This window comes from Triticum aestivum, chromosome 3A, assembly GCF_018294505.1.
Source record: "Triticum aestivum cultivar Chinese Spring chromosome 3A, IWGSC CS RefSeq v2.1, whole genome shotgun sequence".
Lineage (NCBI taxonomy): Eukaryota > Viridiplantae > Streptophyta > Magnoliopsida > Poales > Poaceae > Triticum > Triticum aestivum.
The window spans coordinates 624439570-624511658 of record NC_057800.1 but is presented as its reverse complement, the minus strand read 5'-3'; the positions used below and the strand labels follow the sequence as shown (position 1 = coordinate 624511658).

Here is a 72089-nt window from a genome sequence, read left to right as displayed (position 1 = left end):
AAAAGCCGAATAGAGGATCAAATAATATCCGCAGGAGTCTAAAATAAGTATGTCTGTATGTGTATGCAGGCTTCACTGCTGACCTCTGCCGCACTGACTACGAAGGTCGCCGCACTGAAGCAGGACCTCGAGGGGTCCGAGAAAGAGCTCGGCCTTGCCAAGAGGCAGCTCGAGGAGAACAAAGGTAAGTAATACCTTGTCTATATATAAAAGAAAATGTGGTTGCGAAATGGCAGGATCATCATGAATGTGCCAGGGGCCACGACCGAAGTGGCAACTGAGGGAATCCTGGATTAGGGGGTGTTCGGATAGCCGGACTATACCTTCAGCCGGACTCCTGGACTATGAAGATACAAGATTGAAGACTTCGTCCCATGTCCGGGAGGGACTTTCCTTGGCGTGGAAGCCAAGCTTGGCGATACGGATATGTGGATCTCCTACCATTGTAACCGACTTTGTGTAACCCTAACCCTCTCCGGTGTCTATATAAACCGGAGGGTTTTAGTCCGTAGGACAACATATAGAACAACAATCATGCCATAGGCTAGCTTCTAGTGTTTAGCCTCTCCGATATCGTGGTAGATCTACTCTTGTACTACCCATATCATCAATATTAATCAAGCAGGACATAGGGTTTTTCCTCCATCAAGAGGGCCCGAACCTGGGTAAAACTTCGTGTCCCTTGCCTCCTGTTACCATCCGGCCTAGACGCACAGTTCGGGACCCCCTACCCGAGATTCGCCGGTTTTGACACCGACATTGGTGCTTTCATTGAGAGTTCCTCTGTGTCGTCGCCATCAGGAAGGATGCCTCGCCCCGTCTTTAAAGACGGCACCGTTGCTAAGGGAGCTTTGGCTGTCGGCCAAACCCTCCGGCTAGGTGGTTTTCTTATGACCGCATGTTCGGCTTCTGCGTCGACGATGACCTCTCGAGCCATCGAAAACAATCTTCATGTCAGCTCGGAACTCGCCGAGCAGTTAGATCCAATGGAGCTCTCCTCCATAAACGATCTCTTGGATCGCATCGCCGCCCTTGGAGTTGCTACGGATTACGACCGGATTGGGCCTAAACCCGATCTGAGAGAGATTAACTCTCCCCAAGTCACCCATCATGTTGTCGTGGTAAAGGGACAGCGCGGCGACCCTTCATCTATCTTAAGGACTAGCTACGTCTGGATTCCCGATCCCTCCAAGCCGGATACCCGCGGAGGGGAGGATATCACTCAAGACCTGAACTTAGAGTCAGGCGACGGGCTGGATTCATTGGACAACATCCAGGAATCCAAATTTTCGAGTTCGGAAATTCCTCGGCCTCTGAGCCTCAGATTGGGTGAGGCTTCAGATTTAATTCCACCCACCCACCCGAACATAAGCGATCTATCCCAAATCAGGCAAGAGCCTGAAGAAATAGTACATCATTACTGGGCCAGATTCCTCCTGGTTAGGAACAGGATAAGGGACTGCCGCGAGGAAGATGCAATCTCAATCTTCTGCAATAATTGCACAGACAAGGGAATCCTCAATGCCATAAGTCGCCGTGATATTACACGCTTCGCTGACTTGGCGTCCATTGTACGAAAGTACTGTGCGATGGAAAGCGCCTGGAAAACCGAAATAAAATTTTGGGACGATCTGGCCCTGAATACAAACCCAGTCCGAAATAAAAGGGTGCATCATTGCCAAACACCCGGGTCAAACACCAAAAAGCAAAAACCCTCTACAGGGCATGGAACCGTACTGGAAGGATGGCTTAATGGACCCTGTAAAATTCACAGTACAGAGGACGCCACACCAACTCACAGCCTTAGAGCATGTTGGATACTCCGGTAGGTGGCCAAAATTGGCGAAGATCTCCTAATCCCGGAGGCCACAGAAAGCCACCCCAGAGACACCAATACGGTATTAACAGTCTTCAAGACTTTCGCATCAAATAATATGCGAAAAAGGACACTCTGCAGCCTTGCCGAAGTCTACCAAGTAGCAACAATAAACCCATGGAGTGACACAGCTATTACCTTTAACACCAGTGATGAACCTAAATTCCGAACAGCCCGAGCACCAGCCGCATTGGTCCTCAGTCCAATAGTGGACGGCTTTCGTCTTACCAAGGTACTCATGGACGGCGGCAGCGGATTGAACCTCATTTATGAGGAAACCCTTCAAAAAATGGAAATAGACTGGAACCACATTGAGCGAAGCAGCACAAACTTTAGAGGAATAATCCCCAGTCGGGAAGCGTGCTGTACAGGAAAAATCACACTAGATGTGGTGTTCGGCACGCCGGATAATTACAGGTCCGAAGAGGTCACGTTCCATGTGGCTCCGTTCAGCAGCGGTTATCACGCTCTGCTAGGGCAGGAAGCGTTTACAATCTTCCAAGGAATACCCCATTACGGGTACATGAAGCTCAAGATGCCCGGGCCTAACAAGATCATCACTCTCTCTAGTGATCCGGACATAGCACTCCGCGCCGAAAACAAGACAGCCGCACTGGCCCTCGAGGCACTATCCGAAGCCCTAGCGGCTGAGGAACTGACTGCGCTGCGCTCCATGGTGAATAGGGACGATGTGGTACTCGACAAAAGATCCAAGTCCACCTCCTTTAAACCGGCGGACGAAATAGTCAAATTCTAGGTCCATCCAACGGACCCCAATAAAACAGCTTCCATCGGGGCACAGTTAAACCCTGATGTAGACGCCACACTGCGAGAGTTCCTACGAGAGAACTGGGACATTTTTGCCTGGCACCCTTCAGACATGCCAGGAATCCCACGCAGGCTAGCCGAGCACAGCTTAAATATCCTAAAAGGATTCAAACCTGTCAAACAAGCTCTTCGGAGTTTTTCCGAACCTAAGAGACAGGCCATGGGAGAGGAGCTAGCAAAGCTATTGGAGGCCGGATTCATCAGAGATATAAAACATCCGGACTGGCTAGCAAACCTGGTGATGGTACCAAAGAAGGACAAATCCTGGTGCATGTGCGTTGATTTTAAAGACCTTAACAAGGCTTGCCCAAAGGATCCCTTCCCCCTCCCCCGCATCGATCAAATTATCGACGCTACCGCAGGACATGATTCGTTGTGTTTCCTCGACGCATATTCCGGCTACCATCAAATCAAGATGGCAGAATCAGACCAAGCCGCAACGGCATTTATCACACCATATGGCCCATTCTGCTTCAACACAATGCCCTTCGGGCTCAAAAACACCGACGCAACATATCAGCGCATGATTCAGACATGTCTGACAAACCAGATTGGCAAAACAGTGGAGGCATATGTAGATGATGTGGTCGTCAAAACGAGACATGTCGAATCTCTAGTAGACGACTTGAGGCTCACATTTGATAACCTCCGAACATACGACATCAAGCTCAACCCGGAAAAATGCGTTTTCGGCGTTCCAGCCGGAAAGCTCTTGGGCTTCATTGTATCTGGTAGAGGAATTGAAGCTAATCCAGCCAAGATCCGAGCTATGTCACAATTGGATATCCCAAAGGACCTCAAACAAATACAAAAGTTAACCGGATGTGTGGCGGCTCTAAGCCGCTTTATCTCCCGCTTGGGAGAAAAGGCCCTACCCCTTTACCGCCTCCTTCAACACACCGAACACTTCGAATGGACGGATGCAGCCACGGCCGGACTCGACGAAATAAAAGCCATATTGGCAACAAACCTAGTCCTGGCCGCGCCAAACATTGGCGAACCAATGCTATTGTACATTGCAGCAACACATCAGGTTGTAGGCGCAGTGCTCGTCGTCGAACGAGAAACGGACGGACACAAATTCCCCCTTCAAAAGTCGGTCTATTATGTGTCCACTGTCCTCACTCCGTGCAAATCATGGTACCCGCATTATCAAAAGATTGCGTACGCGGTATTCATGGCATCCCGGAAGCTACGACACTACTTTCAAGAGTGTTCAATAATAGTAGCCTCGGAAGTACCACTTAACAATATTATAAACAACCGTGACGCAACGGGCCGGATTGCAAAATGGGCCATTGAGCTCCTCCCGTTCGACATAACTTATAAGCCACGGCGAGCCATCAAGTCGCAAGTTTTGGCCGACTTCGTCACAGAATGGACGGAGGCCGAAGTCCCTAAAGAGTATGGCACATATTCAAATTGGATCATGCATTTCGACGGCTCCAAGATGTTGGCCGGACTAGGGGCTGGCATCGTTTTGACGTCCCCCACAGGAGACACAGTTCAATACGTACTCCAGATTTTGTACACAGACTCCAACAATGCAGCCAAATATGAGGCCCTTTTACATGGTCTCTGGATGGCAGTATCCATGGGCATTCAACGCCTAGAGGTGTGCGGGGACTCGAACCTCACAATATCCCAAATAAATGGAGACTTCCATGCCAAGGATCCAAAAATGGCAGCTTACCGCAACGCCGTCCTAAAAATGTCAGCTCGGTTCGAAGGGCTTGAATTTCACCATATAGCCCGAGAAAATAATCAGGCGGCAGATGTCCTGGCATGCATCGGCGCAAAACGCGATGTAGTCCCCCCAACATCTTCTTGGAAAGGCTGTTCAAGCCATCCGTAGTATGGGAAGGGGAGCCGAACAATAACAGCCCGGACCCAACCGCACTGCCCGACACAGAACATTGTGACACAATCGGAGGCTCTGCCAATGAAATAACACCTTCAGCCCACGTAATAATGGCCGTCATCGCCCCGTGGACAGAACCATTCCTCGCCTACCTTACTAGGCAGGAACTCCCTGAGGACCAAAATGAGGCATGCTGCATAGTGCGGCGATCCAAAGCCTACAAAGTCCACGAGGGAGAGCTTTATAAGAAATGCACTACCGGAGTCCTTCAAAGGCGCATCTCCGAAGAGGAAGGGCGGAACCTCCTGGCTGAAATTCATGCCGGACTCGGCGGTCATCACGCTGCAGCTCGGTCCCTTGTAAGCAAGGCCTTCCGTACAGGCTTTTATTGGCTGACGGCCCGGGAAGACGCCCAGGACTTAGTCCAACAATGCGTCGGTTGCCAGCTCTTTGCAAACCAAAGCCATATGCCACCCACCGCCCTCCAAACTATCCCCATCACTTGGCCCTTCGCGGTCTGGGGGCTTGACATGGTCAGACCCCTTAAAGGCGGAACCTACAAGCAAAAATACTTACTGGTCATGGTGGATAAGTTCACCAAATGGATAGAAGCCAAGCCTGTTAAGACGGACGAATCCGGACCGGTGATAGACTTTATATCCGGGGTTGTACACCGTTACGGCGTCCCCCATAGCATCATCACTGATAACGGCACGAACTTTACGGCCGACGAGGTAAAACTCTGGTGCAAAAACATGGGCATCAAGCTCAATTATGCTTCCGTCTATCACCCACAAATTAACGGCCAGGTCGAACGTGCAAATGGTCTTATCATGAGCGGCATCAAACCCAGATTAGTGCGTACCCTCAAGGAATCTAACATGCACTGGGTATAGGAGCTCGACTCCGTACTCTGGGGGCTGCGGACCACGCCGAATCGCACCACCGAATACATAGCATTCTTTATGGTGTACGGCGCAGAGGCAGTTTTGCCTTGCGACATAATTCATGACTCACCTCGAGTGCGCATGTACGAAGAAAGAGAAGCCGAGCTCGATCGGCAGGATAGTTTGGACGCATTGCAGGAGGAGCGTTACATGGCAAAAGCCCGTTCCGCATTCTATCAACAGCAGGCTCGAAGATACCAAAGCAGAGAAGTACGGGCCAAAAATTACAACGTTGGCGAATTAGTTCTACGCGTGTCGGACAAGAAAAAGGACAAACTCAAGCCCAAGTGGGAAGGTCCCTTCATAATTGACCAAGTCCTGACTGGTGGAGCGTACCGCCTGCGAGATGCATCGGATAACTGACTCAAGCCAAACCCATGGAACGCAGCCCGTCTCCGAAGATTCTATGCCTAGCGCTGGACTCTGTGTTCGTCTCATTCCTCTGTCCATTTTTTATATACTGTCTATCTTACATTTCTCTCCTTCTCCCCTTCCTTTCTCTTATATCCTTTAAAGGCTCATCAAATGACATGCTATTTGCACTCATTAAACCTCGGGTCTTCTTTTAACAGAAGCTTATTTATACAGGCTTCATGCCCAACACATGTGTTACACTTCTGCATGTACCTTTTATTTCACCATTATATGCATCGATATGACTTAAGTTTTGGCCAAGCTGGGTTGCCTGGCTCCTGTGCTTACCCCTATGTTCCCGATTATTCGGCTAGGTGGTAAAGGGAGCACCTCTGCAATTGTTACTGCCAGATCAGCTGGATGTGTACCTCTGACTAGGTGAAGCCGGAAGCTAGCGTTCTTAAGGGAATATTCGGTTGGTGACCTAAAAGATGATCCTTTCACTTATTTATTTATGCGCCCCCAGATGCTTTTTCCCGCGTCTTTTTCGCAGAATGGGCATGCACTTTAGGGCATGCCTCCCAGGGAAAGGAACCCCTAACGGAACTATTCTCCCTGGAAGATGTTTCTTACTAACCATGTAATATAACATAACTAGTCGGGCACTTGTCTGTTCACGCACTAATGACCCCTACGCCTGGTCTTCATGCATTCCCTGGTTCTTATATAACCGCATGGGAATTCGGACACACTCCGGACTGTCAGGTCCCGAGGCTGAAGCGAAAAGGTCGGCCATGACAAACGATCTACAATCCGGCTAAAAGGCATTATAAATGTCAATTAAATTACATAGTCATTCTGACTAATTGTATTCCTCTTCAATACCATCTAACAGGCTGTCTAATTTACAGTCCTGCTGGGAATACTTTGCGGCCAATTCTACTTGGCCGTATACTAAGCTTACAGGGATCTCCTTCCCATCGGGCCCCACAGGACCGATCTCGACCATGTGGTTGGGGTCAGCCTTTGTGTACCACGTCTTCACCATGGCCCAGGCCTCCCTAGCGCCTTGATGGCAGGCCGATATCTTCCACAATCGGAAGCGCTGTCGTGCTCCCTTTAGCTTCTCTGCAAGCTCTCCAAGACCTTCGGGCCTGGGTGACGCCTTGCATCACCTGCCGAACTCGCTCGAGAAGTTGCGAGAGCTCGGGAAGAAGATCACCCGTAGAACCGGGCATCTCCTCTGCAGGACGACCTGTTAGCACACCTACAGACATTACTCTGTTAGTCGACTTCCCCACCGAACTTTTTTTCAAAGGTTCGTTCAAGCACTTACTAAATATGTCGCGCCGAAGCCGCTGATTCTCCTTAACGGAGTCTGATAGCTGGGCACGAACATCTTTCAGGTTGACGCCCAGCTTGGTGTTGGCATCTTGGAGATCGTTCTTCTCCCACCTCACCTTTGGCAGCACCTTCTCACCATCCTTCAGCTGGCGTAGGAGTTGTTGCCTTTCCGAATTCAATTCGGCGCCATCTGCAATTTCATTTTTCAGATTCGCACCCATGTCATGCTTCGCAAAATACTTATCTTTCAAAGTGTATATTACCAGAGGGGGTCTCCTTGGGCTCCCCTGTCGTGGCTAGAGCGGCCTCAAGTTGGGCTTTGCACTCTTCCAGCTCCTGGGACAGTAGGGAATTCTTTTCTATAAGAACCTGCATAACAAATGATCCTTAAATCGGTTATTCTAACTGTTTCAAGTCTCGGGGGCTACTGGTATATATATATATAATTACCAAAATTTTCTTACCCGTATGTCTTTTACATATTGCTCCGTGGCTCTGGCTAGACCATTTTGAGCGGCACGGAGGTACGCATCTCCCGAATTGAAGGCATCTAATGCCTCTTGGGAGAAACAAGCGTCGCGAAGAATTGTCCGGCGACGCCTGTGGTTCATGGCAGTCTCCACCTCGGATTTGGTGGCAGACAACCTGTCCACATCCTCCGTCGGAGGAGCGTCCGGTGCGCGCCTTGTGTTCGCCTCCACCTCCGGACCAGGCTTTGGAGCCAGGATGGTGGAGGCGCGATTGGCAGCCTCTCCGGATATAGTCCGACGAGGTCTCTTTGTCCTAAAGAGAGCATGAGTGTTAATATGCCTTGAAGGTAAAACACCTGGGATAAGGGGGCGTGCCATACCTTTGCGCTGACGCCTCGGTCCGGACTGCACCTCTTTTCTGCCCACGGGGCCCTGCAGCCCCTCGTTGGCTTGTCGCCGCAGGTTCGGCCTCCCATCTCAAAAACCTCCTCTGCAAAGCTCGGTTATAATCAGGTAACTGAAAACACGAGAGGGCGGATCCCTATTCGGGGTACTGGGACTTCGATCTCAGTTACCTGGGAGGCCGGGATTAGCCCTAGGTAATCGGCCATAATGGCCACCAAGGCATTGTCCTTTCTCAATTGATGGAACACTCCATCAATCAGCTCCACAAATAAGTCTGGATCCTCTTGAGAGGCCGGGTCGAGGGACCGTCCTGGGTCCTTGGGTTGTGGAGGAGGGCTGTTTATTTCTTTAACAGCCTGGCGCGGTTCCTACGTTGAAGTCGTTAGACTGAATATTTAACAATGGGAATATAAAACGGATGGGCAAGTAAATGTGACCACTAACCCAGCTTGGGGGATTGTACATAGAAAATCCACCCTGTGGGTCGACGCGGAGAAATTCCTCCTCTTCTCCCTTGTACAAAGCGGACAAGGTCTTTGTTAGAGCCGCAGCCGAATCCGGCCCCTTACGGCCGTAGAGGGTGGCATCGTCCTCCCCGTTGAAGTCCCACATGGGGTGGCCTCTATACTGTAGCGGCTGCACCCCTCGCATGATGCATGCGGCCATGACCCCGATCATGGTCAGTCTGGAATGAGCTAACAATCTTATCCGGCCCATCAGGTAAAGAACGTCCTTGTCACTTTCCCTCTGAGGGCACGTGGACGCCAACTTAGGCGCTTCTTTAGTGGAGCACTGTCGAACTCAGGGAGGCCAATCCGGACAGGATCCGGCAGCAGGACGTCCTCTTTGTAAAACCATTCCGAAGGCCAGTCCTCGGACGCCTTCTTTGGGGTTCCGGATAGATATCCGGTCCCTGCGATGCGCCACACTTCGGCTCCGCCCACTTGATATATTGACCCCTTCTGAGAACGGGGCACAAGGCAGAATAGCTCTTTCCACAGCCCGAAATGAGCCTCAACACCCAAAAACAGCTCGCAGAGGGCTACGAAGCCCGCGATATGCAATACGGAGGCAGGCCTAAGTTTGTGTAGCTGGAGGCCATAGAACTCCAGGAGCCCCCGGAGAAACGGATGTATTGGAAATCCGAGCCCTCTTATTAAATAAGGGACAAGGCATACCCGCTCTCCTTTGGAGGGATTAGGGGCACTCTCCGCTTGCTCTCCGCCGTTATAGATGGCAAGACCGGCTCGAACCGGGACCATATAGGCCGGGGGGAGAAATCCCTTGGTCTGGAGCATCACTAGCTCGCTATGCGGGATGGAGCATCTCCCCCAATATCCAGGCTGAGGGCTGGAAGGGCGAAAGGAGGAGTTGCGACAGCTGGCCATGGTGGAATGGACCTTTGTCGGATGCGCTCTGATGAACACTCGCGAAGGGGAGAAGGTGTGGTTTGGATCTAAATCCTCGTCCCCTTAAATGGGCGGCTTATTTACGCGGCTAGGGGTGTGGATGTAAAAACACTCAGACTTTTCATATTCGTTTGACACATGGGAGACGACCATTATTGGGCGTAGAAGCCAAGGAGCGCAGCATTTACAAGAAACCGGACTTTATTCAACAGGTACACGGAATTTGTAGGAGAACCCGCCTTGCAATGCCGAAGACAATCTGCGCGCCGGACTCATCGTCATTGAAGCCTGGTTCAGGGGCTACAGAGGGAGTCCTGGATTAGGGGGTGTTCGGATAGCCGGACTATACCTTCAGCCGGACTCCTGGACTATGAAGATACAAAATTGAAGACCTCGTCCCGTGTCCGGGAGGGACTTTCCTTGGCGTGGAATGCAAGCTTGGCGATACAGATATGTGGATCTTCTACCATTGTAACCGACTTTGTGTAACCCTAACCCTCTCGGGTGTCTACATAAACCGGAGGGTTTTAGTCCGTAGGACAACATATAGAACAACAATCATGCCATAGGCTAGCTTCTAGGGTTTAGCCTCACCGATCTCATAGTAGATCTACTCTTGTACTACCCATATCATCAATATTAATCAAGCAGGACGTAGGGTTTTACCTCCATCAAGAGGGCCCGAACCTGGGTAAAACTTCGTGCCCCTTGCCTCCTGTTACCATCCGGCCTAGACGCACAGTTCGGGACCCCCTACCCGAGATCCGCCGATTTTGACACCGACAGCGACCCTGAAGCAAGCATTGTTCGAGGCCGAAAACAAAGCGGCCAAGGAGCGCACCGAGCGGGACAGGCAAGAGGCACGGGTGGGAGAGGTGCAGTAAGAGCTCCAGGCTCTCGTGAAGAAGCACGAGGCTTTAGAGCTTGACTTGAAGACACGAGAGTCCGAGCTTGCCGCGGCCCTCGAGAGCGCAAAGAATGCCAAGGCTGGAGCCCAAAAGTCCCTCCAGGATATTGATGCGATGAGAAAGATAGCGGCGGGTAAGGCATTCAATATGCAAAGCAAGCATGTGAAAGTAAATTACTTGTTACTTACCTGAATCCGGAGCTCTCCAGGAGCATTCGCAGATTTGCCCCGCAGCGTGTCGGATGCCGCGAGATATTACCAGGCCAAGGAGGGAAGCTCGACAGAGAAGTTGTTCTGGTCTCAGTATACTGGGTCCGAACACCCGATGCCCATGAGCGACCAGCTGAAGCAACTGGTCGAGCTGCATAAGGCGGCCGAACAGGCCATGAAGGGCTTTATAGTCCGGATATGGCCTGGCGACTCCCTTCCCAACAGCTATTTCGGCCTGGTGAGGCGGCTTGTGGATGCCTGCCCACGGCTGGAAGTCATCAAGCGGTCCGTCTGTATCGAAGGTGCCCGCCGGGCTTTTGCTCATGCAAAGGTGCACTGGGCCAAGATGGACGCTGAGAAGCTGGTGAAGGAGGGGCCGCCGCAGGGTAAGGAGCATTGCCACCCCGAGATGTATTATGAGGGTGTCCTGAAGGGTGCCCGTCTTGTAGCGGACGAGTGTGCGAAAGATGTAATATTTGAATGAACTTGCTCGTGTGATCCTGTATTATGAAAACTCATTCATATGCGCTATGCAACGCTTGTTTGAATTTAAAATATTACCTTCTGTTCGGCTGTTTATCAAATCTGAGAGATGGCTAGTCGTCGGCTTCTGCCCCCATGCCACGAGTGCTGGGGTGTTCGGGATAAATCTGAGCACTCTTTTTCCTATTTTTGGGTCCTTCGAGGGAGGTGCTCAGCACAACGAACAAGGCAATCGGACTATAATGCTTTATCACTCTCACTTAGCCATAGAATTCTATAATTTTAAATTTTGGCGAAGCCCCTAGTATTCGGAAAGGCCGAATTCGGGGCGCTATACACGCCTTTAAGCTGGACAAAGCCGACTCCTCGCTCTAAGCGGCATAAGTCTTTAGGGACTCGAAACCTCTCGAACAGCGACCAGCTCTCACCTTATCATGACAGTCAGTTTTAGCTTTCTCTACTGAGGTGCTTAGCCCAGCTGAACCGGGGCACAATCGCAGTAGTTCTCCTAGTGCTACCTTAGCCGATATAGCGGAACGTAAGGTACCAAAACATGGGAGCCGGGCAAACCCAACTATTGACCCAAGACATGATTCGGAGCTGATGCATATAATGCTATAAGTTCGGGGTGCCGCACTGTCAAAAGTGTTCAGACTTCTCACGCCGTATTATGGGGTATGCTTAAGCACCTAGCGTACTGGCCGTACCAGAGTGTACGGGTGCTAGATGTCATGAATGAACATATATATATATATAAGAAGAATAGAGAATGCGATAATAGTCTAGTGCTATGCATTGTTTATTCAAAAAGGTGCGTTAAAGCAGAATGATACAAGTAGTGCGATAAGCAGAAAGTAGGACTATTTGACATGTCCCCTCCAAGGGCAAGCTGAGGAATGGTATTTAAAGCAAGTATTTCACTCGTTATCGGAATCCACCTGGGAGTTTAGTGGTGCGACGTAGCTTTCTGCCTCCTTGGTTGCTGCATCATGTGTCCGGCAATCATACTGCCGGACAGGGTTTCCAGAGATTAAAGTCCTGAAAGAGAGAAAAATAACAAAGCGTGAAGCCCCTAGTACGGTTGAGCCGCGTCTTGGGGCGTGCCATAGTCGTGCCCCCCTCCCCACCTGTGCCCATGGTATTTTTAATGCATAGTTGTGTACGCTTGGCACAGATTTCGCTGTTTGGCTGGGGCTGGGGCGGGGGCCGCATTGCTATGCGAGCTCGGAACGTGCTAGGCGGTCTTGTTGCCGATTACTCCGGGCGCACTTGAAGGTGTCCGGGCCTTTAATCGCCGAACTGGTGGATTGCCTTAAGAGGCTGCTTTGCGCTTCTGCTGCGAGGGTCACAGTGTGCTCCTCCGTATGGAGAGAGCGCTATGTGTTTCCATTAACTGTGATGACCCCCCGAGGTCCTGGCATCTTGAGCTTGAGATATGCATAATGCGGTACCGCATTGAATCTCGCAAATGCGGTTCACCCGAGCAGTGCATGATAGCCACTGCGGAACGGGACTATATCGAAGATTAAGTCCTCGCTTCGGAAGTTATCCAGGGACCCGAAGACCACTTCCAGTGTGACTGAGCCCGTGCAATGGGCCTCTACACCTGGTATGACGCCTTTGAAGGTCGTTTTTGTGGGTTTGATCCTTGAGGGGTCTATACCCATTTTGCGCACTGTGTCCTAATAAAGCAGGTTCAGGCTGCTGCCGCCATCCATAAGGACTCGAGTGAGGTGAAATCCGTCAATGATTGGGTCTAGGACCAGTGCGGCGAATCCGCCATGACAGATACTAGTGGGGTGGTCCCTGTGATCGAAGGTGATCGGACAAGAGGACCATGGGTTGAACTTTGGGGCGACTGGCTCCAACGCATATACGTCTGAGGAAGTCCTGGATTAGGGGGTGTTCGGGTAGCCGGACTATACCTTCGGCCGGACTCCTGGACTATGAAGATACAAGATTGAAGACTTCGTCCCGTGTCCGGATGGGACTTTCCTTGGCGTGGAAGGCAAGCTTGGCGATGCGGATATTCAAGATCTCCTACCATTGTAACCGACTCTGTGTAACCCTAACCCTATCCGGTGTCTATATAAACCGGAGGGTTGTAGTCCATAGGCGACCAACTCCATACACAACAATCATACCATAGGCTAGCTTCTAGGGTTTAGCCTCCTTGATCTCGTGGTAGATCTACTCTTGTACTACCCATATCATCAATATTAATCAAGCAAGAGTAGGGTATTACCTCCATCGAGAGGGCCCGAACCTGGGTAAAACAAAGTGTTCCCTGCCTCCTGTTACCATCCGGCCTAGACGCACAGTTCGGGACCCCCTACCCGAGATCCGCCGGTTTTGACACCGACATTGGTGCTTTCATTGAGAGTTCCTCTGTGTCGTCGCCTTTAGGCCCGATGGCTCCTTTGATCATCAACAACGATGCGGTCCAGGGTGAGATTTTTCTCCCCGGACAGATCTTCGTCGTCGGCGGCTTCGCACTGCGGGCCAATTCACTTGGCCACCTGGAGCAGATCGAAAGCTACGCCCCTGGCCATCAAGTCAGGTTTGGAAGCCTAAACTACATGGAAGACATCCGCGGAGATTTGATCTTCGACGGATTCGAGCCACAGCCAAGCGCACTGCACTGTCTCGTGGGGCATGATCTAGCTCTGTCGCTGAACAGTACCTTGGAGGCCGCAAACGCACCGGCTCTGACCCTTAATTCGGAGCCAGCTGCGCCAATCGAGGGTGAGTGGTTGGACATCACCTCGGGGGCTATAATCTCAAAGGCGATCAAGCCAAACGCCAGCCCCGCACTCTGCACGGCCCATGACTCCAAGGAGCCGGATTCCTCTCCGAACTCTGAACCCCTCGCGTCCCTACCGATCGAACCCGATTGGGCGCCAATAATGGAGTTCACCGCCGTGGACATCTTTCAGCACTCGCCCTTCGGCGACATCCTGAATTCTCTAAAGTCTCTCTCTTTATCAGGAGAGCCCTGGCCGGATTACGGTCAGCGAGGATGGGATACGGACGATGAAGAAATTCAAAGCCCACCCACCACCCACTTGGTAGCCACTGTCGACAATTTAAACGACGTGCTCAACTGCGACTCCGGAGACATCGACAGCATGAATGATGATGCAGGAGATACCGACGAACCAACGCCCATAGGGCATTAGACAGCCACCTCATCCCACGATGTGTACATGGTGGATACCCCTAAAGGAAGCGACAACGAGGAAAAAGAGGATGGGACGGGAGATCGACCCCCCGAAAAGCCATCAAAGCATCGGCGTAAATGCAGACCCAAGCCCCGCCTCTACAAAAACCCAGCCATAGAGCAGGACGAGCCAGTAGACGACGAGCAGGCCTTAGAGCAACCGTCCGAACAGGGAAACACGGATAGAGAAACTGAACATCCCTCCTCCGGCGAAAACGGCATTCCAGACAACCTCACGCCGAATAAACCTATGGAGCAGAAGAATCTCCACGAGAGACTCGTTGCAACTGCACGCAGCCTAAAAAAGCAGAAGCGGAAGCTAAAAACAGCGAAAGATGCACTATGGATCAGATGGAGCAAAGTAATCAATACCACAGATAAGTACGGCGGCAGTCGCCGCACTAAAAGCTATCCGAAAAGAAAGCTACTGCCTGAATTCGACGAAGAGGCCCTAGAGCCCTCGCATTCAAAAAATGAAAAAGCCACACGGTCGGATAGACGACCCCATAAAGCGGCAAGCGACGCCGCACCTAAATCGGCATGCGACCCACTTAAGGATTCGCATAATGGCCCAGTCAGGTCCATTTATGGGCCAAGAAAGCAAGCTCTCGTAAGCAATGCTACGAAGCCATCATCAGAATCCGGCACACCCAAATACAGGGGCGCCACACACCCCCTATGTTTCACCGATGAGTTCATGGACTATGAATTCCCAGAGGGATTCAAACCCGTAAACATAGAGGCATATGATGGAACAATAGACCCTGGAGTCTGGATCGAGGATTATATCCTCCACATACACATGGCTAGAGGAGATGATCTCCACGCCGTAAAATATCTACCCCTTAAGCTTAAAGGGCCAGCCCGGCATTGGCTTAAAAGCCTTCCAGAAAACACAATTGGAAGCTGGGAAGAGCTCGAGGATGCTTTCTGAGCAAACTTTCAAGGGACCTATGTCCGTCCCTCGGATGCAGACGATCTTAGTCACATAACTCAACAACCCGGAGAATCAGCTCGGCAGTTCTGGAATAGATTCCTCACTAAAAAGAATCAGATAGTCGACTGTCCGGACACCGAAGCCTTAGCAGCCTTCAGACATAATGTCCGAGACGAATGGCTCGCCAGAGACCTCGGCCAAGAAAAGCCAAGAACAATGGCCGCACTAACAAGCCTCATGACCCGCTTTTGTGCAGGGGAGGACAGCTGGTTGGCAAGGTGCAACCCCAACAACCCAAGTACATCCGAAACTAGGGATGGAAATGGAAAAACCGCGACGCAACAAGGACTGTGGCTGGACTAAGGACAAAAATCCGAAGAGCACGGCAGTCGATGCCGGATTCAAAGGCTCACGATAAAATCAGGAAAAATTGCCCCCCCCCCAGGATAATAGGGACGATCCATCCAACCTAAATAAAATCCTGGACAGGATATGTCAGATACACATTACTCCCCGGAAGCCTGCTAACCATACCCACAGAGACTGTTGGGTTTTCAAACAATCCGGCAGACTCAATGCCGAACACAAGGGGCTCGACACACCAAGCGAAGACGAGGACGAACCCCAAAAGCAGAGCACCAGGAAACAAAAGAACTTCCCACAAGAAGTAAAAACAGTGAACTCACTTCACATAACAAAATGTGCGGCGCCCGTAAAGGTACGCACCACACGGCCCATCCCCAAAGGGTCCCGCCACTGGTTGTCAAAACCGATCATCTTTGATTAGCTAGATTATTCTAGGAGTATCAAGAATGTAGGTTGGACTGCCTTGATACTCGATCCAATAATTGGCGGACTCCAGTTTTCAAATGTCCTTATGGACGGCGGCAGTGGACTAAACCTGATATATCAGGATACAATCCAGCACATGGGGATAAACCCAGCAAGAATCCACCGCAGCAGAACCTCCTTTCAAGGGGTAATACTTGGTCTGGACACCCATTGTACGGGTTTTCTCCGGCTCACAGTCACATTCGGCTCTGCCGATAACCTCCGCCGCGAAAAGCTGACCTTCCATATCGTCCCGTTCTCAAGTCGCTATCAAGCACTACTAGGACGCGAAGCTTTCGCTCGCTTTAACGCAATACCGCATTATGCATCTCTTACGCTCAAGATGCCTGGTCCACGAGGCATCATCTCTTTGAAGGGTAAGCACTAAAGTGCGCCTCCCCAAGCGGAGGACTGTGCGGCCGCTTTAACAGCCCCACAGCAAAATGGCCTGACCGGCCAATAAACTTCAAAATAGGTCATTCAAGACCACGAACGCGGATAGACGAGTTCGGTGCAAAATCATCATTGATGCAGGCCTAGAAGCCATATACCCCCACACTAGGGGCTCCACGCATATACAATAAGAGACAATAAAGCTCAATCTCATATATCTTACTTTATACTTGCTTATTCTAAACTTTGTCGGCACGACCCGTTTTCAACTCAGTTCCTCTATTTTACAGATGAACGTCGTGCGGCGCCCGTCCAGGATACGGCACAATGGAGACACAGGCGCAGACGTGCAGTAGGGACCCGTCCTAAAGGATTCTTTTTAGATTAAGACCCTGCGTAAACCTCTTTTACTATCTCTTGTTGCTACACATCCCCTGGTTTTTTCTTTCTAATATAACCAAGGAGGAGGCTGGCGTCTTGGCATGTGGCCACGTCAGAATTTTTGCGCGTACCTGGACACTAGGGGCTTTTTTAATAAAGAGTGTTGTTTCGCCCGCACTCATAAAGACCGAACACCTTAGGGAGTGTTCGGCGTCGTGAGTTTTGGCATTATATGCATTAGCTCCAAATCATGTCTTTGGTCAAATGTTGGGTTGCCCGGCTCCTGAGTTCGGCTACCTTACGTTCCGCTCTATCGGCTAAGGTAGCACCAGGAGAACTACTGCGATTGTGCCCCCGGTTCGGCCAGGGCAAGCACCTCAGTAGAGAAAGCCGAAAATTGACTGTCATGATGTAGCGTGAGACTGGTCAGCCACTCGATGACCTATCGGAATCTATCGGATTCCTCCGCTTTAACGAAGGGCCGCTTCCCGGTCAGGCACATACGCGCCCCGAATTCGGACGAGCGCAGTTTCCACCAAGGAGCTACCTAAAGAGTCTCATTGTCAAACACCTATGGCTAAGTGAAAGTGTTAAAGCATTATAGTCCGGTTGCCTGGCCCGCTGCGCTATCACCTCCTTTGTAGGACCAAGACGTTGGGTTAAGTGTGAAAATGCGTCTTCTGCGAGCACCCCCGCACTATGTGCGTTGGGGCTGAAGCCAACGACTGCCATCTTTCAGATTCTGTACATATATATATATATATATATATATATATATATATATATATATATATATATATATATCTTAAAATGGCCGCATAGAAGGTGTTCACAATACTTGAAGGCACAAGTATAAAAAAGGCCACTACAGGTTATCAAAATACTACTTTTCAATTACATATGCTATCATAACATAGCATCTTTCGAGCACTGTGTCTCTATTATATGAGCGCCTTCAAGGACTTCCTGAAAATAGTGCTCGGAAGGTACTCGGCTTTTGTCCGAATCTCGGGACGCAACAACGGTGGTCTCCATCTCTACCCAGTATGTCTTAACACGGGCAAGAGCCATCCTTGCGCCCTCTATGCATGCTGACCTCTTCATTGCATTAATACACGACACCGCGTCAAGGAATTGCTGCACCAAGCTGAAATAACTCTTTGGCTCCGATCTCCCAGGCCACAGATGACCCATGACGTACTTCATGGCTAGTCCGGACAATCTATTCAGCTCGGACCATTGAGCCAGGCGATCGTCCACTGCCTGTGGATGCTCTGGATTGTGGAACTGTGACCAGAAAAGCTTTTCCACTTCGCGATCTTTTAGATCTCGAAAGTGTTCGGTCGCATCAGCAGCACTTGCTGCCAAATCCAGATAGGTGTCCTCCACACTCCACATCCGGTCCAACGGAGCAAACTTCGGATCACAAAACTTCCTTCGCAGCATAAAGGGCTTTCCAGCCGCAATCTGTTCGGCCTGACGCAGCTCCTCCTTCGCAGCTCTCATCGCAGAGCGAGCATCCTTGGCATCGGCAACGGCCTTCTCTAAATCCGTCTGTCTCGCCCGGTCTTCTTTCTCAAGAAGTTTGCAACCGTCTGCAGCGCTCTTTAACTTCTTGGCCATCTCGGCCATCTCTTCTTTGCTTCGGCGGTGAGCAGCCTGTTCAGCTCTCAACTCTTCAAGGGCCTTCTCGGCAGCCACATCGCTTTTTCTGGCTTGCTCCTTAGCTCGGGCAAGTTCTGCCCTAAGATTCTCCACGGCGGCCGTACCATCTGCATCAAGCACACACATTGTAAGACACTAGCATGAAGCTCCTCTTACCTGATGCCGCTCGAAGAATTAAATACCTTGAGCCTCATCAAGCCGCTTGTTGACAAGCGCGATGTCGGCATCTGCCACGTCCAGTTGCCGCTTTAGTTCGGCCACATCATCAGTTCGGCTTGATTCCGGACACCTCGCCACCTACATTCAAAGGCAACATCTTAGACCTGGGATTATGATCTCTGCGTGCCGTCATTTCTTGACACCGCGCAGAGTCTCAGGGGCTACTATCTACACAGGGCGCATCTTACTTATGCGCAACTGACAAAAGTGTACATTATCTAACGTACCTCAAAACCCGTCAGTAAACTTTTGACGGCCTCATGCAATCCGCTTTCTGCGGATGAAATCCTTTCAATCACCATGTCCATCAATGCATGGTGCTCTTCTGAGATAGAAGCTCGCCCCAGCAGAACTTTAGTTCCTCCGGCCGAGCACCAAACGGTGCCGGACTTGTCCTATGGCCTCTTTCGAAGGCCGGACGTGGAGAGCCTCGGGGGGGCACATAGCTATCTTCCGCCCCTGCCGGATTCGGAGAAACCTCCGCAATGACACCTCAGGGTTGCCCGCCTTGCTGGGCGGCACGGCAGGGGGAGGCGTTCCGCTCTCCATCATCTCCAGAAGAAGATCCCCCGAAGACGAGCTCCGCTACAAAGGGCTGAGGTCCGATCTACAAGGTAAAATTTCGGTTAATCTTCTCAGATATAAAATCAAGGATTTCTCTCATCCCTCAAAAGGAAAATCTTTTCTCCACTTACGGCTCGCTGGAGGGCTGATCCCCTTGAGGGTGTAGTCCGTCCAAAGAACTCCCTGGCGTCGGACCCTCTGACGAGGATTTTCTCCCCCGTTTTGAGGCCATGGTTTCCGGGTCGTCAGAGGCGGCTCTCTTCTTCCCCTTAGGAGAGGAATTGTCGGTTCCTCCCTTCGGAGCAGCCTCCTTCGAAGAGGCCATAGCTTCCTTGTCCTCCCCCTCCAAAGGCATTATCTCCAGCATCCTGACCAACACGGGATCCGGACTGGTTTCAGGAAGGGGAGCCGGACACCTAATCAGCTTCGCTTTCGCTATCCACTCTTGTTTAAAAGGACGGCTCTTTTAGGGGCAAGTTTATGACAATTATACGAATAGAAGGTCCGGGCACAGGGTTGCTTACTTGAGTATCCGGGCGATGGTAGCTTAGGCCTGCGTCCTCGGTTAAATCCAGACACATCTCTTGTGATCCGAAGAACATTCTATACATCTCCGCGGGCGTTGCGCCCATAAAATTCTGGAGAGCTCGCGGTCCCTCTGGATTAAACTCCCACAAGCGAAGGGGGCGACGTTTACCGGGCAATATTCGGTGAATCAGCATGACCTGCGTCACCTTGACCAAACTGAGGTCTCCTTCCAGGAGATCCTTAATTCGGCCCTGTAACAGGGGCACATCTTTGGGCAAACCCCAATCTAATCCTTTGTTGACCCATGACGCTAGCCGTGATGGGGGACCCAAGCAAAAGGCAGGAGGCGCCGCCCACTTGGCGCTCCTGGGAGCGGTGATATAGAACCATTCTCGTTGCCACAAGCCGAGCTCTTCTTGAAAGGAGCCCTCGGGCCATGGAGCATCAGCATTCTTACTTATGACAGCGCCTCCGCACTCTGCGTGCCGCCCCTCGATCATCTTCGGCTCCAATCCAAAAGTCTTGAGCCATAATCCGAAGTGAGGAGTGACACGGAGGAACGCTTCGCACACAATGATGAATGAGGAAATGTGGAGGATGGACTCCGGAGCTAAGTCATGAAACAGCCCGTAGTAAAACAGCAGCCCCCTCACGAAGGGATCCATCGGGAAGCCTAACCCCCGAAGGAAGTGAGACATGAACACTATGCTCTCACCGGGCTGGGGACTGGGAATAGCCTGCCCTTGAGCAGGCAACCTATGCGGAATTTCGGCGGTCAAGAACTTAGCCTCTCTCAACTTTAGCACGTCCTCCTCCGTGACGAAGGAGGGCATCCATCGGCCTTGAAGGTCGGAACCGGACATTGTCGAAGGTCTGAAGCGCCTGGAATCTGGAGCCTGGGGTGTTGGAACTCGAGGCGATGGGCGAACTCGTTTGAGATTGGAAAAAGGAGTAAGGCCTTGGTCTCTTTATAAGAGGTTGAATACCAGGAGCCCTCCCCATAACCGTTTGGGACTCGCCTTTAATCGAGAAAACATGCTAACGAGCACGATTGGGTTACCCACGTCCGTATTGATGAGAAAACCGTAAAAAGGGCACACGATCTCTACTTTGACAAGACGTGCCAAGGAAACCGCCTCGCAAAACATGCTGAGGAGGAAAAGTAAAAATGATTCGAGTAAAGGACTTGGCTGTAGTGTGATGGCGCACTGCAGAATACGTCAGCAGATTTGATTTGTGTTAATATTATTCTCTCTATGGAAATATGTGGGAACTTATTTTGCAGAACCGGACACTACTCTTGGTGTTTACAAATCTTCTATGAAGGACTTGGAGGAGGAACCCGCCTTGCAATGCCGAAGACAACTTGCGCGCCGGACTCGTCGTCATTGAAGCCTGGTTCAGGGGCTACTGAGGGAGTCCTGGATTAGGGGGTGTTCGGGTAGCCGGACTATACCTTCGGCCGGATTCCTGGACTATGAAGATACAAGATTGAAGACTTCGTCCCGTGTCCGGATGGGACTTTCCTTGGCGTGGAAGGCAAGCTTGGCGATGCGGATATTCAAGATCTCCTACCATTGTAACCGACTCTGTGTAACCCTAACCCTATCCGGTGTCTATATAAACCGGAGGGTTGTAGTCCGTAGGCGATCAACTCCATACACAACAATCATACCATAGGCTAGCTTCTAGGGTTTAGCCTCCTTGATCTCGTGCTAGATCTGCTCTTGTACTACCCATATCATCAATATTAATCAAGCAGGAGTAGGGTATTACCTCCATCGAGAGGGCCCGAACCTGGGTAAAACAAAGTGTTCCCTGCCTCCTGTTACCATCCGGCCTAGACGCACAGTTCGGGACCCCCTACCCAAGATCCGCCGGTTTTGACACCGACAACGTCCCTTAGCGCACGCTTCCGCTCCCTCTTGGGGATGTGGGTTGCGTATATCATGTTCACCGTCCGCACTTGTTGGGGGAACCTCTTCTGTCCTCCGGTGTTCGGCTGTCGGGGCTCCTCCTCGTCATCGCTATGTGACCCCTTGTCTTTGTTTTTGGCATTTAACTTGACGGCCTGCTTGAACACCCAAAAATTCCTGTTGGTGTGGTTGGCTGGCTTGTCGGGGGTGCCGTGTATTTGACATGAGCGATCGAGTATATGGTCCAAACTAGACGGGCCCGGAGTGCTTCTTTTGAATGGCTTTTTCCGCTGACCGGGTTTAGAGCCTTTGAATACGGCATTGACTGTCGTATCCTCGGTATAGTCGTTGTTGATGCGGCGCTTATGTTTGTTGCACGTGACCTGCCATTGCCATCCTTGGTATCCGAAGTACCATGGTTCTTTGATATGTTATTACTGCGAGCCAGCTAGCTGTCCTCTCCCACACAAAAGCGGGTCATAAGTGTCGTGAGGGCTGCCATAGATTTCGGCTTTTCCTGGCCAAGGTGCCGGGCGAGCCACTCGTCGTGGTTGTTGTGCTTAAAAGCTGCTAGGGCCTCTGCATTCGGACAATCAACGATTTGATTTTTCTTTGTTAGGAACCGTGTCTAGAATTGCCTGGCCGATTCCTCTGGCTGCTGAATTATGTGGCTCAAGTCATCGGCATCTGGTGGTCGCACATAAGTGCCCTGAGAGTTGTCGAGGAATGCGGCTTCTAGATCTTCCCAACAGCCAATGGACTCTCCTGGCAAGCTGTTGAGCCAATGTCGAGCTGGCACTTTGAGTTTGAGTGGCAGGTATTTGATGGCGTGTAGATCGTCACCGCGGGCCATGTGGATGTGCAGGAGGAAATCCTCGATCCATACCGCGGGATCTGTTGTGCCGTCGGGGTAGCAACCTGCGCTTTGGGTAACTCTTAGAGGGACGTTCGAGTTTATATTCCTCGGCCGCAAGGACTTCGGTCCATCTGTCGGCTAGCAAATCTTGATCAGCTTGAAGCTGTTGTTGCTTTTTCTTAAGGCTATTTGCCGTGGCTATAAGCCGGCGCTTGAAGCGCTCTTGTTCGACGAGATCCTCAGGCACGACGAATTCGTCATCGTCAAGGCTTGCCTCGTCTTCGGAGGGAGGCATGTAATTATCATCTTCCGCCTCTCCATCCGCCACTCTCTTGGGAGGGCTGGCTTGTCCATCCTCCTGCCCTAAATCTTGCTGGAGGGGATTGTTGTCGTCTTCGGCACTGTCCGGAGTGCTATTATCTCCTGTGCCGGTGTCACCGCTTTTGCTTTGGCGAGACTTAGAGTGGCGCCGCTGACGTCGGTGCTTGGGTTGCTTCTTGGAGGGGTCATCCTCCGCTGTTCCATCGCCATATGATGAGGTGGATGTCCAGTGCCCTGTGGGCAGTGGTTCTTGTTCGCCTCCTGCATCGTCGTCCATGCCGTCGATGTCTTCGGAGTCGAAGTCGAGCATGTCGGTTAAATCGTCGACAGTGGCTACTAAGTGGGTGGTGGGTGGGCGGTGAATTTCTTCGTCATCCGCATCCCAATCCTGCCGGACATAGTTCGGCCAGGACTCTCCTGACAAGGAGCGAGACCCTAATGAGTTCAGTATGTCGCCGAAGGGCAAGTGCTGAAAGATATCCGCGGAGGTAAACTCCATGATCGGCGCCCAGTCGGATTCGATAGGCACAGGCGCAGGCGGTTCGGAGTCCATGGCCGGGGAAGGATCCGGCAGCTTGGCATCACAGCTCTCGTGAAGGGTAAGGTCGATATTCGGCTCGATCGCTGCTGAGGATACGACCTCCGTGTCGGGGTCTATCCACCTGTCCATGGATGGCGCAACTGGTTCCGAATTGAGGGTCGGAGCGGTTGCTGGCGCGATCTCCTGAACACTGTCCGATGGTAGAGCTAAATCATGCTCATCGTGACCGTGTGGCGCACAAGGCAGGGGCTCGAATCCGTCGAAGATCAAGTCTCTGCGGATATCGGCCGTGTAGTTTAAGCTTCCAAACCTGACCTGGTGGCCAGGGGCGTAATCTCGATCTACTCCAGATGGCCAAGCGAGTTCGCCTGCATGCGAAGCCGCCGAATACAAAGATCTGTCTGGGGAGAAAAGTCTCACCCTGGACTGCATCGCTATCGATGATTGAAGGAGCCATCAAGCCTAATGATGATGACACAGAGGAACTCTCAATGAAAGCACCAATGTCGGTGTCAAAACCGGCGGATCTCGGGTAGGGGGTCCCGAACTGTGTGTCTAAGGCGGATGGTAACAGGAGGCAGGGGACACGATGTTTTACCCAGGTTCGGGCCCTCTTGATGGAGGTAAAACCCTACGTCCTGCTTGATTATTCTTGATAATATGAGTAGTACAAGAGTTGATCTACCACGAGATCGAAGAGGCTAAACCCTAGAAGCTAGCCTATGGTATGATTGTATGTTGTCCTACGGACTAAAACCCTTCGGTTTATATAGACACCGGAGGGGGCTAGGGTTACACAAGGTCGGTTACAAAGGAGGAGATATACATATCTGTATTGCCTAGCTTGCCTTCCACGCCAAGTAGAGTCCCATCCGGACACGGGACGAAGCCTTCAATCTTGTGTCTTCATAGTCCAACAGTTCGGCTGTCCGGGGACCCCCTAATCCAGGACTCCCTCACCCGCGATGACCATCCAACTATACTCCGGATCCGCACATAGTTTCTTCCCCCTGGTCTCAGCAGGTTCCACAGTCATATTTCTTTTTTATTATCACATTACCTGTACTCACATGCATCGACGTACTATTCAAATATAACATGTGGATTTATACAACGCTTATCTACTGTTATTTCTTGTTGAAATTCTTTTGTCAAGTGGCATCCGTACACCGCGATATGCCTTAAATATGCCAGGGGCTTTGTTTTACCCATAATACGGCAACAAAGTCCGAACACCTTCATGGAAGTTCAGCACCCCGAACTTATAGCATTATATGCATCAGCTCCGAATCATGTCTTTGGTCAAATGTTGGGTTTACCCGGCTCCCATGTTTTGCTGCGTTATGTTCCGCTATATCGGCTAAGGTGGCACAGGGAGAACTACTACGATTGTGTCTCGGTTCTTTCAGACGGGCACCTCAGTAGAGAAAGCCAAAAACCGACTGTCATGATACGGCGAGAGATGGTCAGTTGTTCGAGAGGTTGTAGAATCTTTAAGGATTCCTCCCGCATAATGCCATAACCAATGCAGCGTGTGATGGATCCACTTTTCTTCCAATCAGGTGCTTATATAGCCCCTCGTGCGGTCTTCCGAACACCAGGGGATGTGCCTACCTTCCTTTTATAAAGCTCCTATGGCTAAGTGAGAGTGATAAAGCCCTATAGTATGATTGCCTGGTTCGTTGTGATGAACACCTCCTTCGAAGGACCCAAAACTGGGATAAAGAGTGATCAGATTTATCCCGAACACCCCTGTACTTCCTACGTGGGGGCAGAAGCCGACGACTGGCCAACTCTCAGGATTAATATATAAAACGGCCGCGCAGGAGGATAAACTTTTATATAACAGGCAATAAACAATAGAAATGACCTTGTTCAACATTACAAAGGACAACATGATTATATTGATGGAAATATAATGTCCTGGAATCGGCTCGGCGGGCCATAGCCGGATAATCAAATCTTTCATCGCTAGCTCGGCTGCCCTATGCAGTTCGATCAGCTGTTTCAGTTGGTCGGCAAAAGGCACCGGATAATTCGGTGCCAGATACTGCGAGTAGAAGAGCTTATCGGCAGTGTTCCCTTCTTCGGCTCAGTAGAATTGGGCGGCATCCGATATGCTGCGGGGCAGTTCCGCAAATACCCCTGGAGAAATCTGAACTCAAGGTTAGAAACATGATTTTCTCCTCAAATACTTGCTTTACATGGAAAAAAGCCTTACCCGCCGCGATCGTCCTCGCCTCTTGGATCTCCTGTTGGGCACCTTGGGTTTCCCCCTGGGAATCACGCGCGGCCTGATGAGCCCTGGCGAGTTCGGATTCTTTCTCCGTTAAACTCTGCTCCAAGGTCTCGCATTTCTTCACGGACTCTTGAAGCTCCTGCTCAGCTTCAATAACCCTGGCCTCGTGCTTCTCACTAAGAGCCTGCTCTGCGGCTGCCTTTTCCTCGGCCTCGGCAACAACCTTCCTCAGAGCCTCGACTTCGGTCATCGCCCCTGGCGCAAATAAAGACACATATTTTATCATACTGAAAATTTGCTCGCACTGAACGTGAACAAGGCTTGCGCATACCTTGCTCATCTTCCAACTGCCTTTTCAACTGGACAAGTTCTTCTTTGGCCTGCTCCAGACTTTTATTCAGTCCGGAGACCTCCGCAGTATGAGAGGTAGCAGCCGCTACAGACGCCTTCTTATAAAAGAAGAGAGATAGATGTCATCAAGTGAGTCTTCCTGCGAACATAAAATTGATCCTCTGTCCGGTCCTTTCTTGCACCGAACAGTGTATCAGGGGCTACTATCTATACTATGACACTCTTTGAAATCTCATAAAACATACCTCAAAGCCTTTTATAAGGCTGATACAGGCTTCATTCAGTCCACTCTCAGTAGACCGAATCTCCTTAATCACTGCACCCATCAGGGCACGGTGCTCATCGACGATGGAGGCGCTCTTCAGCGCCGCCAACAAAACATCCGGCACCTCTGGTCGGACAGAGATTGCCGATGGAACAGGCACGCCCCCTCCAGCCCAGGGAGGCTGCCTGCTTGATTCTGGAGCCGTATTGATCTCCGGAATTGCGTCCGGCTGGGAGCCGAATTCAAGATGGCTCCCGCCGTCGACCCCCATGGGAATCTCCTCGGTGTTATTCACATATTTTGGGGAAGGGGCCTTCGAGGCCGCTCTCCATAGCATCGAGCTCAGCAAATCCTCGGATGAGGATCGTTCGGTGCGGGACCTCGCCGGACTACAAAAAATATAGCTCAGGTTAAAATATTATGCCATGATGAGTCTAGACGCATAAACGTGTTCGGATTTTATACTCATGAGTTCACCAGGGGCTGGGCCCTGGGGTCCCACGTCGGGCTACTGTCGGCGACAGCAGTGGACTCTTCCAGAAGAGGAGCTTTTCCCCTTTTAGGAGACTCGGCCTCCAAGTGGATGGAGGCCACCCTTTTCTTTCTTCCCCCCACTGGGGATTCATCTTCCTCCTCCTCCTCGTCCTCTTTGAAGGCAGAACGGACGTTGGAGCCTTCGGATATTGTGTCTGAAGTGTCCCGGCAACGAAGGCCGCCCCGGGTCTTTTTGGCCTCCTTCTCGGCCTTCTTCTTCGGTGCCTTGTACGGCGCCGGGACCAGCATCTTCGTCAGAAGTGGGCCGGCCGGTTCTTCGGGCAACGTGGCCGGACAGTGGATCCGCCCCGCCTTCTTCACCCAGCCCTAGGGGAGTCGAGGAAATCACATTAAGCATTTCCCTTGGTTTATGTAGATAAAACACGTAAAAACTTACCGAGCTTGCAGGGCGGGACAGTTGGTACCCGCGGTCCTCGGCCGAGTCCGGCCATGATTTGCCGGACTTGAAAAGCACCTTCCAGATGTCTTTGTGCGAGGAGCCAAAGAGCTCTCGCAAGGTCTGGTGCTTGGCCGGATCGAATTCCCATAGATTGCAAGTCCGGTGCTGACAAGGCAGGATCCGGCGAACTAACATCACCTGGACTACATTGACAAGTTCGATGTTCTTGTCTTCCATATCTTTAACGCGCGTCTGGAGCACAGACAGTTCGTCGGACGAAGACTAGTTCAGGCCCTTCTTAGGCCAGGACGTAAGCCGCAGAGGGGCTCCGAATCGGAACTCTGGAGCAGCGGCCCATTCCGTGCCGCGCGGCTCAGTGATGTAAAACCACTGATGTTGCTACTCTTTGACAGAATCATTAAAAGTACCTATTGGCCATGTAATTTTGGGCATCTTGCTCACCATAGCGCCCCCACTCGGCATGCTCGCCGCTCACCACCTTGGGCTTCACATTAAAGATCTTCAGCCACAAGCCAAAGTGTGATGAGATGCGGAGAAAAGCCTCGCACACGACGATGAATGTCGAGATGTTGAGGAAGGAATTGGGGGATAGATCATGAAAATCGATCCCGTAATAATACATGATGCCGCGAACGAACGGGTGGAGGGGAAACCCTAGCCCGTGAGCAAAATGAGGGAGGAATACAAACCTCTCTTGGGGTTTCGGAGTAGGAACGATCTGTCCCACCGTCGGGAGACGGTGGCCGATTTTTTTGGCCAGATACCCGGCCTCCCAAAGCTTTTTGATATGCTTCTCTTGGACGGTAGAGGCCATCCACTTGCCTCCTGCCCCGGATCCGGACATTTTTGGAAGGCCTTTGTGGGCGGAGAAGACGAACGCTCGGGCGCTGGAGCTCGGGCGAAGGGGAATGGATCGGGAAGAAGAAGGCGTGGGTGCGAAAGGGAGTCCTTATCCCCTTATAAAGGCAGCAGGGATTCCGCGCCTCCCCACTTTCCTTGTAAACTCGCTTATTCCCCAAGCGCAGTGATTGATGGCGCGGTTGGGTTACCCACACCCGTATTGATGAGAATCCCGTGATAAGGGGACACGATCTCTGCTTCGACAATACGTGCCAAGAAAGCCGCCTCGCAATATGTGCAGTAGCTGGTTGAGAAAAACGGTTCGAATAATGACCGGGCCATGGCGTGATGTCACGCTATGAAATTTGTCGGCAGATTAGATTTGTGGGGTATTATACTCTCTACGGTGGTATGTGGAATTTGTTTTGCAGAGCCGGACAAATTTCGGCTAGCTTCTACGATCTCGTGGTAGATCAACTCTTGCAATACTCATATCATCAAGATCAATCAAGCAGGAAGTAGGGTGTTACCTCCATTGAGAGGGCCCGAACCTTGGTAAACATTGTGTCCCCCGCCTCCTGTTACCATCCGCCTTAGACGCACAGTTCGGGACCCCTACCCGAGATCCGCCGGTTTTGACACTGGCAATGAGCGGAAATGAGACTAACAAAATGGGAACACTAAAAAACAATGAGATAGAACCAGTAAACCAGAAAGGAGTACTTTCTATCTACAAGTTGGATTATTTCCATGTGAGCATCTGCGTCTGTGTTTCCCAACAAAATAAAATAAAAATTGACACACGCAATGGGATCATGGGCCTAATTCTACTGCACTTGTTTGGTACGACAAAACTCAGCACTGCCCCAGTTGAAAGTTGGAACTAACCCAATGCAATGCATACGTCATCATAATTGTGGCAACAAACATGAGATGAGGGATGGAAAAGTAAGGCGAGAGTTGGCTCTCTCCCTCCCCGTACCCTCCCCCCCTCCTGAGCGGGGCGGCCGGGGCAGCCCTCCCTCCCCTCGCCGCCTAGCTCCCACCTCCCACCCCTCCTCCTGCCGCTGTTGCCGGTTGGTGTTGCCCACGCAGCACAGTGGCAAAGCCGGCGGTGGCAGCCCTCTTCCTCTCCCCCTTGCGGTTTCCTGGCTCGGGCGGCGGTTTCCGGTGACGGTGCACCTCGGCGGGCAGTGCTCCGGTGTAGATCGGGCGAAAATACGGCGGCGGCGCGACCCTTTGGTGGCGGTGGCGGCTGGCGGCGGGGGTTGGCCGGCAAAGCCCTGCAGGCCCAGATCTAGGCCCTTTTGCGTCCGATCTGGGTTAGGGCAGGTTGGTCTGGCCTCCGGCGGGTCTCCTCCGGCTGGGCTAGCGGGATGCGATCGTTGGGATCGGCGGCTCTGCACTGCATCAGCAGGAGCTTAACGGGCCCGATCTGGGCCCGGCTGGGCAGGGGGTCCGGCATGCTCCCGCGCCTGCGTCCGGTCTGCTACGGCTTGTGCCAGTGGAGGTGGTCCCCTCCCACGTGGCTGTGGTGCTCCCGGTCCCTATCGGCGGTGGTCTCGTTTGGTTCGGCCGGCCTCGCATCGTCTGCGGTGGAGAAACGACGGTGGTGTCCTTGTGACTGTGGTGGCGCAGGTTGGTGGGCGGTTGGCGTCGTGGAGCCGCGGTTGGTCCTGGGTTGTGGGTATGAGGGGTAGGGCGAAATCCCTCTCGGGTCCACCCGGCACCGACGTGGTGACACCTGTGGGCGCCATCAACCTTCTTGAAGGGTGTCGGGAGTACCTCTCGCCCGCTTCCCTCCGTGTACCGGGAGAAATCCTAGGATTCGTCCGGGTAGCAGCGTCGTCGTCGTCGCAGTCCTTCTTGAAGATGTTGCTTGGTTTGCGGTGACTCGATGGCATTGGAGCATGGTGGATGTTTCCGTTGGGCGCAACGGTTGCGGGATGCTTCGGCTTTCGTTCATCCGGTGCTGCCGGCATTTCTTTCTCTTGCTTTTCTCTTGTTTTTTCTTTTGGGCATGATTGTGTTGTTTGCCCCAGCATCGAACTTCTGGCTGTATCGCGTGGTTGCTATATTAATATAGCGGGGCACAAGCCTGTTTTGGTAAAAGTAAGGCAAGAAAAAACTCCTGAATACTATCTTTATAGATATGAGCATGCTACGCAGTAACAGTCTCATGTTAAACTCATTGAGATTAGACATATCATAGTGATATGCTTTTTTTCTTTCTTTTTGCGGGGTATCACAGTGATACGTTATTAGTCTATATATATTACTATTTTTATAATGAGTAGTAATATATGTGTGATATCTATGAAAGTCTTCATTTATTTAGGATGTAGACTTATTTTAAGTTGGATGTATTATGCTTGGGTAATATATTATATCATGTTATCATAAATATTTGTCTTCTCATTAATTATTTGTCACTTAACCAAATTTTTATCTTAAGGTATGTTGCGTTACTAGCTAAGTTGCCGTCAACCTTAGGCAATCTTGTTTCCTAACCATGTGTCTTTATGCAGAAGTAACAAATTTCGAGTAGACAACCGCTAGATAGCTTGACGACAGTTCAAAGGCCTCTTTTATTAGAAGTCAGGATACGTCTCTCTCATCGATCGTGTCAATAAGACAAGGAGGCTGTTTCACGTGCGTATGTACGGCACACGGTGGATTAATTGCCAAACTTCCATGGAAACCATCTACAGGACTACAACCATTTTCAATCCAGACACAAACCAGCCGCATATATTCGCACATCGACGAGCATCTCTCGATCTCACCGAACGACAATGCATTCCGTCGCAGCTCTCCTCCAGCTGTTTTGCCTCCTCTTGTCACTTCATCAGAGCCCATGCTCCGGTGCAGCGGCCACGCCGGGCAACTTCTCCGCCTGCCTCGTCTCCAACGGCGTCACCAACTTCTCCCTGCCCACGTCTCCGAGCTACGCCGGGCTGCTCAACTCCTCCATCTTCAACCTCCGGTTCAATCTCCCGAGCGTCCCCGGGCCTGCCGCCGTTGTCCTGCCGGAGTCGAGGGATGAACTGAGGCGAGCCATCCTGTGCGCGCGCGCCAGCTCGCTGGCGATCCGCGTGCGCAGCGGCGGGCACAGCTACGAGGGGCTGTCCTACACCACTGAGAACCACGTGCCGTTCGTGGTGATCGACCTCGCGAACCTGAACCGCGTGCGGGTCGAGCCGGGCTCGGCCACGGCCTGGGCCGAGTCGGGAGCGACGGTGGGCGAGCTGTACTACGCCGTGGGGCAATCGAGCCAGTCCCTGGCGTTCCCCGCCGGGTCGGAGTCGACCACTGGTCTAGGGGGGCAGGTCTCCGGCGGCGGGTTCGGGCTTCTGTCCCGGAAGTTTGCGCTCGCCGCCGACAACGTGCTGGACGCGGCTCTCATCACTCCGGACGGCAGGGTCCTTGACCGGAGTTCTATGGGCGACGACGTGTTCTGGACGATCCGAGGCGGCGGAGGCGGGAGCTGGGGTGTGGTGTACGCTTGGAAGCTCCGGCTCGTTCCGGTCCCTCGCAACGTCACCGCGTTCACCGTCGGCCGGACCGGTCCGGTCGAACTCATTGCCGGGTTGCTTCACAGGTGGCAGTATGTCGGGCCCAATCTACCGGACGAGTTTTATCTCTCCGTGTATGCTCCTACCGGGTCGACGGACGGCAACGTCTCCATCTCCTTTACCGGTCAAGTGCTGGAGTCAAAAGAGCGCGCCTTGTCGGTTATCAGCCAGAGCTTTCCTGAGCTGGGTTTGACCGAGGTAGACCTCTCAGAAATGAGCTGGGTCGAGTCGACGGCCAAGTTCGCCGGTCTGAACACGGTGGAGGACCTGGCGAACCGGCGGCGCCAGCCAAAGCAGTACTCCAAGAGCAAGTCCGACTACGTGCAGGCACCGATCTCGAGGCACGACATGGTCGAGATCTTCCGGCACCTGTCGACCGGGCCGACGGGGTCCATCCAGCTCGACCCCTACGGCGGCGCCATGGCGCGGGTCGGGAGCGCCGAGACGCCGTTCCCCCACCGCGCCGGGAACCTGTACAGTATCCAGTACGGTGTGAACTGGGACCGGTCGGAGGTGGCCCGCGCGGAGGAGTTCATCGGATGGCTCAGGTCGTTCTACAAGTTCATGGCCCCCTTGGTGTCCAAGGATCCCCGCGCTGCCTACGTGAACTACCTCGACCTCGACCTGGGCGTGAACAACTGGACGCGCGCTGCCGGTGGGTCGTCCGCTCAGGCGGTTTCTCGTGCGAGGTCGTCGTGGGGGGAGGCGTACTTCGGAGAGAACTTCGACCGGCTGGTTCGTGCTAAGACGGTGGTCGATCCTGGCAACGTGTTCAACAACGCGCAGAGCATCCCTCCCTTGAACATTAGAGCTGAGGGGCAGACATGATGCTTGCCGAATAACACATTTGGCCGTGAGGAGATATGTGTACGTAGTAATGAATAAAATAGGGCACTACTAGGCCCAACTTTGAGCCGGTCGTACCAGCATCGTTCGATAAAATAACGTGTAGCCGTACGACTCCCTCATCTTCTTTCGTCAGGCTTCTTCTTTTACAAAAAAAAAGTTCCATCGTGCCTCCATGGATGAGCTATGCGCCCAGCCTTGAAGCACCGCCCGGCGCACTCGCCTGTTGCTGCCCTCCCCGCCGGTCGCCGGTCGCCGTCGTCATTGCCGGCCGCCGGTCGCCGTGTTGCTGGCAGTTATCGTCATGGTGAAAGCAAAAAATATAGCTGGATCCAACAAAAACAGAACATGGTGAAAGCAAAAATTGGAGCTGTTTTCAGTTAAAAAAAGATGATGATTACAGAACAAATTGCTAGATTCAGCTTTCAGTGATAATAGCGCTCGGGTGGCTAGTTGTAGCATCTCTGCGTCTCCCGCCCGCCGGGGTCAGAGTGCCAAGCAGCAAAAATTGGAAGCAGCAAAATTTTTCTCCGCGGGTCAAAGTAGAGTGGTCAGTTGAAGCAAAATCAGAAATGCTTCCGGCACAAACAAACTTAGGTCCCAGCAAAAAACGACATGAGCATTTAAGAGCTGTGCAATAGTTGAAGCAAAAAATTATCTCGGTTCCAGTAAAAAAATACATCGGTTCCAGCAAAAGCATAATTGGTTCGGCAAAACGAGAACACATCCACAAAAAATGGCCTCCCCTCTTGCAGCTCCACTAGTAGCCGGTCGCAGCTCCGACGTGCACGCTTGCAGCTCCCGACATCGAATGGCGTTGGATGCAACACTCTTCACCGCTGGATGTAGCTTCCTCCGGCGAGGCATCGACCTTGTAGCATGTACAACAGCTGGTTGTAGCAAATCAGGGCACCGGTTCCAGCAAAAAACAAAGATGTTCATAATAATCGAATGGGGATGGTAGCAAAAAATGAAAAGGGTTGTAGCAAAATAAAAAGATGGATCTAGCAAAAAAATACCTGGTTCTAGCAAATCCCCTCGGTTCCAGCACGAACTCGCCGCCCCCGTGGCCGGTTGCAGCTTGGCCATGGCGACTGGCACACCCTGGCTTTGGCGGCCATGGAGAGGGCGCACATCCAGCTCCTGGCGGAGGCGGACAAGGAGACGAGTGCGCCCGTGGCTGTGAGCGGCCATGGAGAGGGGGTGCATCCCGCGCCATCGATGCACACGAGGCGCATCGAGTCGCCGGCGGCCATGGTGACGAGCTCGCCACATTGGCGGCGACCACCAGAAACGAGTAGTTGGAGAGATAAAGAAGATAAGATGAATGAGAGAAAGCAACCACAGCGAGATCTTATCTGTTCCCCACCGTCGCGCGTGTGTGCGTGGGGCCCATGCCAAGTGTGCCAGCAAGGTGGGCCAGCAAGGACGCGTGGAGAAGCCTTGCACGGGCTGCGTCGTGCGTGGTCTGTTCGATTGGGTTTAATCGAACAGTCAGCGTGAGTCCGACGTAATCTTCCGTTGGCGTGCCGCTCACTAACGTTTCCCAATAAAATAAGACCAGATTTGGTTACCTTTGTCACAATAACTGATATAGTGTTTTCAAATATAGGTAAGTCTATAAAAGATGTGTGTCTAGATGTGACATAATTATGTCACATCTAAGTATGACATCAACGGCACTTTATCCTAGCACAAGCCCATCCTTCTTTTTTGTTTGTTTGCTTGTTAGTTTTTTTGTAAACAATTATATTTTGCCTGGCACATATACGAGATCGAGCAGTACGTGTGTGTGGCTGCCTCGCTCGCGCCCCTGCTCACGATTAACAACACGCGTTGTGTGCCGCATTTTATTTTATTTTTTGCATGCTACGCATTGTATCGCCGCTGCTTCACTTCATGCACGCATTTTGTTAAAGCCCAAAACAAAAAAATCGGCCCGCCTCACATCTGCCTGGGTGGCTGGCTTATACATACATCTGATCGCTACCCCTGACCGCTAGCTTTTTTCCTGGAAAAATAATCTGGTCGGTAGCTTCGAGTAGTAGTACTAACATTGAGCTAGTTTTTAAGTATGCACAATCAACATTTCTTTAATATGCACTGAACATTTTCTTAGTATATGCTGAACTTTCTAATATACGGTGACTTTTTTTATAATATACACTAAACTATTCTAAAACACGTACTAAACAATTGACTGTGTATTCAAAAAATCTTTGGAAAAAATATTCTTGATATTCAAAATTTGTTTGCAAATTCAAAACAAGTTCGTCCCTTAAAAAACATGTTCACAAATTTCCAAAATAATATGGATTTGAAAGTTGTTCATAATTTTGAAAAAGGTTTAGGAATTTTTAAAAAGATAAGGAAAAAAAGCAAACAAAATGAATTAGAAAACTATAGTCCCACTTGCGAGTCGCGGGTGGACTTGCAACTAGGATGAAATACAAAATATGAGCCTAGTTGTGAGTCGAGGATGGAGTTGCGACTAGGATAACTACACTACGATGTCAGCTACGAGTCGAGGGTGGGCTTACAACTTAGATGAAAACAAACATGCAAGTTGTGAGTGAGATGGTGCAGTTGCAACTGGGACAACAACAAAACTATGGGCCCTGTTGCAAGTCACCCTTGACTTGCAACAGGGACAATTACAAAAGTACAAGCCTTGCGAGCCAATAGTGGACTTGCAACCGGGATAAAACAAACTATGGACCTACTTGCGAGTCAACGGTGGACATGCAACTAGGAAAACTACACAAACTAAGATACCCCCTTAGTTGCGGATCGAAGGTAGACTTGCAACTAGGGCGCCAATAAAAAAAAAGAGATGACCCCCTAGTTGCGGGTCCAAGGTAGACTTGCAACTGGGGCGCCAATAAAAAAACACACCCCTAGTTGTGTCGCGAGGGTTGACATGCCACTAGGGCTCCTATAAAAAACAAAAACAGGCAACCCCCTAGTTGCGAGTCGAAGGTAGATTTGCAACTGATATGCCAATAAAAAAACAAAAATAAACGCCCCCTAGTTGCGGGTCGAAGGTAGACTTGCAACTGGGGCGCCAATAAAAAACAAAAAACACACGACCCCCTAGTTGCGGCTCGAAGGTAGACTTGCAACCGGGGTACCAATAAATAAAAAATAGACGCCCGCCCAAGTTGTGTCGCGAGGGTTGACATGCAACTCGGGCTCCTACAAAAAAACGAACGACACACCCCTAGTTGCGGGTCGAAGGTAGACTTGCAACTGGGGCGCCAATAAAAAAACAAAAACAGATGACCCCCTAGTTGCGGTTAGAAGGTAGACTTGCAACTGTGGTGCCAGTAATAAACAAAAACACCCCCCCAGTTGCGGGTCGAATGTAGACTTGCAACTTGGGCGCTAATAAAAACGGACGTCTGCCCTAGTTGCGTCGCGAGGGCTGACATGCAACTGGGGCTCGTAAAAAAAACAGACGACCCCACTAGTTGCGAGGCGAGGGTAGACATGCAACTAGGGCTCCTACAAAAAAAAGCAAAACAGACGCTTGTCCTAGTTGCAGGGTGAGGGTAGGCATGCAACTGGAGCTCGTATAAGAAAATCAAAAACGGACGCCCCCTAGTGGCGGGTCGAAGGTAGATTTGCAACTCAGGCACCAATAAAAAACAAAACAGACCCCCCTAGTTGTGCCCCGAGGGTTGACATGCAACTGGGGCTCCTACAAAAAAAATCAAAATGGACGACTACCCCCCTAGTTGTGGGTTGAAGGTAGACTTGCAACTGGGGCGTCAATAAAAAACAAAACATACGCCCCCTAGTTGCGTCGCGAGGGTTGACATGCAACTATGGCTACTACAAAAAATGGACGACCCCACTAGTTGCGAGGAGAGGGTAGACATGCAACTGGGGCTCCTACAAAAAAATCAAAACGGACGCCCGCCCTAGTTGCAGGGCGAGGGTAGACATGCTACTGGGGCTCCTATAAAAAAAGCAAAAACGGACCGCCCCCTTGGTGGCGGGTCGAAGGTAGACTTGCAACTAGGGCGCCCATAAAAAACAATACACTCGCCCCCTAGTTGTGTCGCGAGGGTTGACATGCAACTGGGGCTCCTACAAAAAAAAATCAAAATGGACGACAACCCCCCCTAGTTGCGGGTTAAAGGTAGACTTGCAACTCGGGCGCCAATAAAAAACAAAACAGACACCCCCAGTTGCATCGCGAGGATTGACATGCAACTGGGGCTATTATAAAAAAGAAAAATGGACGACACCCCCCTAGTTGCGGGTCGAACGTAGACTTACAACTGGGCGCCATTAAAAAAACAATAACAGATGACCCCCTAGTTGCTGGTCGAAGGTAGACTTGCAACTGGGCGCCAATAAGAAAACAAAAACAACCCCTCTTTGTTGCGGGTCAAAGGTAGACGTGCAATTGGGGCGCCAATAACAAAATAAACGTCCGCCATAGTTGTGTCGTGAGGGTTGACAAGCAACCAGGGCTCCTGCAAAAAAAGGATTACCCCACTAGTTGTGTGGCGAGGGTAGACATGCAACTGAGGCTCCTTAAAAAAAAGAAAAACGGACGACCCCACTAGTTGTGGGGCGAGGGTAGACATGCATCTGGGGCTCTAATAAAAAATAAATCAAAACGGAGGCCCTCCCTAGCGGCGTGTCGAAGGTTGACTTGTAACTGGGACGCCAATAAAAAACCAAAACAGAAATTCCCTTAGTTGCGTCACGAGGGTTGACATGCAACTGGGGCTCCTACAAAAAAAAATCAAAATGAACGACAACCCCCCCCCCCCCCGCGCGACCTATTTGCAGGTTGAAGGTTCACATGCAACTGGGACTCCTACAAAAAACATGCGAGTGGGACTCCTCTAAAAAAACAAAACGGACAACACTCCCCCTAGTTGTGGGTCGAAGGTAGACTTGCAACTGGGATGCCAATAAAAAACAAAAAACACACAACGCCCCTAGTTGCGAGTCGAAGGACTTGCAACTGGGACAATAATAAATAAAATAACAGACGTCCGCCCTAGTTGCGTCGTGAGGGTTGACATGCAACTGGGGATCCAAAAAAAGGACGACCCCACTAGTCGCGAGGCGAGGGTAGACATGCAACTGGGGCTCCTAAAAAACAAACGCCCCCTAGTTGCGTCGTGAGGGTTGACATGGAACTAGGGCTCCAATAAAAAGCAAAACGGACGACACCCCCCTAGTTGCGGGTTGAAGGTAGATTTGCAACTGGGGCGCCAATTAAAAACAGACGCCTCCCCTAGTTGCATTGTGAGGGTTGAACTGCAACTGGGGCTCCTAAAAAACAGATGACCCCATTAGTTGCGAGGCGAGGGTGGACATGCAACTGGGACGCCTATAAAAAACAAAACAGACGCCCCACTAGTTGTGTCGCGACGGTTAACATGCAACTACGGCTCCTACAAAAAAAGCAAAACAGACGACACCCCCTAGTTGCGGGTCGAAGGTAGACTTTTAACTGGGGCGTCGATAAAAAAACAAAAACAAACGACCCCGAAGTTGTGGGTCGAAGGTAGACTTGCAACTAGGGCGCCAATAAAAAACAAAACAGACACCCCCCTAGTTGCGGGTCGAAGGTAGATGTGCAACTGGGGCACCAATAAAAAAACAAAAACAGACCCCCCCCCCTTTTGTGGGATGTGTCATCACGTGGTGTGTTGCATTCAACCTGAGTCTTTGCCTCTAGTTGCTAGACGAAGCCTAGACATCCCTTTTTTGACGGTGTTCAAGCTTGTAGCAACCCTACCTGGCACTTTATGTATTGACAAAAAAGTAGAAAAAACAAAAAAACACGAGTAAAAATGTATCTATTTTTAAAAAATGCCTCATGTGTGATATACAAAAATAATCAAAAATAAAAAAAATGACCCAAAAACAAAACAGATGACCAGCAATCGGCGCGGCCGAAAAAAATAAAGCACGAAACAAGTGTGGCCTAAACAAATAAAAAAGCCCGCAAAAGTGCCGCGGCCCAAAAACAAAACATGTACAGCCAGCAACAGACGCGGTCCAAAACAACAACAAAAGAAAGCCCACCCCACAACAGGGGAGCATTGCGAGCGAGCGATGCCGGATGCTATGATCGTTGTACCTGGGTGAAAAAAAAAACAGTTAGATGTGACATCCTTAAAAAACATCTAGATGTGAATTAGTCATTCTGATAAAAAAAACTCACGTAACATTGTGCCTCAATAGTGGTTGTGTCTAAAGCAGTAAGTTTTGCTTTTACAGGGGCGTGTTTGGTTGCCGTGTGCAATAGTGCCTGCATCGCATACACTTCTCTACTCAGCCTGATTATCCAAATGCAGCCTCAAATGCACCATATGCATGTTGTTTGGTTGCCTGCATGCCCTCTTACCTGCATGGGCTGAACCACATTGCCTGGTATTTGTTTGCCTGCATGTTAGTCCACAAACTCAATGCATGGTGTTTGGTTGTATGCAAGGCCTGATGTGTGGTAACCTCTTTGGCTAGTTGGTGAGGTTACCACCACACTTCGACAGCACACATTATAAGCACAACAGAGTATAAACAGGGCATCAACTAGCATAATTCAGATATAAGCAGTACCACAGATGTAACAGTTCAACTCATAAACCATCAACTAGCATAATTTGATAGTACGCTCGAAAGAGGTGGCCCAACCCTACTCCTTGGCGGCGAAGGCGTCGTCGTGCTTCCCGCACTTGTTGACGACCTCAATGCCATCGTCGTCGAAGATGATGACCTTGAGGGTGTCGAGAGTGAGGAGCTTGAATGTCACCATGTAGCCGATCTTGATCTGATGAATGGCTGTGTAGGTGGCCCAACCCTGATCCAGGGTCACCCTGCCGACTGTCACCATCTAGCAGCAGCCGGTGTTGTTCCCGAGCTTGAACTCCGTCGGCACCGCGACGAAGTGCTTGGTGAAGTCAAGGGCAATGGGGATGCACTCAAGCTTCTGTGCAAGGACGACCTTGCAGAAGTGGGTTGGGCCATCCTCCTGATGGTAGTGGCCGTAGTTACGGCGCTTGTTGCTGGGGGGGCTCCTCCATGCCCTCGTCGTCGCCACCCTCAGGCGTCTTCGGGTCTTCCTCGGTGGTGGGCGACAGCTCAACCTCGTCGGGCATTGGGTGAAGGGGCTGCTTGCCCTTGTTGTCAACGACCGGGAGCACCTCCGTGCCCATATCATTGTTATCCTCGAGTCATGGAGTCAGGCATTGCATAGAGTTCATGGCTAATTCAAGAGCTTGTAGTTAAAACGGCATGACTGTCACTCTTCTCCTCCTCTCCATCCCCCCTATATTTACTCACCCTACCCACCACTATTTACCCACCCCTTCTCTTCTTTCACTGTCAACCTTCCTCATCCCCATCGCCATGAGCTCTAGCTCCAGCTCCAACGCCAACCCCTTCCCTTGGGGTATTGGCTGGAGGGCCTTCTTCGTTGGGTGGACGGTGTTGGAAATATGCCCTAGAGGCAATAATAAAAGGATTATTATTATATTTCCTTGTTCATGATAATTGTCTTTTATTCATGCTATAATTGTGTTATCCAAAAATCATAAATACATGTGTGAATACATAGACACCAACATGTCCCTAGTAAGCCTCTAGTTGACTAGCTCGTTGATCAATAGATAGTCATGGTTTCCTGACTATGGACATTGGATGTCATTGATAATGAGATCACATCATTAGGAGAATGATGTGATGGACAAGACCCAATCCTAAACTTAGCACAAGATCGTATAGTTCGTTTGCTAGAGTTTTTCCAATGTCAAGTATCTTTTCCTTAGAACATGAGATCGTGTAACTCCCGGATGCTGTAGGAGTGCTTTGGATGTACCAAACGTCACAACGTTACTGGGTGACTATAAAGGTATACTACGGGTATCTCCGAAAGTGTCTATTAGGTTGACACGGATCAAGACTGGGATTTGTCACTCCGTATTACGGAGAGGTATCTCTGGGCCCACTCGGTAATGCATCATCATAATGAGCTCAAAGTGACCAAGTGTCTGGTCACAGGATCATGCATTACGGTACAAGTAAAGTGACTTGCCGGTAACGAGATTGAACGAGGTATTGGGATACTGACGATCGAATCTTGGGCAAGTAACGTACCGATCGACAAAGGTAATTGTATACGGGGTTGCTTGAATCCTCGACATCGTGGTTCATCCGATGAGATCATCAAGGAGCATGTGGGATCCAACATGGGTATCCAGATCCCGCTGTTGGTTATTGACCGGAGAGCCATCTCGGTCATGTCTACATGTCTCCCGAACCCATAGGGTCTACACACTTAAGGTTCAGTGACGCTAGGGTTGTAGAGATATAATATGCAGTAACCCGAAAGTTGTTCGGAGTCCCGGATGAGATCCCAGACGTCACTAGGAGTTCCGGAATGGTCCGGAGGTGAAGAATTATATATAGGAAGTGCAGTTTCGGCCATCGGGAGAGTTTCGGGGGTCACCGGTATTGTACCGGGACCACCGGAAGGGTCCCGGGGGTCCACCGGGTGGGGCCACCCATCCCGGAGGGCCCCATGGGCCAAAGTGGGGAGGGGAACCAGCCCATAGTGGGCTGGTGCGCCCCCCTTGGCCCACCCCATGCGCCTAGGGTTGGGAACCCTAGGGTGGGGGGTGCCCCACCTGGCTTGGGGGGCACTCCACCCCTTGGCCGCCGCCCCCCTAGGAAATCCCATCTCCTAGGTCTGGCGCACCCCCTAGGGGGCCTATATAAAGGGAAGGGGGGGAGGGGGCAGCCGCACCCTTGAGTCTTGGCGCCTCCCTCTCCCCTGCTACACCTCTCCCTCTCGTAGTAGAACGGCGAAGCCCTGCTGCGGTGACCCCTGCATCCACCACCACGCCGTCGTGCTGCTGGATATTCATCAACCTCTCCTCCCCCCCTTGCTGGATCAAGAAGGAGGAGACGTCATGCTGACCGTACGTGTGTTGAACACGGAGGTGCCGTCCGTTCGGCGCTAGGATCTCCGGTGATTTGGATCACATCGAGTACGACTTCCTCATCCCCGTTCTTTGAACGCTTCCACGCGTGATCTACAAAGGTATGTAGATGCAATCCGATCACTCGTTGCTAGATGAACTCATAGATGGATCTTGGTGAAACCGTAGGAAATTTTTTGTTTTCTGCAACGTTCCCCAACAGTGGCATCATGAGCCAGGTTTATGCATAGTTCTCTTTGCACGAGTAGAACACAATTTGTTGTGGGCGTAGATGTTGTCAACTTTCTTGCCGCTACTAGTCTTATTTTGCTTCAGCAGTATTGTGGGATGAAGTGGCCCGGACCAACCTTACACGTACGCTTACGTGAGACCGGTTCCACCGACTGACATGCACTAGTTGCATAAGGTGGCTGGCGGGTGTCTGTCTCTCCCACTTTAGTTGGAGCGGATTCGATGAAAAGGGTCCTTATGAAGGGTAAATAGAAGTTGACAAATCTTGTTGCGGCTTTCACATAGGTAAGAAAACGTTCTTGCTAGAACCCTATTGCAGCCACGTAAAACTTGCAACAACAATTAGAGGACATCTAACTTGTTTTTGCAGCAAGTGTTTTGTGATGTGATATGGCCAAAGTTGTGATGAATGATGAATGATATATATGTGATATATGAGATGTTCATGCTATTGTAATAGGAATCACGACTTGCATGTCGATGAGTATGACAACCGGTAGGAGCCATAGGAGTTGTCTTTATTTTTTTGTATGACCTGCGTGTCATTTAGAAACGCCATGTAAATTACTTTACTTTATTGCTAAACGTGTTAGCCATAGTAGTAGAAGTAATAGTTGGCGAGCAACTTCATGGAGACACGATGATGGAGATCATGATGATGGAGACCATGGTGTCATGCCGGTGACAAGATGATCATGGAGCCCCAAGATGGAGATCAAAGGAGCTATGTGATATTGGCCATATCATGTCACTATTATTATTTGATTGCATGTGATGTTTATCATGTTTTTGCATCTTGTTTACTTAGAACGACGGTAGTAAATAAGATGATCCCTCATAATAATTTCAAGAAAGTGTTCCCCCTAATTGTGCACCGTTGCGACAGTTCGTTGTTTTGAAGCACCACGTGATGATCGGGTGTAATAGATTCCAACGTTCACATACAACGGGTGTAAGACAGATTTACACATGCAAACACTTAGGTTGACTTGACGAGCCTAGCATGTACAGACATGGCCTCGGAACACAGAAGACCGAAAGGTCGAGCATGAGTCGTATAGAAGATACGATCAACATGAAGATGTTCACCGATGTTGACTAGTCCGTCTCACGTGATGATCGGACACGGCCTAGTTAACTCGGATCATGTTATACTTAGATGACTGGAGGGATGTCTATCTAAGTGGGAGTTCATTGAATAATTTGATTTAGATGAACTTAATTATCATGAACTTAGTCTAAAATCTTTACAACATGTATTGTAGATCAAATGGCCAACGTTGTCCTCAACTTCAACGCGTTCCTAGAGAAAACCAAGCTGAAAGACGATGGCAGCAACTATACGGACTGGGATCCTCATAGGTACCAAGAAAGATTATGTCCTACAAGCACCGCTAGGTGAAGCACCTGTTCTCCCTGCAGAACAAGACGTTATGAACACTTGGCAGACACGTACCGATGATTACTCCCTCGTTCAGTGCAGCATGCTTTACAGCTTAGAACCAGGGCTCCAAAAGCGTTTTGAGAGACACGGAGCATATGAGATGTTCGAAGAGCTGAAAATGGTTTTTCAAGCTCATGCCCGGGTCGAGAGATATGAAGTCTCCGACAAGTTCTTCAGCTCTAAGATGGAGGAAAATAGTTCTGTCAGTGAGAACATACTCACTATGTCAGGGTTACATAACCGCTTGACTCAGCTGGGAGTTAATCTCCCGGATGATGCGGTCATTGACAAAATCCTTCAGTCGCTTCCACCGAGCTACAAGAGCTTTGTGATGAACTTCAATATGCAGGGGATGGAAAAGACCATTCCTGAAGTATTTGCAATGCTAAAATCAGCAGAGGTAGAAGTCAAAAAGGAACATCAAGTGTTGATGGTGAATAAAACCACTAAGTTCAAGAAAGGCAAGGGTAAGAAAAACTTCAAGAAGGACGGCAAGGGAGTTGCCGCGCCCGGCAAGCAAGCTGCCGGGAAGAAGCCAAAGAATGGACCCAAGCCCGAGACTGAGTGCTTTTATTGCAAGGAAAGTGGTCACTGGAAGCGGAACTGCCCCAAATACTTAGCGGACAAGAAGGCCGGCAAAACGAAAGGTATATGTGATATACATGTAATTGATGTGTACCTTACCAGTACTCGTAGTAGCTCCTGGGTATTTGATACCGGTGCAGTTGCTCACATTTGTAACTCAAAGCAGGAGCTGCGGAATAAGCGGAGACTGGCGAAGGACAAGGTGACGATGCGCGTCGGGAATGGTTCCAAGGTCGATGTGATCGCCGTCGGCATGCTACCTCTACATTTACCTACGGGATTAGTTTTGAACCTCAATAATTGTTATTTAGTGCCAAGTTTGAGCATGAACATTGTATCAGGATCTCGTTTAATACGAGATGGCTACTCATTTAAATCCGAGAATAATGGTTGTTCTATTTATATGAGAGATATGTTTTATGGTCATGCTCCGATGGTGAATGGTTTATTCTTAATGAATCTCGAGCGTAATGCTACACATATTCATAGTGTGAGTACCAAAAGATGTAAGGTTGATAATGATAGTCCCACATACTTGTGGCACTGCCGCCTTGGTCACATAGGTGTTAAACGCATGAAGAAGCTCCATGCAGATGGACTTTTAGAGTCTCTTGATTACGAATCATTTGACACATGCGAACCATGCCTCATGGGTAAAATGACCAAGACTCTGTTCTCAGGAACAATGGAGCGAGCAACCAACTTATTGGAAATCATACATACTGATGTGTGCGGCCCAATGAGTGTTGAGGCTCGCGGTGGTTATCGTTATGTTCTCACCCTCACTGATGACTTGAGTAGATATGGGTATGTCTACTTAATGAAACACAAGTCTGAGACCTTTGAAAGGTTCAAGGAATTTCAGAGTGAGGTTGAGAATCAACGTGACAGGAAAATCAAGTTCCTGCGATCAGATCGTGGAGGAGAATACTTGAGTCACGAATTTTGCACACACTTAAGAAAATGTGGAATAGTTTCACAACTCACACCGCCTGGAACACCTCAGCGTAATGGTGTGTCCGAACGTCGTAATCGCACTCTATTAGATGTGGTGCGATCTATGATGTCTCTTACCGATTTACTGCTATCTTTTTGGGGCTATGCTTTAGAGACTGCCGCATTCACTTTAAATAGGGCTCCGTCAAAATCCGTTGAGACGACACCGTATGAGTTATGGTTTGGGAAGAAACCTAAGCTGTCGTTTCTAAAAGTTTGGGGATGCGATGCTTATGTCAAGAAACTTCAACCTGAAAAGCTCAAACCCAAGTCGGAAAAATGCGTCTTCATAGGATACCCTAAAGAAACTATTGGGTATACCTTCTACCTCAGATCCGAAGGCAAGATCTTTGTTGCCAAGAATGGATCCTTTCTAGAGAAGGAGTTTCTCTCGAAAGAAGTAAGTGGGAGGAAAGTAGAACTTGATGAAGTATTACCTCTTGAACCGGAAAATGGCGCAACTCAAGAAAATGTTCCTGAGGTGCGTGCACCGACTAGAGAGGAAGTTGATGATGATGATCATGAAACTTCAGATCAAGTTGCTACTGAACTTCGTAGGTCCACAAGGACACGTTCCGCACCAGAGTGGTACGGCAACCCTGTCTTGGAAATCATGTTGTTAGACAACGGTGAACCTTCGAACTATGAAGAAGTGATGGTGGGCCCGGATTTCGACAAATGGCTGGAAGCCATGAAATCCGAGATAGGATCCATGTATGAAAACGAAGTATGGACTTTGACTGACTTGCCCGTTGAGCGGCGAGCCATAGAAAATAAATGGATCTTTAAGGAGAAGACATACGCGGATGGTAATGTGACCATCTATAAAGCTCGGCTTGTCACTAAGGGTTATCGACAAGTTCAAGGGGTTGACTACGATGAGACTTTCTCACTGGTAGCGAAGCTGAAGTCCTTCCGAATCATGTTAGCAATTGCCGCATTCTATGATTATGAGATATGGCAAATGGACGTCAAAACGGCATTTCTTAATGGTTTCCTTAAGGAAGAATTGTATATGATGCATCCGGAAGGTTTTTTTGATCCTAAGAATGCTGACAAGGTGTGCAAGCTCCAACGCTCGATTTATGGGCTGGTGCAAGCATCTCGGAGTTGGAACATTCCCTTTGATGAGATGATCAAAGCGTTTGGGTTTATGCAGACTTATGGAGAAGCCTGCGTTTACAAGAAAGTGAGTGGGAGCTCTATAGCATTTCTCATATTATATGTAGATGACATACTTTTGATGGGAAATGATATAGAGCTTTTGGACAACATTAAGGCCTACTTGAATAAGAGTTTTTCAATGAAGGACCTTGGAGAAGCTGCTTATATATCAGGCATCAAGATCTATAGAGATAGATCAAGACGCCTCATAGGCCTTTCACAAAGCACATACCTTGATAAGATATTGAAGAAGTTCAATATGGATCAGTCTAAGAAGGGGTTCTTGCCTGTGTTGCAAGGTGTGAAATTGAGCTCAGCTCAATGTCCGACCACGGCAGAAGATATAGAAGAGATGAGTGTCATCCCCTATGCCTCAGCCATAGGTTCTATTATGTATGCCATGCTGTGTACCAGACCTGATGTAAACCTTGCCGTAAGTTTGGTAGGTAGGTACCAAAGTAATCCCGGCAAGGAACACTGGACAGCGGTCAAGAATATCCTGAAGTACCTGAAAAGGACTATGGAAATGTTTCTCGTTTATGGAGATGACGAAGAGCTCGTCGTAAAGGGTTACGTCAATGCTAGCTTCGACATGGATCTGGATGACTCTAAGTCACAAACCGGATACGTGTATATTTTGAATGGTGGGGCAGTAAGCTGGTGCAGTTGCAAGCAGAGCGTCGTGGCGGGATCTACATGTGAGCGGAGTACATGGCAGCCTCGGAGGCAGCGCATGAAGCAATTTGGGTGAAGGAGTTCATCACCGACCTAGGAGTCATACCCAATGCGTCGGGGCTGATCAAACTCTTCTGTGACAACACTGGAGCTATTGCACTTGCCAAGGAGCCCAGGTTTCACAAGAAGACAAGGCACATCAAGCGTCGCTTCAACTCCATTCGTGAAAATGTTCAAGATGGAGACATAGATATTTGTAAAGTACATACGGACCTGAATGTAGCAGATCCGTTGACTAAACCTCTCCCTAGAGCAAAACATGATCAACACCAGAATTCCATGGGTGTTCGATTCATCACAATGTAACTAGATTATTGACTCTAGTGCAAGTGGGAGACTGTTGGAAATATGCCCTAGAGGCAATAATAAAAGGATTATTATTATATTTCCTTGTTCATGATAATTGTCTTTTATTCATGCTAGAATTGTGTTATCCGAAAATCGTAATACATGTGTGAATACATAGACACCAACATGTCCCTAGTAAGCCTCTAGTTGACTAGCTCGTTGATCAATACATAGTCATGGTTTCCTGACTATGGACATTGGATGTCATTGATAACGAGATCACATCATTAGGAGAATGATGTGATGGACAAGACCCAATCCTAAACTTAGCACAAGATCGTATAGTTCGTTTGCTAGAGTTTTGCCAATGTCAAGTATCTTTTCCTTACACCATGAGATCGTGTAACTCCCAGATGCCGTAGGAGTGCTTTGGGTGTACCAAACGTCACAACGTAACTGGGTGACTATAAAGGTATACTACGGGTATCTCCGAAAGTGTCTGTTGGGTTGACACGGATCAAGACTGGGATTTGTCACTCCGTATAACGGAGAGGTATCTCTGGGCCCACTCGGTAATGCATCATCATAATGAGCTCAAAGTGACCAAGTGTCTGGTCACGGGATCATGCATTACGGTACGAGTAAAGTGACTTGCCGGTAACGAGATTGAACAAGGTATTGGGATACCGACGATTGAATCTCGGGCATGTAACGTACCGATCGACAAAGGGAATTGTATACGGGGTTGCTTGAATCCTCGACATTGTGGTTCATCCGATGAGATTATCGAGGAGCATGTGGTAGCCAACATGGGTATCCAGATCCCGCTGTTGGTTATTGACCGGAGAGCCATCTCGATCATGTCTACATGTCTCCCGAACCCGTAGGGTCTACAAACTTAAGGTTCGGCGACGCTATGGTTGTAGAGATATAATATGCAGTAACCAGAAAGTTGTTTGGAGTCCCGGATGAGATCCCGGACGTCACGAGGAGTTCCGAAATGGTCCGGAGGTGAAGAATTATATATAGGAAGTGCAGTTTCGGCCATCGGGAGAGTTTCGGGGGTCACCGGTATTGTACCGGGACCACCGGGTGGGGCCACCCATCCCGGAGGGCCCCATGGGCCAAAGTGGGGAGGGGAACCAGCCCATAGTGGGCTGGTGCGCCCCCCTTGGCCCACCCCATGCGCCTAGGGTTGGGAACCCTAGGGTGGGGGGCGCCCCACCTGGCTTGGGGGGCACTCCACCCCTTGGTCGCCGCCCCCCCCCCTTGGAGATCCCATCTCCTAGGGCCGGCGCACCCCCTAGGGGGCCTATATAAAGGGAAGGGGGAGGGGGCAGCATCACCCTAGAGTCTTGGCGCCTCCCTCTCCCCTGCTACACCTTTCCCTCTCGTAGTAGAATGACGAAGCCCTGCTGCGGTGACCCCTGCATCCACCACCACGCCGTCGTGCTGCTGGATCTTCATCAACCTCTCCTCCCCCCCTTGCTGGATCAAGAAGGAGGAGACTTCACGCTGATCGTACGTGTGTTGAACACGGAGGTGCCGTCCGTTCGGCGCTAGGATCTCCGGTGATTTGGATCACGTCGAGTACGACTTCCTCATCCCCGTTCTTTGAACGCTTCCGCGCGTGATCTACAAAGGTATGTAGATGCAATACGATAACTCATTGCTAGATGAACTCATAGATGGATCTTGGTGAAACCATAGGATTTTTTTTTCTGCAACGTTCCCCAACAGACGGCTGGTGACCGGACCAAGTTCGAGAACACCATGGAGGTGTGCTCGAAGTTCGGCTCCATGGCGGACATGCAGAACAAATCTTATGCCGTGGTCATGAAGGCCACTAAAGAAGAGTTGTAGACGTTGATTCCTGACCTAGCGAAGGGCGCGATGGTAGTTGACATCATTCGTTGGGCCATGAATCAGGCCGTCTCCGACGACCCTAAACAGAGGAAGAAGTGGTGCAAGTACAAGACCTACTGGGCTCGTAATGACCGCTGTGCCGTAGTGTACTAGGAGACGGCTATCGCGCCGCCGGCGGTCATCGGCGGGGAGCCTAAGGAGGAGGAAGAAGAGGCGGTGCACATGCCAGCTAGGGCGCCGGAGCCAGTCCGTCCTACCTGGCAGATCGACCTCGACTCCGCCGAGGACAACGAGGACGACCCGCTGGTCCGCACGGCGATGAAGAAGTAGACGAAGGCCAGCGGCTCGACCAGCCGCTCCGCACGCTGGTGACGGCCGCCGTGGTTAGCCGGTGTCCGTTGTGTACCCCCTTTCCCCCTATTCCCCTATCCCCCAATCCCGAAATCTACCTTATGCATTCCGATCTTGCATGTATGAACTCGTATGAACTGCTATGAACTAGTATGAACTACCCCTATGCTTATCTACCTCTATTCCCCATTCCCCTTCACCGTGGATCAAACCTATCGCCGTGGATCGAATCTAGTGTGCATGTCGAAGAGAGAGAAGTGCTTACCGCCATTGATGGAGTCCGGTGGTCTTCTTCCTCTGCTCCGATCCGCCGCCGCTGGTGATGGAGTCCGGTGGTTTTCTTCCTCTGCTCCGATCTGCCGCCGCCGGTGAGAGTTGGGAGAGTGGGGAAGCGTGGGGAGAGGGAGCGGTGATGGGCAGTGAGGCTAATAACTATCGGTGCTTCGGGAAGCCACGCGGCTTCTCGACGGTGGCCGCGCGTGTGCAGCCGCGTCCGCCCACGTGCACCGCTCGGGCCTGGCCCTGGAGGAACTGCCGATTCATGTGTTCTCAGTGAGGCAGGCCCAGAGCTGCTTTAAACATCATGCTATGCAGGCCCAATAGTAAAACTAGGCAACCAAACAGCCCACACGCATCTCGCCCGGGCCTGGTTGGGCTCGATGCGGGCAACCAAACACGCCCTAGTTGACCTCGTTAATACGGCATGTTTGCGCCACCTTCATGACACAGCACCACTTCCATGAGTACATACATAACCACTTTTTTAGGGGTAAATGCACAACCACTTGTGGCCTAGAGTACATCAACATCGGAGATCTAGGACGCGTTTGGTTGCTCGCATTTGGGCCAACAAGGCCCGCGCGGGACGAAAATGAGTTGTTTGGTTGTCTTGGCTGCACCCGCGTCTCGGTCCGCACGGAACTTAAAGCGATCCCGGGCCAGGCCCACGAGCTACTGCCGAATCAGCAGTTTCTCCACAGTCAGGCTGAGCGCGAGCACCGTGGCTCTTTGCTGCATGCCTCGGGAAGCGCGGGAGACAGACGTGATGTCTCATAACCCCCCTCTTTTTCATGTCACCGCACACTACCTTCCACACCACGCTTCCTCACTCTCCTCTCATCGCTCGTTGCTCTCCTCACCTCCGATGAGTCGACCGCCGCCGCGCCGTCCGCTTACCCCCATTAGCGTCGGCAACAACCGCATCCACGAGTGACGGGTTGCCGACTTGGCGAACTCCAGAGTCGATCTCATGGGGGCTTTGCATGCGCCATCTCCTCTCTGCTCCAGGCTGCCTCGTTCATTCAATGCGATGTCGGCCGCTTCCGCTCCTCCACATTTATCGGACCTCGTGTTCCTGGGTTCCGTGACGCCGTCAGAGGGGGGCCGCTGCTGCCGGAGGGGAGGTCCCTATGGGTGATTTTTTTACCCCATCCGAGGGTTTTCTCCAGGCAGCGAGGCAAGCCCGTGGACGACGGCGCCCTCCTCCTCGCCCGTGCGCGTGGACACGAGCACCGGGCCAATACTAACGGCCATCGGCATTGGTGGCTCCTCCTCCTCTTTGCCCGCCATCTTCTTCCCGCCGGGGTTTTCTCCCCGGTAGGCGTACGCTCGAGCGCCACCCACTCCAGTAAGAATCAAATCTCCCCTCTGCTCGTGGATTTGTAGAGTAGGGTTTTCATCATTAGCATGCCAATGAATCGATTTGATTTGATTCAATTCAATTCCAATTGAATCTAATCGATTGGATTTGGTCCCTTCTTGTGCGGTACTGTTCATAGCTAGTGTAGTGTTCATGCTTGTTCTGTGTTTGATGTGCATGCTTAGTAGTGTTCATAGGCATGCACGATTGGTGTGTGTTTAATGCTCATGATGTACAATGTGTTCATGGGCATGTTATCTAGATTGGTGTGTACAACAATGTGTTCATGATGCTAGTCATATTGGTGTTGTCTTTGATGTTCCTGCTAAGTGTTCATGTGCATGTTATCTAGATTGGTGTGTGTTTCATGTTCATGCTTAGGGTTCATGGGCACAATAGCAATATTTGTGTTGTCTTTGATGTTCCTACTTAGGGTTCTAGATGCTAGTTAGCTAGATAGGTGTTCATGATGCTTGTTCTGTGTTTGATGTTCATGCTTAGGGTTCATTGGCATGCTAGCTAGATTGTCGCTAGAATGGGCATGCTATGTTGCATGAATTTGTTACATGCATGGTTTTTATGGTAGGTAGGACCAATGTGTTTGCTACTTTAACTACTAGTCCAAATGTAGCATGCTGCCAATGTTGGGAAACGTAGCATGCAATTTAAAAAAAATTCCTACGCTTACACAAGATCTATTTAGGAGATGCATAGCAACGAGAGGGGTAGAGTGTGTCCATGCACCCTCATAGACCGAAAGCGGAAGTGTTTGACAACGCGGTTGATGTAGCTGAACTTCTTCTCGTTCTGACCGATCAAGCACCGAACGTACGACACCTCCGAGTTCTGCATACATTCAGCTCGATGACGGCCCTTGAACTCTTGATCCAGCAAAGTGTCGAGGGACAGTTTCGTCAGCACGATGGCGCGGTGACGGTGACGGTGAAGTGATCCGCGCAGTGCTTCGCCTAAGCACAATGGCAATATGACCGGAGGCGTAAACTGTGGAGGGGGCGCTGCACACGGCTAACAATTAGGAGGGGAGGAGAGGCAGCCAAGGTGCCCCCCCCACACACACATATATATATATAGGTTGGAGGGGAGGAGAGGCAGCCAAGGGGGCGCCCCAAGTAGGAGGAATCCTACTTGGGGTCCTCCCAATTCGGCCTCCCCCTTTCCATGTATGCATGAAGGGGAAGGAAAGAGGGGGGTGAGGGAAGGAAGTGGGAATCCTAATCCACACTTTCCTTGCCCTTCCCCTCTTTCCTTCTTCTCCTCCTATAGCCTTATAGGGCGCACCAGCCCCTTGTGGGCTGGGGTGTTCCTTCACAAGGCCCATATGGCCCATAGGATTGCCGGGGGTACCCGAAACACCTTCCGGTGACCCGACAAGTACCCGATACCCTCCGGAACACTTCAGGTGTCTGAATACCATCATCCTATATATCAATCTTTACCTCTCAACCATTTCGAGACTCCTCGTCATGTCTGTGATCTCTTCCGGGACTTCAAACAACATTCGATCACCAAATCACATAACTCATATAATACCAAATCATCAACGAACGTTAAGCGTGCTGACCCTATGGGTTCGAGAACTATGTATACATGACTGAGACACCTCTCCGGTCAATAACCAATAGTGGAACCTGGATGCTCATATTGGCTCCTACATATTCTATGAAGATATATATCAGTCGAACCGTTATGACAACATACGTAATTCCCTTTGTCCATCAGTATATTACTTGACCGAGATTCGATCGTCGGTATCTTCAAACCTAGTTCAATCTCATTACCCGCAAGTCTCTTTACTCGTTTCGTAATACATCACCTCGTGAATAACTCCTTAGCCATTTTCTTGCAAGCTTATGATGTGTATTATCGAGAGGGCCCAGAGATACCTCTTTGATACTCGGAGTGACAAATCCTATTCTCGATCAATGCCAACCCAACAAACACCTTCGGGGATACCTATAGAGCATCTTTATAATCACCCAGTTATGTTGTGATGTTTTATAGAACACAAGGCATTCCTCCGGTATCCATTAGTTGCATAATCTCATAGTCCAAGGAATATGTATTTGACATGAAGAAAGCAATAGCAATAAAACTGAATGGTCATAATGCTAAGCTAACATATGGGTCTTGTCCATCACATCATTCTCCTAATGATGTGATCCCGTTCATCAAATGACAACACATGTCTATGGTTAGGAAACCTAACCATCTTTGATTAATGAGCTAGTCTAGTAGAGGCTTTCTACGGACACGGTGTTTTGTCTATGTATCCACACATGTATCAAATTTCCGGTTAATAAAATTCTAGCATGAATAATAAACATTTATCATGATATAAGGAAATATAAAATAACAACTTTATATTTGCCTCTAGGGCATATTTCCTTCGGTCTCTCACTTGCACTAGAGTCAATTATCTAGTTCACATCGCCATGTGATTTAACACCAATAGCTCACATCTTTATGTGATTGACACCCATAGTTCACACCGCCATGTGACCAACACTCAAATGGTTTACTACAGTCAATAATCTAGTTCACATCGCTATGTGATTAACACCCAAAGAGTACTAAGGTGTGATCATGTTTTGCTTGTGAGAGAAGTTTAGTCAACGGGTCTGTCGCATTCAGATTCGCATGTATATTGCAAATTTCTATGTCCATAATACTCTGCATAGAGCTACTCTAGCTAATTGCTCCTACTTTCAATATGTATCCAGATTGAGACTCCAAGTCATCTGGATCAGTGTTTAAAGCTTGCATCGACATAACCTTTTACGACGAACTCTTTATCACCTCCATAACCGAGAAACTTTTCCTTGGTCCTTTTAGGTACCTAAGGATAATTTTGACCGCTGTCCAGTGATCCACTCCCGGATCACTATTGTATCCCCTTGCCAAACTCATGGCAAGGCACATAGCAGGTTTGGTACACATCATAACATACATGATAGAATCTATGGCTGAGGCATAGGTGATACGTCCATTTTGCATCATGCTTTTTTATCGATATTTATTGCATATTGGGCTGTTATTACACATTATGTCACAATACTTATGCCTATTCTCTATTATTTTACAAGGTTTACATGAAGAGGGGGAATGCCGGCAGCTGGAATTCTGGGCTGGAAAAGGAGCAAATATTAGAGACCTATTCCGCACATCTCCAAAAGTCCTGAAACTTCACGGGAGCACGTTTCAAAATATTAATCCAAGCATGAACATTTTTGCTTTCTGCACATCTCCAAAAGTCCTGAAACTTCACGGGAGCACGTTTCAGAATATTAATCCAAGCATACACCAAAAGAATTGTTACAGGCTGTAGAATGGTAATTGATTTTCTCAAATTAAATAAAGCCACTAAAAAGGATCATTACCCTTTACCTTTTATTGATCAAATGCTAGAAAGATTATCCAAGCACACACATTTTTGCTTTCTAGATGGTTATTCTGGTTTTTCTCAAATACCTGCGTCAAAAGAGGATCAAGAAAAGAAAACTTTTACTTGCCCTTTTGGTACCTTTGCTTATAGACGTATGCCTTTTCGTTTATGTAATGCACCTACTACCTTTGAAAGATGTATGCCTGCTATATTCTCTGACTTTTGTGAAAATATTGTTGAGGTATTCATGGATAATTTCTCTATTTATGGGACTTCTTTTGATGATTTCTTAAGCAACCTTGATCGAGTTTTGCAGAGATGTGAAGAAACTAATCTTGTGTTGAATTGGGAGAAGTGCCACTTTATGGTTAATAAAGGTATTGTCTTGGGGCATAAAATTTCTGAAAGAGGTATTGAAGTTGATAAACATAAGGTTGATGCTATTGAAAACATGCCTTGTCCCAAGGACATTAAAGGTATAAGAAGTTTCCTTGGTCATGCTGGTTTTTATAGGAGGTTCATTAAGGACTTCTCTAAAATTTCTCGGCCTCTAACTAATCTCTTACAAAAAGATGTTCCTTTTGTCTTTGATGATGAATGTGTAGAAGCATTTGAAATACTTAAGAAAGCTTTGGTTTCTGCACCTATTATTCAACCTCCTAATTGGAATTTACCATTTGAAATTATGTGTGATACTAGTGATTATGTTGTAGGGGCTGTTCTCGGACAAAGAGTTGATAAGAAATTAAATGTTACCCAATATGGTAGTAAAAGTCTAGACAGTGCCCAAATAAATTATGCTACTACTGAAAAAGAATTTTTAGCAGTTGTATTTTCTTGTGATAAGTTCAGACCTTATATTGTTGATTCTAAAGTAATTGTTCACACTGATCATGCTGCTATTAAATATTGTATGGAAAAGAAAGATGCTAAGCCTAGACTTATTAGATGGGTCCTCTTGCTACAAGAATTTGATTTGCATATTATTGATAGAAAGGGAGATGAGAACCCCATTGCAGACAACTTGTCTAGGTTAGAGAATGTTCTTGATGACCCACTACCTATTGATGATAGCTTTCCTGATGAACAACTAGCTTTCATAAATGCTTCTCGTAGTGCTCCATGGTATTCTGATTATGCTAATTACATTGTTGCTACATTTATACCACCTAGTTTCACATACCAGCAAAAGAAAAAGTTCATCTATGATTTAAGACATTACTTCTGGGATGACCCACATCTTTATAAAGAAGGAGTAGATGGTGTTATTAGACGTTGTGTACCTGAGCATGTACAGGAACAGATCCTACGCAAGTGTCACTCCGAGGCTTATGGAGGACACCATGCTGGAGATAGTACTGCACATAAGGTTTTGCAATCCGGTTTTTATTGGCCTACTCTCTTCAAGGATGCCTGTAAGTTTGTCTTGTCTTGTGATGAATGTCTAAGAATTGGTAATATTAGTAGACGTCAAGAAATGCCTATGAATTATTCACTTGTTATTGAACCATTTGATGTCTGGGGCTTTGATTATATGGGACCGTTTCCTTCCTCTAATGGGTATACACATATTTTAGTTGCTGTTGATTACATTACTAAGTGGGTAGAGGCTATTCCAACTAGTAGTGCTGATCATAACACCTCTATTAAGATGCTTAAAGAAGTTATTTTTCCGAGGTTTGGAGTCCCTAGATATTTAATGACTGATGGTGGTTCACATTTTATTCATGGTGCTGTCCGTAAAATGCTTGCTAAGTATGATGTTAATCATAGAATTGCATCTCCTTATCACCCACAGTCTAGTGGTCAAGTAGAACTTAGCAATAGAGAGCTTAAATTAATTTTGTAGAAGACTGTCAATAGATCTAGAAAGAATTGGTCCAAGAAACTTGATGATGCATTGTAGGCTTATAGAACTACATACAAAAATCCTATGGGTATGTCTCCATATAAAATGGTTTATGGTAAAGCATGCCACTTACCTCTTGAATTAGAACATAATGTTGGGGATTGTAGCAAAAATTTAAAATTTTCTACGCATCACCAAGATCAATCTATGGAGTAATCTAGCAACGAGGGGAAGGTGAGTGCATCTACATACCCTTGTAGATCACTAAGCGGAAGCGTTCAAGTGAACGGGGTTGATGGAGTCGTACTCGTCATGATCCAAATCACCGATGATCCTAGCGCCGAACGGACGGCACCTCCGCGTTCAACACACATACGGAATGGATACGTCTCCCATGCCTTGATCCAGCAAGGAGGAGGGAGAGGTTGAGGAAGAGAGTCCAACAGCAGCACAACGGCGTGGTGGTGATGGAGCTCGTGGTTCTCCAGCAGGGCTTCGCCAAGCACTATGGAGGAGGAGGAGGTGTAGGAGGAGGGAGGGCTGCGCCAGGTTCAAGGGTATGGCCGCCCTCCCACCCCTCCACTATTTATAGGTGGGGAGAGATGGGGGGCGGCCCCCCTAGATCCCATCTAGGGTTGGGGGCGGCGGCCAAGGGGGGGAGGAGTGCCTCCCAAGTCTAGTGGAGGCCCTCCCCCTTAGGGTTTCCCCTCTCCCATGCGCATGGGCCTTGGGGGGGCTGGTGCCCTTGGCCCATTAAGGTTAGGGTGCCCCCTTACAGCCCATGCTTCTGTATTGGACGTGGTGGAACATTTTCCGGACCTCCGGACCCCTCCGGAATCCTCCAGAACCTTCCGGAAGCTTCCCGGTACAATACCGGAAAAAACCGAACTTTTCCCGGAACCCGAATAACAACTTTCCATGTATAAATCTTTACCTCCGGACCATTCCGGAACTCCCCGTGACGTTCGGGATCTCATTCGGGACTCCGAACAACATTCGGTAATCACATACAAGTCTTCCTAATAACCCTAGCATCATCGAACCTTAAGTGTGTAGACCCCTACGGGTTCAAGAACCATGCAGACATGACCGAGACAACTCTCCGGCCAATAACCAACAACAGGATCTGGATACCCATGTTGGCTCCCACATGTTCCACGATGATCTCATCGGATGAACGATGATGTCGAGGATTCAATCAATCCCGTATACAATTCCCTTTGTCCATCGGTACGATACTTGCCCGAGATTCGATTGTCGGTATCCTGATACCTTGTTCAATCTCGTTACCGGCAAGTCTCTTTACTCGTTCCGTAACACATCATCCCGTGATCAACTCCTTGGTCACATTGTGCACATTATGATGATGTCCTACCTAGTGGGCCCAGAGATACCTCTCCGTTTACACGGAGTGACAAATCCCAGTCTCCATTCGTAACAACCCAACAGACACTTTCAGAGATACCTGTAGTGAACATTTATAGCCACCCAGTTATGTTGTGACGTTTGGTACACCCAAAGCACTCCTACGGTATCCGGGAGTTGCACAATCTCATGTTCTAAGGAAATGATACTTGACATTAGAAAAGCTTTAGCAAACGAACTACATGATCTTTGTGATAGGCTTAGGATTGGGTCTTGTCCATCACATCATTCTCCTAATGATGTGATCCCGTTATCAACGACATCCAATGTCCATGGTCAGGAAACCGTAACCATCTATTGATCAACGAGCTAGTCAACTAGAGGCTTACTAGGGACATGGTGTTGTCTATGTATCCACACATGTATCTGAGTTTCCTATCAATACAATTCTAGCATGGACAATAAACGATTATCATGAACAATGAAATATAATAATAATAACTAATTTATTATTGCCTCTAGGGCATATTTCCAACAGTCTCCCACTTGCACTAGAGTCAATAATCTAGTTCACATCGCCATGTGATCAACACTCACAGGTCACATCGCCATGTGACCAACATCCAAGAGTCTACTAGACTCAATGATCTAGTTCACATCACTATGTGATAAACACTCAAAGAGTTCTGGGTTTGATCATGTTATGCTTGTGAGAGAGGTTGTAGTCAACGGGTCTTGCCATATTCAGATCCCTATGTATTTCGCAAAACTTCCTTCCTCTTTCTTCTGCCGTGGTCATGCTTTGAGTCTTACTCAACTTCACACCTTAAAACTCAAGTAAGAACCCCTTCTTTGACTGATCTATTTTGAACTCCTTCAAAAAACATGTCAAGGTGTGCGTTCTTTGAAAGTATCATCAAGCGTCTTGATCTATCTCTATAGATCTTGATGCCCAATTTGTAAGCAGCTTTATCCAGGTCTTCCTTTGAAAAACACTCTTCAAACAACCGTTTATGCTTTCCAGAAATTCTACATTATTTCGAATTAGCAATATGTCATCCACATATACTTATCAGAAATGTTGTAGTGCTCCCACTCACTTTCTTGTAAATACAAGTTTCTAGCAAACATTGTATAAACCTAAAAGCTTTGATCACTCCATCAAAACATATATTCCGATTCCGAGATGCTTGCTCTAGTCCATAGAAGGATTGCTGGAGCCAGCATACCTTTTAGCATCCTTAGGATCGTCAAAACCTTTTATTGTATCACATACAGCTTTTCTTACGAAAACTGGTAAGAAAACTTGTTTTGACATCCATCTGTAGGATTTCATAATCGAAAAATACAGCTAATGCTAACATGACTCCGACGGACTTAAGCATCGCTACGGGTGAGAAATTCTCATCATACTCAACTCCTTGAACTTGTGAAAAGACTCTTTCCCACAAGTCGAGCTTCATAGACGGTAACATTGCCGCCCATGTCCATCTTCTTCTTAAAGATCCATTTATCTCAATGGCTTCCTGATCATCGGGCAAGTCCACCAAAGTCCATACTTTGTTCTGATATATGGATCCTATCTCGGATTTCATGGCTTCTAACCATTTGCCGGAATACGGGCCCACCATGGCTTCTCCATAGCTCGTAGGTTTATTGTTGTCTAACAACATGATATCTAAGACAGGATTATCGTACCACTTAGGAGTAGTACATATCCTTGTCGACCTACGAGGTTCGATAGCAACTTGATCCGAAGCTTCATGATCACTATCATTAACTTCCTCTTCAACAGAGGTAGGTGCCACAGAAAACATCTTTCTGTGTTGCATCACTTTCTGGTTGAAATAAAGGTTCGACAACCTCATCAAGTTCTATCTTCCTCCCACTCAATTCTTTCAAGAGAAACTCCTTCTCGAGAAAGGACCCGTTCTTAGCGACAAACAATTTGCCCTCGGATCTGAGATAGAAGGTATACCCAACTGTCACCTTTGGGTATCCTATGAAGATGTGTTTGTCCGCTTTGGGTTTGAGCTTCTCCGGCTGAAGCCTTAAGCATCGCAGCCCCAAACATTAGGAAATGACAACTTTGGTTTCTTGCCAAACCAATGTTCACACGGCGTCGTCTCAACAGACTTATATGGTGTCCTATCTAAAGTGAATGCAGCTGTCTCTTATGCATAACCTCAAAATAATAGCGGTAGATCGGTAAGAGACATCATAGATCGCACCATATCTCATAAGGTTCGATTACGACGTCCGGACACACCATTACCCTATGGTGTTCCAGGTGGCTTCAACTGTGAAACAATTCCACAATGTCTTAAGTGTTTACCAAACTCATAACTCAAAAATTCTCATTGATCATATCGTAGGAATTTGATCTTATTGTTATGATGATTCTTAACTTCACTCTGAAATCACTTGAACTTTTCAAACGTTTCAGACTTGTGCTTCATTAAGTAAATATACCTGTATCTACTCAAATCGTCAGTAAAGATGAGAAAATAGCGATATCCACTGCACGCTTCAATTCTCATTGGATCACACGCATCAGCATGTATGATTTCCAACAAGTCACTTGCCCGTTCCATTGTACCTGAAAACGGGGTCTTAGTCATCCTGCCCATGAGGCATGGCTCGCACGTGTCAAGCGATTCAAAATCAAGTGACTCCAAACATCCATCGATATGGAGTTTCTTCATGCATCTTACGCCAATATGACCTAAGCGGCAGTGCCACAAGAAAGTGGTACTATCATTATTAACTCTACATCCTTTGGCGTGAACATGTGTATTACCATGACCAAGATTCAATGAACCATTCACATAGGGTGCATGACCATGAAAGGTATTATTCATGTAAACAGAATAACCATTATTCTCTAATTTAAATGAATAACCGTATTGCAATGAACATGATCTAATCATATTCATGCTCAACATAGACACCTGATAACATTTATCTAGGTTCAATACTAATCCCGAAGGCAGATGGAGCGTGCGATGGTGATCTCATCAACTTTGGAAACACTTCCAACACACATCGTCACCTCGCCCTTAGCCAGTCTCCGTTTAGTCCGTAGCTTTTGCTTCAAGTCACCAATAATAGTAACTGAACCGGTATCCAATACCTAGGTGCTACCAGGAGTACTAGTGAGGTACACATTAATAACACGTATATACTTTGAAGTTGCCAGCCTTCTTATCTACCATGCATTTGCGTTAATTCAGCTACCAGTGACCATTCCCCTTACAATAGAAGCACTTAGTCTCGAGTTTGGGTTCAACCTTGGGTTCCTTCACTAGAGCGGCAACTGGTTTGCCATCCATGAAGTTTCCCTTCTAGCCCTTGCCCTTCTTGAAACCAGTGGTCTTGTTAAACCATCAACACATGATGCTCCTTCTTGATTTCTATCTTTTGCGGTCTTAAGCACCGCGAACAGCTCCGGGATCAAATCCATCCCTTGCATGTCATAGTTCATCACGAAGATCTAGTAGCTTAGTGATAGTGGCTAGAGAACTCTATCAATCACTATCTTATCTGGAAGTTTAACTCCCACTTGATTTAAGTGATTGTAGCACCCAGACATTCTGAGCACATGCTCACTAGCTGAGCTATTCTCCTCCATCTTGTTGGCAAAAGAACTTGTCAGAGGTCTCACACCTCTCAACACGGGCATGAGCCTGAAATCCCAATTTCAGCTCTTGGAACATCTCATATGTCTTATGGCGTTCAAAACGTCATTGGAATCCCGATGCTAAGCCGTAAAGTATGGTGCACTAAACTATCAAGTAGTCATCAGGACGTGTCTGTTAGGTGTTCATAACATCCACAGACGACGTTGTAGGGGTTTGCACATCGAGCGGTGCATCAAAGACGTAAGCCTTCTATGTAGCAGTGAGGACACTCCTCGGACTACGGACCTAGTCCGCATCATTGCTTACAATATCTTTCAACTTTGTATTTCTCTAGGAACGTATTGAAATAGGGAGCTACAACGTGAGCTATTTATCTACAACATATTTGCGAAGACAATTTAGACTATGTTCATGATAATTGGGTTCATCTAATCAAATTATTTAATGAACTCCCACTCAGATAGACATCCCTCTAGTCATCTAAGTGAAACATGATCCGAATGGACTAGGTCGTGTCCGATCATCACGTGAGATGGACTAGTCAACATCGATGAACATCTTCATGTTGATCGTATCTTCTATACGACTCATGCTCGAACTTTCGGTCTTCCGTGTTCCGAGGCCATGTCTGTACATGCTAGGCTCGTCAAGTCAACCTAAGTGTATTGCGTGTGTAAATCTGGCTTACACCCGTTGTATTCGAACGTTAGAATCTATCACACCCGATCATCACGTGGTGCTTCGAAACGACGAACCTTCGCAACGGTGCATAGTTAGGGGGAACACTTTTCTTGAAATTTTAGTGAGGGATCATCTTATTTAAGCTACCGTCGTTCTAAGCAAATAAGATGTAAAACATGATAAACATCACATGCAATCAAATAGTGACATGATATGGCCAATATCATTTTGCTCCTTTTGATCTCCATCTTCGGGCTCCATGATCATCGTTGTCACCGGCACGACACCATGATCTCCATCATCATGATCTCCATCATCGTGTCTTCTTGAAGTTGTCTCGTCATATATTACTTCTACTACTATGGCTAATGCTTTAGCAATAAAGTAAAGTAATTACATGACGTTTATGTTGACACGCAGGTCATAAATAAATTAAGACAACTCCTATGGCTCCTACCGGTTGTCATACTCATCGACATGCAAGTCGTGATTCCTATTACAAGAACATGATCAATCTCATACATCACATATATCATTCATCACATCCTTTTGGCCATATCACATCACAAGGCATATGCTGCAAAAACAAGTTAGACGTCCTCTAATTGTTGTTGCAAGTTTTTACGTGGCTGCTATAGGTTTCTAGCAAGAACATTTCTTACCTACGCGAAAACCACAACGTGATATGCTAATTTCTATTTACCCTTCATAAGGACCCTGAGGGAGTCCTGGATTAGGGGGTGTTCGGGTAGCCGGACTATACCTTCAGCCAGACTCCAGGACTGTGAAGATACAAGATTGAAGACTTCGTCCCGTGTCCGGATGGGACTTTCCTTGGCGTGGAAGGCAAGCTTGGCGATGCGGACATTCAAGATGTCCTACCATTGTAACCGAATTTGTGTAACCCTAGTCCTCTCTGGTGTCTATATAAACCGGAGAGGTTTTAGTCCTCAGGACAACTTCATCATACAACAATCATACCATAGGCTAGCTTCTAGGGTTTAGCCTCCTTGATCTCGTGGTAGATCTACTCTTGTACTACCCATATCATCAATATTAATCAAGCAGGACGTAGGGTTTTACCTTCATCAAGAGGGCCCGAACCTGGGTAAAACATGGTGTTCCTTGCCTCCTGTTACCATCCGGCCTAGACGCACAGTTCGGGACCCCCTACCCGAGATCCGCCGGTTTTGACACCGACATTGGTGCTTTCATTGAGAGTTCCTTTGTGTCGTCGCCTTTAGGCCCGATGCCTCCTTCGATCATCAAAAATGATGCAGTCCAGGGTGAGACTTTTCTCCCCGGACAGATATTCGTCTTCGACGGCTTTCCACTGCGGGCCAAGTCGCTTGGCCACCTTGAGCAGATCGAAAGCTACGCCCCTGGCCATCAGGTCAGGTTTGGAAGCCTAAACTACACGGCTGACATCCACGGGGACTTGATCTTCGACGGATTCGAGCCACAGCCAAGCGCGCCGCACTGTCTCGATGGGCATGATATAGCTTTGCCGCCGAACAGCGCTTTGGAGGCCGCACACGCATCAGTTCCGACCATTGATTTGGAGCCTACTGCGCCGATCGAGGATCAGCAGTTGGACGCTGCCTCAGGGGCTGCGATCTCAGAGGCGATCGAGCCGAACTCCAGCCCCGCACTCCGCATGGCCCGTGACTCCGAGGAGCCAGATTCCTTTCCGAACTCCGAGCCCCCCGCGCTCCTGCCAATTGAATCCGATTGGGCGCCAATAATGGAGTTCACCGCCGCAGACATCTTTCAGCACTCGCCCTTCGGCGACATCCTGAATTCGCTAAAGTCTCTCTCTTTATCAGGAGAGCCCTGGCCAGACTACGGTCAACAAGGATGGGATTCAGATGATGAAGAATTTCAAAACCCACCCACCACCCACTTCGTAGCCACTGTCGACGACTTAACCGACATGCTCGACTTCGACTCCGAAGACATCGACGGTATGGACGACGATGCAGGAGACAACCAAGAACCAACGCCTATAGGGCATTGGACAGCCACCTCATCTCACGATGTGTACATGGTGGATACCCCTAAAGGAAGCAACAACGAGGAAAACGGGGATGGAAAGAGCGATCGATCTCTCGAAAAACAATCAAAGCGTCGGCGTAAACGCCGACCCAAGCCCCGCCTGGATAAAGACCCAGCCATAGAGCAGGATGAGCCCGTAGACGACGAGCATGCCTTAGAGCAACCGTCCCAACAGGACAACCCGGATAGAGAAACCGAACATCCCTCCCCCAGCGAAAATGGCATTCCGGACGACCCTACGCCGGACAAGCCCACGAAGCAGAAGAACCTCCACAAACGGCTCGTTGCAACCGCACGCAGCCTGAAAAAGCATAAGCGGAAGCTAAAAACTACGGAAGATGCACTCAGGATCAGATGGAGTAAAGTAATCAATACCGCAGAGAAATACAGCGACAGTCTCCGCACTAAAAGCTATCCGAAGAGAAAGCTACTGCCTGAATTCGACGACGAGGACTTAGAGCCCTCACATTCCAAAAGTGAGAAAGCCACACGGTCGGATAGACGACCCCATGGCCAGCATAAAGCGGCAAGTAGCGCCACACTTAAGCCGGCATGCGACCCACTTAAGGATTCACATCATGGCCCAGCTAGGTCCATTTACGGGCCAAGAAAGAAAGCTCTCGTAAGCAATGGAATAAAGCCATTATCAGAATCCGGCACACCCAAATACAGGGGTGCCGCACACCCCCTATGTTTCACCGATGAGGTCCTGGATTATGAATTTCCAGCGGGATTCAAACCCGTAAACATATAGGCATATGATGGAACAACAGACCCTGGAGTCTGGATCGAGGATTATATCCTCCACATACATATGGCTAGAGGAGATGACCTCCACGCCATAAAATACTTACCCCTCAATCTTAAAGGGCCAGCCCGGCATTGGCTCAAAAGCCTGCCTGAAAACACAATCGGAAGTTGGGAAGAGCTCGAGGACGCTTTCCGAGAAAATTTTCAAGGGACTTATGTCCGCCCTCCAGATGCAGACGATCTTAGTCACATAACTCAACAGCCCGGAGCGTCAGCTCAGCAATTCTGGAATAGATTTCTTTCTAAAAAGAATTAGATAGTCGACTGTCCGGACGCTGAAGCCTTAGCGGCTTTCAGGCATAATGTCCGAGACGAATGGCTCGCCAGACACCTCGGCCAAGAAAAGCCAAGAACAATGGCCACACTAACAAGCCTCATGACCCGCTTTTGCGCAGGAGAGGACAGCTGGTTGGCAAGATGTAGCACCAGTGACCCAAGTACATCCGAAACTAGGGATGGAAACAGAAAACCGCGAAGTAATAAGGACCGTCGCCGGACTAAGGAAAAAAGTCCGAAGAGCATGGTAGTCAACGCCGGATTCAAAAAGCTCACGACAGAATCAGAAAAAGCCGCCCCTCCAAGATAACAGGGACGACCTATCCAACCTAAAAAAAATCTTAGATAGGATATGTCAAATACACAGCACTCCCGGAAAGCCTGCTAACCATACCCACAGAGATTGTTGGGTTTTCAAACAATCCGGCAGACTCAACGCCGAACACAAGGGGCTTGACACACCAAGCGAAGACGAGGACAAACCCCAAAAGCAGAGTACCAGGAAACAAAAGAATTTCCCACAAGAAGTAAAAACAGTAAACTTACTCCACATAACAAAACATGCGGCGCCCATAAAGGTACGCGCCCCACGACCTATCCTAGAGGAATCCTGCCACTGGTTGTCAAAACCAATCATCTTCGATCATCTGGGTTATTCTAGAAGTGTCAGGAACCCAGGCTGGACTGCCCTGGTACTCGATCCAATAATTGGCGGACTCCAGTTTTCAAATGTCCTTATGGACGGTGGCAGCGGACTCAACCTGATATATCAGGACTCAATCCGCCACATGGGGATCGACCCAAAAAGAATTCGCCACAACAAAACCTCCTTTCAAGGAGTAACGCCAGGTCCGGACACCCATTGCATGGGTTTTCTCCGGATCGAGGTTATTTTCGGCTCAGCCGATAACTTCCGTCGTGAAAAGCTGACTTTCCACATCGTCCCATTCTCAAGTCGCTATCAAGCACTACTGGGACGCGAAGCTTTCGCCCGCTTTAACGCAATACCGCATTATGCATCTCTTACGCTTAAGATGCCCGGTCCACGCGGCATCATCTCCTTAAAGGGGAAGTAGTGAGAACACCTCCCCCAAATGGAGGATTGTGCGGCCGCTTTAACAGCCCCACAATACAATGGCTTCACCAGCCACAACATCGGAACAGGTCATTAAGACCACGGACATGGATAGACGAGTCCGGCACAAAAGTATCATTGATAAAGGCTTAGTGGCCATATACCCCTGCACTAGGGGCTTCACACGTATAAAATAAGAGACAATAAAGCTCAATTTTTCATATTTTACTTTACACTTTGTTTATTTCATATAACTTTTGTTCGGCACGCCCCTTTTTCAACTTAGTTGCTCTCTTTTTACAGATGAACATCGTGCTGCGCCCGTCTAGGATACGGCACAATGGAGACACAGGCGTAGACATGCAGTAGGGACCCGTTCCAACGATTCTTTTCAGATTAAGACCCTGCGTAACCTTTTTTACTGTCTCTTGTTGATACACATCCCCTGGTTCTATGACCAAGGAGGAGGCTGGCGTCTTGGCATGTGGCCACGTCAGAATTCTTGCGCGTACCTGGACACTAGGGGCTTATACCTTAGAGCGTTACCTCGCCGCTCTCATAAAGACTGAATACCTTAGGGAGTGTTCGGCGTAGCGAGTTTGGCCTTATATGCATCAGCTCTGAGTCATGATTTTGGTCAAATGTTGGGTTGTCCAGCTCCTGTGTTCGGCCGCCTTACGTTGTGCTCTATCGGCTAAGGCGGCACCAGGAGAACTACTGCGATTGTGCCCTGGTTCGGCTAGGCGAGCACCTCAGTAGAGAAAGCCAAAAACCGACTGTCATGATATGGCGTGAGACTGGTCAACCACTCGATGACTCTCCGGAATCTGTAGGATTCCTCCGCATTAACGAAGGGCCGTTTCCTGGCCAAGCACATACGCGCCCCGAATTCGGGCGAGCGCAGTCGCCACCAGGGGCTACCTAAATAGTCCCATTGTCAAGCTCCTATGGCTAAGTGAAAGTATTAAAGCATTATAGTCCGGTTGCCTAGCTCGCTGCGCTATCACCTCCTTTGTAGGACCAAGACGTTGGATTAAGTGTGAAAATGTGCCTTCTGTGAGCACCCCCGCACTATGTGCGTGGGGGCTGAAGCCAACGACTGCAATCTTTCAGATTTTGTACATATATCTTAAAACGGCCGCACAGGAGGTGCTCCAAATACTTGAAGGCACAAGTATAAAAGGCTACTAGAATTCATCAAAATATTGCTTTATAATTACATATGCTATCAGAACATAGCATCCTTCAAGCACTGCGTCTCTATTACACCAGCACCTTCAAGGACTTCCTGAAAATAGTGCTTGGAGGGTACTCGGCTTTTGTCCGAATCTCAAGATGCAACAACGGTGGTCTCCATCTCTGCCCAGTATGTCTTGACACGGGCAAGAGCCATCCGTGCGCCCTCTATGCATGCTGACCTCTTCATCGCATTGATACGTGGCACCGTGTCAAGGAATTGCTGCACCAAGCTGAAATAACTCTTTGGCTCCGATCTCCCCGACCACAAATGACCCATGACGTACTTCATGGCGAGTTCGGACAATCTATTCAGTTCGGCCCATTGAGCCAGACGATCGTCCACTGCCAGTGGACGCTCTAGATTCTGGAACTGCGACCAGAAAAGCCTTTCCACTCCGCGATCTTCTTGATCTCGAAAGTATTCGGTCGCATCAGCAGCACTCGCTGCCAAATCCAGATAAGTGTCCTCCGCACTCCACATCCGGTCCAACGGAGCAAACTTCGGATCGCAAAACTTCCTCCGCAGCATAAAGGGCTTTCCAACTGCAATCTGTCCGGCCTGACGCAGCTCCTCCTTCGCAGCTCTCATCGCAGAGCGAGCGTCCTTGGCATAAGCAACGGCCTTCTCTAAGTCTGTCTGTCTCGCCCGGTCTTCTTTCTCAAGAAGCTTGCAACGGTCAGCAGCACTTTTTAACTTCACGGCCATCACGGCCATCTCCTTCTTGCTTCGGCAGTGAGCAGCATGTTCGGCTCTCAGCTCTTCAAGGGACTTCTCGGCAGCCGCATCACTTTTCCTGGCTTGTTCCTTAGCTCGGGCAAGTTTTGCCCGAAGACTCTCCACGGCAGCTGCACCATCTGCGTCAAGCACACACATTGTAAGATACTGGCATAAAGCTCCTCTTACCAGATGCCGCCCGAGGAATTGCATACCTTGAGCCTCATCAAGCCGCTCGTTGACGCGCACGATGTCGGCATCTGCCACATCAAGTTGCCGCTTTAGTTCGGCAAAATCATCAGTTCGGCTCGATTCCGGACACTTCGCCACCTGTATACAAAGGCGACATTTTAGACCTGGGATTATGATCCTCTGCGCGCCATCAATTTTGACAATGCAAAGAGTCTCAGGGGCTACTATCTACACAGGGTGCATCTTGTTTATGCGCAACTGACAAAGAAGTACATTATCAAACGTACCTCAAAACCCGTCAGCAAACTTCTGACGGCCTCATGCAATCCGCTTTTCGCGGACGAAATCCTTCCAATCACCGTACCCATCAATGCACGGTGCTCCTCTGAGATAGAAGCTCGCCCCAGTAGAATCATCAGCTCCTCCGACCGTGCATCGGACGGTGCCGGACTCGTCCTATGACCTCCATCGAAGGCCGGACGCGGAGAACCTTGGGGGGCATATGGCTACCTTCCACCCCTGCCGGATTCGGAGAAACCCTCCGCGACGATACCTCAGGGTCGCCCACCTCGCCAGGCAGTACGGCAGGGGGAGGCGTTCCACTCTCCATCATCTCCGGAAGAAGATCCCTCGAAGACGAGCTCTGCTGAGAAGGGCTGAGGTCAGAGCTACAAAGTAAAATTTCGGTTAATATTCTCAGATGAAAAGCAAGGATTTCTCTCATCCCTCTAAAGGAAGATCTTTCTCTACTTACGGCTCGCTGGAGGGTTGATCCCTTTGAGGGCGTAGTTCGGCCGAGGATCTCCCCGGCGTCAGACCCTCTGACGAGGAATTTTTCCCTCGCTTTGAGGCCATGGTATCTAGGTCGTCAGAGGCGGCCCTCTTCTTCCCCTTAGGAGAGGAATTGTCAGTTCTTCCCTTCGGAGCAGCCTCCTTCGAGGAGGCCATAGTTTCCTTGTCCTCCCCCTCAATTCCCTCCAAAGGCACGATCTTCAACATCCTGACTAGCACGGGATCCGGCCTGGTCTCAGGAAGGGGAGCCGGACACCTAATAAGCTTTGCCTTCGCTATCCACTCCTGTTTAAAAGGACATCCCTTTTAGGGGCGAATTTATGACAATTTTACGGATAGCGAGTCCAGGCACAATGTAGCGACCAGACCTCAAACAGTGTGATCTCTGTGCTCCGGTGTCATCCTTGGATCAGTAATGCTGACACCACACAGTACTCGGAGTATTTATAGCAGAGTTGCAATCACACACTTATTACATCGAGTGTCTCAAAAGAGAACTTATTACAATAAATATGGCTTAAGGCCATCTAATAATGATAACAGCGGAAGGCTTGGAAGATAAGTGAGTCCATCAACTCCAACGGCATCACTGAGTATAGAACCACGACCTAAAAACTCCTTAATCGTCATCTGAAAGTCTGCAACATTAACGTTGCAGCCCGAAACGGGTCAGCACATGGAATATGCTGGCAAGGTAACACATAGAGAGTAAAGAAATGCAACAGCTATACTATATGCATATTTGGCTGGTGGAAGGCTCTATGGTTACAGTTTTTGCGTAAAGCCAATTTTTCCCTACTTCAAAGGAATAAATTTAATTACTATCATGGTGGTTGTTAAACATTGAGAATGGTTGACAGCATTCTCAATCCCAATTAAAGTAACATCATTAAAACCCAACAAAATTAATTTTAGAGTAACATGTTGAGATTCACATGATAATCCAGGTACTAGATACTCAAGATGTCCGTAACCGGGGACACGGCTAATCATGATTAGTTTATACACTCTGCAGAGGTTTGTGCACTTTTCCCCACAAGACTCGATCGCCTCCGTTGGATTTCTCGCACTACATGGTGTTTGAGAAACGGATGACCGAGACACAGTCTTTCAGAAGCGCTAGCACCTTACGATGGATAGACCGGTACACCTACTTTCCCCTACATCTACTAGTCTACCCTGTAAGAGTTCGCACGACTTACTCAACTATGCCAGAGCCCATAATGGCTTGTGGCTGCACACGGAAGTTTCTAGTATGAATAATCTCATGATCCCTTTGAGCCTGGGTGGCGGTCCAAAATAAAAACAGGCAAGTCCTGGAATATCCAGGTGCCTCAATCCACCCAGATGTGTGTTAGGTTGCCACCTTAGATAAACCATTAATTAACAATCTCACATCTGTCATGGATATCACTCACCCAATCCACGTCTACTAGCATAGCATGGCATAAAGCAAACGCAGAAGTAACTCCCAAAGGTTTGATAATAAACAGGTAATAGGTACTACCTCATCTACTTCCTATCCCACAATTTAATCAGATCCTAATCATGCAATGTGTGAGGATGGATCTAATGCAATAAAACTGGGTTGTAAAAAAGGTATGATCAAAGTGTTACTTGCCTTGCTGATGATCCGCGAAACCTAGAGATTCAAAGTAACAGGCGGCGCACTCCGGGTATTCTATCGCAGACAAACAAACAAGCATACAATAAGTACTCATCTAATGCACAGTTAAACTCAAATAGAAGATCTAACCAGAAAGTTCAACTTAAGAACCCTGGTTTGCAAAAGGAATCAAAACGAACGAAGCAAAAGAAGTCAAACGGCGAAAGAAAACAACTTCGTTCTGGTAATTTGGATCTAGGGCAAATTTTACAGTAGCAAAAACATGTTCAAGTTGACTATTCGGAAAGAGGGTTTCGAGACGAAACTCTAGGCGCTTGAATCGCCTGATTCCGATAAACAAGCGAAAAGTTATACTAAAACGAAAATCGGATCAGAAATCACGATCAGAAAATAACCGCGGAAAAATCCGACGAAAAAGAAAAATGACGAACATATTTTTTTTAAAAAACGGCACAGGAGTCGAGGCGGCGGCGAACCTTGGGCGGCACGCTACTCCGGCAGCGGCGGCGGCGGATCGGGCGCGGGGCTGGTGTGGGCTGGGGGCTCGGGTGCGGCGCTATATAAAGGCGCCCCCGGGCGGAGTCCCGCTCGGGTACGGCCCATAGTCGGTTTCGTTTTTTTTAAAATAATTATGCTCGGAAGAAAGATAAAAAGAAATACTAAACGGACTCCAAAAATCATGAAATAAATTTTCCCGGGTTTCTAAAATCAAGCCCGATAAAGTGAACATTTATCTGGGCACAAACTACAACTTTGAAAAAACGCGCATTTTCCTAAATTCAAATAAAAATACCGAGAAACTCCGAAATAAATCTTATTTGATTTTTTTATTAAATCCTCAATATTTCTATATTTTGGGAAAGTCATTTTATTCCCTCTCTCATATTTTTGTAATAGAAATAATTGATGATAAAATAAATAAAATCAAATGATCCTGTTTACATAATTTGAGAAAACTCAAATATGTAAATAACGAAATCCCCAACTCTCTCCATGGGTCCTTGAGTTGCTTAGGATTTTCTAGGATCAAAACCAAAAGCAAAATAAAATATGATATGCATGATGACCTAATGTATAACATTCCAAATTGAAATTTGGGATGTTACACACAAGGTTACTTACATGAGTATCCGGGCGATTGCAGTTTAAACCTGCGTCCTCGGTCAAATCCGGACACATTGCTTGTGATCTGAAGAACATTTTATACATCTCCACAGGCGTTGCGCCCATAAAATGCTGGAGAGCTCGTGGTCCCTCCGGATTAAACTCCCACGGACGAAGGGAGCGACGTTTGCCGGGCAGTGTTCGGCGAATCAGCATGACCTGCGTCACCTTGACCAGGTTGAGGTCTCTTTATAAGAGATCCCTAATGCGGCCCTGCAACAAGGGCACGTCTTTGGATAACCCCCAATCTAATCCTTTGTTGACCCATGACGCTAGCCGTGGTGGGGGCCCGAGCGAAAGACAGGAGGCGCCACCCACTTGGTGCTCCTGGGAGCGGTGATATAGAACCACTCTCGTTGCCACAAGCCGAGCTCCTCTTGAAAGGAGCCCTCGGGCC

At 49.0% G+C, this 72089-nt stretch overlaps 1 protein-coding gene and 1 long non-coding RNA gene across 2 annotated transcripts; one reads left to right on the top strand and one right to left on the bottom strand.

Annotated features, from left to right (window-relative positions):
• The first annotated feature begins 30819 nt into the window (after nucleotides 1-30819).
• Nucleotides 30820-32607, top strand: LOC123062689 (reticuline oxidase). Its single transcript, XM_044486325.1, has one exon. The coding sequence runs from the start codon at nucleotides 30912-30914 to the stop codon at nucleotides 32517-32519; it is 1608 nt and encodes a 535-aa protein (XP_044342260.1). The 5' UTR covers nucleotides 30820-30911; the 3' UTR covers nucleotides 32520-32607.
• A 282-nt stretch (nucleotides 32608-32889) lies between these two features.
• Nucleotides 32890-33884, bottom strand: LOC123062690 (uncharacterized). The gene is made up of 2 exons (XR_006429828.1): nucleotides 33557-33884; nucleotides 32890-33427 (listed from the first exon to the last, which is right to left on the bottom strand). It is a non-coding gene; the product is annotated as an uncharacterized lncRNA (long non-coding RNA).
• Nucleotides 33885-72089: the final 38205 nt, after the last annotated feature.

What these genes read in the sequence shown, in the direction of transcription:
- LOC123062689 (XM_044486325.1), top strand. Translation starts at nt 30,912, where the DNA reads ATGCATTCCGTCGCAGCTCTCCTCCAGCTGTTTTGCCTCCTCTTGTCA.